The following is a 72,089-nucleotide window of genomic DNA, read 5'->3' as shown; positions in this document are numbered from 1 at the left end:
GTGTGTTTGTGTTGTGTCTGTTGTAACAATGTTTTCAATGAGATCTTTACCTGGTTACAGACTGTTCATGGGGTTAACTATTCTAATGTTCAAAGTTTTTTTCATAAACCAAACTAATGCTCCTCTGCCATGGCAGCACATTCAAATGACTTCAGATCCTCGTAACACTTCTAAGCCTTCTTTTGTAAAAGCTTCTCATTAGTTAAGTCTCATTGGCTCCTGTGACTCTAAGAGCAGCTCAGGGTTATTGTATGATTCTCTGGGTGCTGGAGGGCAGAGTGCAGGCATCAGGTCATGTGAACATGTAGGTTCAAATGTCTGAACAGCTTGCTGACAGTGTGAAGGAGGTAGACACTGAACTCAGTTCACCTGCAGTAAGTGTGACAGGAGCTTACATCTCCATGTTAAAAAAAGATAAGAGCAGTTCTCTTTTTGGCCATGCTGCCATGTTAGAGATGTTTATGTCTGATCGTTTCCACCACACTAATCGGTCCCAACAACGACTGGACAGATGAGTGCAAAATGTATTAACCTTCATGGTCCCAGAACTGGGAATCCTGAAATATGCTGCGAGATTGTCTCCCAAAAGAAAGTAAAGTTTAGTCCAGTGCACAAACATAAGTTTACAAACAGAGTCTCTGAGTTTCAGCAGACGATACTGAGCTAATTCTAGGAGTCTGAACTCGGATGCCGTATTTATTACACATGCACTGAAATATCTTAAGGATTGGTTTTAAAATAGTGTTACTCAAAACAAAGCTGCAGTTTGTCTGTCCTTTTCAATTAATAGCATGCTCTTGCTGTTGATATAATAAAACCAAGCTTTTTATCTATTCATAAATATCCCTCTCCAGAGGCTTATATTGAATATCCTCACAGCATGAAGTGAAACTAGTCTTACACAACCAGCTGTAAGGAGATCAAATATGAGATCAAATATGTTTTTGTTTTTTTTACTGAATTCTCATTTAGATTTGATGTTCAGTTCAGGATAAGTACTTTTGTCAAATGTTGTCCCAGAAATTCTCCAGTCATCTGTGCTTTTCATTGACTACAGGGAAAAGGGGAAATGTATAAGTTTTATTTCCCAAATGTGTTTTAATTGAAATGTGAGGGCAGCTCCATGCAAGACATAAAAACACCCAAATTAAATAAAAAAATGTTTTATTCATTAGTCGACAACATAGTACAAACCCCAAAGAGAGTAAAGACATTTCTCAGGGCATGATGTCACCCAGTGTACATTATACAGAGTAGGAGCAGGGGTTGCAGTGGGGGGGGGGTTCTGTCCATTTACAAATATCACTATAAGTTGTATAAGTGTATAAATTGTATTTCCCACATGAGTTTTCATTAAAAACTTAGTGGGGGGGTGGAGCCTGCTCCCTTCTTTGCGTCCACTGTGTGCTTCAACAAAAGGGAGAGCCTTGGTGCCCTCTTCCCTTTCTCTGCGATGAACTCCAGCTGGTTATGGTAGGAGTCCATCACCTCCATGGACGTGACCACCTCCAGGTCCTGCTGGATGAGCTGGAGGAGCTCACAGAGGCTCTCGAGAGAGACGGTCTGATGCAGCAGTGCATGGCTTTCTCAGGCAGAACCTTTGAGAGGAACAGCTCCCCAATAAACCTGATGGTATTGAGGAAGCGACCGGAAGGTTTGGCGTTGTTTTGTTCTTCCCTCAGCCGATCAATCACCCTCACGTCCCTGACTGGCTCCAGGCAGGACCCACTCTTCTGATAAAGGCCCTCCCTGTCAAAGTTCTTCCTGTACGCTGCCTGGCAGTGTTTGACCAGCAGAGACCTGAAGGAGACGCTGGCTGACCAGTCGGACAATGATTGGACCTCCACCTGAAGAGGAGAAAACCATAAGGAAATATTAACACAAATGTAACTCACATAGTGATCAGTGTCTGCTGATTTGATCCTCAAATCTAAATGAACTCATTATTTGATTAAAACAACATGGGTCAAAAGTGAACCCACTCAGTTTGTATTATTTATATCTTTGCAGTAAATTATTTTCGTCTTTCAGTATTTCAGGTTTTCTTCAATTAACAGTTTTTTTCACTTCCATTCTAATTCAAAAAATGGGTCAAAAATATTGTATTGTAAAATATGGTATGATTTCCGATGTTTTTTTAATGCATATTAGAGTTTTTCTTTGCTATATTTTTGAAATCCACTTATTTCTTCATTTAATATTGTACGTATTCATTAAATATCTTGTTTTTAACACAAATCATAATTTAAATCCTCCCTTCTTACCTTATGAATAAATGTATATTCTTATTAAGTCTTATTTGACACTCTATTACTAGTGAGAAAGATAATTAATAATTTACCCAAGGGGTTTGGATAGCTTGTTTATCAAAGGGTTAAATTAAGGTTCCAACCTGCACATAAAAGACAAGCTGTCCAACTAAGTAAGAAACAGGATAAAGTAGCTTCCAGTCATAGATGCATCACTTACTGTTGAGAGGTGTTGGCACAACTCAGAGAAGACTGCAGCCTGAGTGTGGTTTCTGCACGGCCCTCTTGAAAACGAGCTCAACCATTACCTGCAACTGCTCCTCACCGTCCGACTCCTCGTGACTCAGATCCGCCATGAAAGCTTGAAAGTTTTCAGTGATGCAGCTGACGGACTCCTCCGGCCGGACCTGCTCCTTCCTCACAGCTTCTTCAGAGGCGGCTGGAGCTTCGTCCTCTGTTGTCTTGATCATCTGGATGGAGGCCGCGCCAAAGGTGATGTCCACCTGCGGCTGATACTAATAGGAGGCAGCGCCGAGAAAGACAACGGGGTCGTCCTGCCCTCTGATCAGCTGGGTTCCATGGCTTCTTTGAGAAGTATTAAATATGACTGTTCTGGCAGCGGCTGGAGTGTGGACTGAATTCACTGCTTGTTTCCTCGGAGTTGCTGGAGTCCCAGTGGAGGAGGACACACTGCTCCTCAAGGCGATTGTGTCCCAGCAGCCTGAGCTGGAGAAATTCTGCTCCTCCTCTTTGGCCCGGACAGTGATTTTCTGATCTAAAAACAAACAGAGGGCATCATATTGACACACGAGGTGAGTGCATCATATTTAAGACCTAACCTGATTAAAAAACGTTTCATTTAAACGTTTTTAAATTTAAAAAGACATTTGAGACTTTTAAAATAACTCGTTGACTCCTTGAATATAAACAACACAACTTCTGTGACTAACATCGACATGTAAATCATTTTAAACAAACTTTTTCACTGTTATCAAATGAAGTTTGATGGATGAAGAGAATCATATCTTTTCTCGTATGGTGTGAGTTTGTAGTTCAGGAAACTAAGCACGAACCTTCCTTGCAGTTTGCCTTATCCACGTGGCCATCTTGATCCCTGTTTTCCTGCATTTCAACAGAAACTTTGTGTTTTGAAACCATCATCATTCCATTTTAAACACTTTTGATGTAATCATTTTCAAGACATGTGACTGATTGTGTACGTACATTGTGATACACTGAAATACTGAAAGGTGAAATGCATGATGGGAGAAGTAGTTTGTTTGTAAGTGTTCCTCAAACCTACTAGAATTGATTCATCCAGTGGTTAAATTCCTCCTCAGGCAGGACACTGAAGCCCAAATTGCCATGAGAGTGGGATGTATGAGTGATGGTGGTCGAGGGGACTAGAAAATCTCTAAATAACACAGTGTGTTTTGTATTTTTACATGACTTTGCAGGTCCTTGGAGCAGCCTTGCTGTTGGGTGGAGCCATCTTGGGCTTGGTGGTGCTCTCGGCCCTCGGCGCTGGCTGGGGAGTCTTGGACTCTTTGCCTGCAGGTCCAGACACCAGAGTCACTGATGGTGTTTCAGAGCCTTAATCCAATTATGTGAAGGTAAACAAGCTTTTACAGATTAGACTGAGAGTGTTGGATATACACAGTCAAAACCAATTACACTTTATAAAAATGAAACAAATATTTCATTTCAAATCAGTCATATAACGCTATGAGTGGAGATGGAAGGTCCAGTGTGGTGTGGTTTAAATTGGTCTGTTAGCAGAATAAGAATTAAAAGAGGATTTCTGATGACGGAGTCTGAGGAAGCACCTTGAACCGCTTGTCCGGATGGAGCCTGAGGCTCTGGAGGAGCTTCTGTCATCATTCTGGCGCTCATCTTCTCGTCCAAGCTGAGGTCGAGCTCCCCCCGACAGCGCCAGTAACCAGGCACCTCCTTTGCTTGGTCCTCCAATGAATTCACTTTGGCCATGAAGAAAGTGAAATCCTTGCTCTTCACACCACTTAGATTCTGAGAAGAAGAAGCAGAAGGGTGAAGGTCTAGAGAAAGCATCTCTTCATAGCTTATATGTCTTTTCATAGATCATTTCCACGCAGCCCTGTGTCTGTATGCAAGTCAACCGGAAGTGAGGAAAAGAGGCTACTCCTTCTCATTAAATATCTATTTTGTTCTCCTATATTGTGACTTTATCCTCTTACTCATAGGGTGTAGTCCGTATATGAAACAGAAGCGTGGACACGAAAAGAAAACTGTGTGGAGAGAGGAGGCGTTAATAGTGAGAACATACGGGCTTGACCCCCAGGTCCTCCAGGCTCTTAAAGGCGGACTGCTCCAGCTCTCGTCGGACCTCCTTCTTGTCGCTGGGGTTCAACTTCAGATCATGTACCATCATGCTCTGACTCTGTTCCAGCTCAGAGGCGCTGCTCGAGTCTGTAAAAGAAACCTCACTCGGTCAGTCTTGTGTTGACAATCACACATGTTGGGCAGATAAAACAGGCGTTAACAGAGAGGGGTCAGGGACGTGGCAGCAGTGCAGCTGTTAAACTGCATTAAATCCATCATGCAGGGAAGCACATGCTCAGCCTGTCTGGGAGTGACCATGTTTTAATGTTCTCATTTTAGTTTTAGGATTTACTCACCAAGAACAACCCTTGATGGTTTGGGCTCTGGTGCCAGTGCGCTGACCACCACTGGAAAACACAATGAGATGAATGCATTAGGATCATATGAGCAGTTTCTGTCCTGAAGAAGACATGTGAGATGGATCCATACCTGGTTCTTCCACTTCTTTGGTGTTGGAGGGAATATTTACCATCTGCAAGTGGAACAAATCATCACAAGTTATACCTCATGATCATGCATGAAAAAGATAAACAGTCTTTGAGAATTTCATGAAATTAAACGAGAGCGTTTGGTGAAATTCTCTAAAAAGTTGCACTGACAGCAAGAGACTTGGCCGTTTACATCTCAGCAGAATTCATTCTTTATGTCTTTATGTATTGTTATTAGAGCTGAATTTAATAATTGGGCGGATCAAAAAAATCAGGTCTGATTGTTTATGACAGCCTCTACAAAACAAGAGCTTTTCTTTACGCGCTCAGAACACTTTGCACAACAGGAAATACATGTCAGACATGATCAGTTTGCTTGTTTAATATTTCACATGCGCCAACTCTGACAGAAACTCACCTTATTCATTTCAGAGTCATGGTGTTCCTTGCTCTGGTGCAGGATGGATTTCCACGATTCATCCTGGAGAGAAATATTTTAAGCATTTTGTGTTATCACATCACTTCACTCATTTCTAGGCTTTAAAATATCAGCTCCCTGTGCCACTGACCTGCTCCTTCAGCTGCTGCTCCAGCTTCAGGAGGAGTTGTTCCTGGGAGCGAGCAGAGTCGGTTTGGACTCGCTCAAAGCGAGCCATCTCCTCAGCTTTGAAATGGCCTAGCTCACTCTCAAGTCGCTTCTCCTGGAATTACACAAAAAAACAGTGAAATAACAAGTGCCTGTTATAAGAGTGGAAGCTTCAACAAGATTACGGAGAGAACTATTTTAAGCATCACTTCACTCATTTCTAGGCTGTAAAATATCAGCTCCCTGTGCCACTGACCTGCTCCTTCAGCTGCTGCTCCAGCTTCAGGAGGAGTTGTTCCTGGGAGCGAGCAGAGTCGGTTTGGACTCGCTCAAAGCGAGCCATCTCCTCAGCTTTGAAATGGTCTAGCTCACTCTCAAGTCGCTTCTCCTGGAATTACACAAAAAAACAGTGAAATCACAAGTGCCTGTTATAAGAGTGGAAGCTTCAACAAGATTACAGAGAGAACTATTTCCCCAAATCTGATCAACCTGACTTCAAATCAGTTGTTAACTATCTCTGTATATTTTCTGCCAGGAGTCGACAAGCAGCTTCAACTAACATGCAAAATAATTAATTTAATTTGAATAACAGCAGACAGCGTTCACATGAATTGTGCTTGAAAATTTAAAATCAGAGAAAGTTAATGAGTGCATCAAGTTTTCCTTAATCGCTCGTTACTACCACGTGACAACAAATCTGTTCGTACAAGGTTCTCCGATGTTCTGCTTTTCTTACCTGAGCTGTTTTGAGATCCAGGTTCTGCTGCAGCTGAACATTCCGCTCCCTCAAGCCGCTGATCTCCATCTTCAGATTATTGATCTGAGATTTCATTTCCCGATCCGACTGCAGCTCTGGAGGAAAGAATAAGAGTCATATCACTTGCATTAATTAAAAGCTCATCTACAGGTGAAAGACAAGACTCTGTTCTGAACCCTTTTTCAAACTGGCGTCCCGCGGGTCGCCCCTCAGTGGCCACGAGAGATCGTTGTTTGCTTGATCCGGTTTAAATCCATTTTAAATAAGAACTTTAACAGCTAAAACTTCCATTACTGTTTCACCAGAAAGCAGGACGTCTTTTACCTCATTACAGTAATGATCACATCATTACACTACATGCAGTGGAAAACGTAGCATCAACAGGTGGTGGCACCAAGGGATTGTTGTTTACATGATGGTGCTCAAATCAATCCAAAACAAAAACCATAACAGCTACAACATTCAGTCTTTTAGAAGCAGAAAGCCAAGGGCTCAGTTTTCTACCTCCTCATGTTGAGGTAGAAGACGCAACGTTACGTGTATCTGACTTTACTTATGTTCCTCTCTCTCTCTCTCTCTTTATGTCAGGTGGACTTACGGCTCTCGTGGTCCTCCGGATGACGGCGTTCCATGTGGCTCTGGAGGAATTGTGGAGTGAAGAACCCCTTCTTACAAATTGGACACTAAAAGAAAGAAAGAAGGAGAAAACGTTATTGATTACATTGTATAAGGCAACTCCCATTACTGAGGAAACAGGTCAGTGTAGATCCGTTATTGAGCCACCTCTGTTAGCTGAGCTAGAAGCGCTCCTAGCAGCTTACCTTATGGCTACAGAGGAGCAGCTTGGACTGGAGGTCGCTCACGAGCTTCCCCTTCAGCACAAGCTCTTCTTCCAGAGCCTTCACCCTCTCCTCCTGCTGGCTCTGCTGCTCCAGCAGCTGCTCCTGCTCTTTGCGCTCCGCCTCCAGCCTCTCCTCCACCGCATGAAGGTTGAGGCTGAGGACTTCCTGGCAGTGGAGCAGCCACTCCATCGAGAGCTGCGCCAGCTGCAGGACCTTGAGAAGATCCGGGTCCACCGGGCTCCGGCACTCCTGGCACCGCTCCCCATCCAGGCTGCACAACATCACTTCCATGATGTGCTCCTGGAGAGTTTCTATATCCAAGTGGCTTTTTACATGGTTTATGTCCACCTTGTACATCTGCCGCCAGTCCACCGTCTCCCCGCGATGGCGGAATTTGAAGGGGGGGACAGTGGAGGTACCACTGCGAGAAGTCATCCCCGCTGCGGGTACAGACTAGTGGCTGAGCTGGTAGTTCAGGATGGACTAGATCCCTGCTGATGAGTGGCTCCCTTGGGTGTCACTCGTGTAGGGGTACTAGATGCCGTTGTGAAATGGCTGCAACAAACAGAGAGACGATAACATACCATCTATTTCATCAAAGGAGGCACTGATTACATAGAAGATGAGTCTTCTATGTCATCAAAGGAGCCTCTGAGAACCACCCCTGGGGGGGGGGGCGATTAACGTTGTGGAATGGTTGTTGTTTAGTGCAATGGGGGGGGGGGACCATTGTGAGATTTTGTAGTGCATATTGAAAATTCCTCCAGAATACGTACATTTTCACCGCTTTCTAACTTTCTGCCAATTTTGGTAAGAATTTGAGCATGTTAAAGCCAATTCATTTGCCTGAATAATAATAATTACAATTTCAATAGGTCCTCCCAGTGTCAGTGCTCGGGCCCTAATAACTTGTAAGTGCAAATGGATCCATTCTTTTAGGCAGGTACTTTGTTAAAAATCATTAAACCCAATCATACCTTTTTTAGTTTTTCTGAATTAAAATTTTTTTTTTTTTTTCTTTAAATCTTCCAGAAGACCATCAGATCAGAAAGCACTTATAGACACACAGTTCTTAAGAGTTCAGTTTAGTTTGGGGTTTCGATCACTGTCTGGTTTTGTTGCAGGAAATGAGGTCATGCGCAAACAAAGTATATACCTTAAAAACATATATTACTTTAAAATCTTGAAAAATGGCGGGAAAAAGAAAAACGCCTTTGCTAGGAATGTATTGTTAGGATGTTTATATATACACTGTTGTTTTAATACTTGGGAGAATAACACACCACCTGCATACTTATACCGGTAAGTTTTACGCTTTGTTCTGATATTCAAAATGACAGCATCATCTTTGTTTTTATGAATAATGTTGTATACCCTCCTATAATTTTACAGCTTGTGTATATTGTCATGGGTGTAATTGAAAATGCAACCTTTTTAAATTATCTGTAAATTGGATCCAGTGACTATATATAAAGACGGACGACTTGTCTCCACTTCCTCCCACGCTGTAAAAATGAAGCATAATAGTATTGCAACCATAAGCAGTGATCATGAAGCATCAAATGACCATTCAAAACAAAACTCATAGGAAACACCAGTGTGACAGATACGTCTTTGAGAAAACTTTATTGGACGTGTTCTTTCTTTTCAGTTTAATCCATTTTACATTTGCCAATGTTGAGGTTTATGACACATAATGTAGCCAGCCACCAGAGGGCGCCCCAGATGCATAGGGCTTCACTTTTTGAGGAGCTGTCATGTCGGCCATCTTTGTATACAGTCACTGGTTGGAACTAGGATCATGTTCCTCAGGACCCAGAACTTGTTTAAGAAAGTTGAACTAGGACATTTTTGGCATGATCGTTTTGTTGTGTATAGTTGTGTCGAGTAGCTTTGACTCCAGATTGTAAAATGTTTTAATTATGAGGTCTCAAGAAAAAAAAATGCACTAATGCGCGAAGGCATTGTTTTTCTTTTTTTATCAGTGCTTCCAAAGTGTATTTGATTTGGGCTTTGCTACCTCAGGTTCCCTCAGTGTCCAGCTCTCCCTCATCTGTCCTTTGGGGGGCAGTGTGTGTAATTAAGAGTGTGACATATCTGCTGAACAGAGGAAAAATATCTAGACATATCTAATATCTCATTCACTGATGTCAATATATATTGACATCAGTGAATGAGAAGTGAAGCTCAATCTAAACGCCCATCTGTATAAATGTTGCAGCATAAAATAAAGATTTACAGTATTTCCTCTGTTGCTTTAGTTCCTTTGTAGGTTAACAAAGTCACCTCTGGTTCCAATCAAGTTGCTTTAGAAAATAAGAGATTGGAAGATCTGTTCCATCAGAAGCTTCCTCTGGAAAAACAGCCTGAGCCCATTTTACGGTCTTCTCGGATATAGCAGGTCAGTTAGATGTGAGGCCACAGCTCAGTGTTTTACAGAAGCCTCTACAATTACCAACCTTGGCTAAATAATGGCAAATGTAACTGTTGCTACTATATTACTTTAATATGTTGTAAAGGTTTTCCAATGTATATTTTGTATTTGTATATAGCATTACTGTGTAATCAGAGATAAGACTTATTTTGAAGCCTCTGCTGAGCTGCTTGTTTGAGAAGTAACACGAAGAAGTAACACGAAGAAGCAGGCAGATGTAGTAACACACATGTGCAAGAGTTTGTTAATTAAGAGAAGCTAAGATTCCTTTTAGAGCATACAGCCAACAAGGTATTTTGTTTGTTATTTATTTTAACCTTGATTGTTGTTACGCCCCCTGGTGGCTCGGAGTGGGGCATAGCATAACTGCAACAGGTCTGGGGAAGTGAGGGTGCATTCACACAAAATCCATGACACGATATAAGGCAAAATAAAGAATTTATTTAAACAAAGCACCACAGGGATCAACAAGGACTCAGTGGCACCAAAGAAAAGAACACAACCCCCCCCCCCCCCCCTTACAGGTGCTTAGCACCCAAAAGTACAGCGGATGGTGCTCACTCTAACCTGGGGTTTTAACAAGAAGTAAGCCTAAGTGTGTGTTATATGTAGACCCCGGAGTATCTTACTTGTCCTCGTTGTCCCAGTGCACAGAACAAACAAACATTAACAAAGACAAAACAAAAGTAGGCGGCTAACGACGCAAATAATAAAGGTAAAACTTAATCAATGAACCAGCAAACACCTAAGCTAAGCCAAACAAAACAAACAGCGCTCTGCCACAGCTCCACCCAAAATGCCTCCTCTCTCGCTAACAAAAACACAAAGAACGATTTAAAGGGTAAGGGTTGATTGTAGATCTGGACCAGGTGTGGTGATTTGTTATTGGACCCAGGTGAGTTGAGCGGCCATGACGCTTCTTCCTCTGTTTCCACTTCAATGACGCTTCCTGCTGAGAGCTCCCCCTTCAGGTCCCTGCAGGCATCACCACTCACTAAGGAGGATGAGACAAAACAACCACACAAAACAGAACACAATACATGTATACATACAGGACGTAAAGAACATGGTTCGTAACAATTGTAATTATTGATTATGTGTTTGCTAACATTATATGTTATGTCTTTGTTACCGTGTATAACTTAGTGTTCACGGTTTGATGTGGAGAACAAGACTTCATTAAAAACCTGTGGAGGAAACCATTTGCTGTCTGAATGTGCTTGGGAGGGAGTCACAGCAAAGCTTAGTTTGGGTAGCAACTATAAACTCCACCTTCACCTGAAGCAGACGAACGTGGCCTCCCCCCAACCACCTTCCTAAGTTCACCACTCCCTCAGACACACAAGAATGCAGAAAATCACATAGCATACGGATGTGTGCCACTACAGACAATGATGCAGCTCCTCAGGGCTTCTTGTAGACTGAATAAAATGGATGTGAGCATTAAGTGTCCCACTTGTGAAGTGGCAAATATGGCCTCAAAACAAATGTGGGTCTTTTGGGGAAAATGGGAGGAAGTGAAACTGGAGTTCATGAACAGAGAGAGTGAAAAATAAAAATAAAACAGGAAGTGAGAGCTCAGTCAGGACGGGTCGTCACAATATTATATATAAACACAAACTGGACGAGGAGATCAATGTGTGGTCACATTTCAGCATCTCAATCTTAATGCTGGTGCTTCACATTACACTTTCTCTGAGATCCAAGTTTTCATACCAACCTTTAGATATGAGGTCCTGCTGCCACAAGGTGGAGCTCTTTTCCACGATATAACTCCCACTGCCTGTCTGCTGCAGAGAAATCTACTAGTGTTCACACCCACATACTAGCTGATGTGTTTGGGTCATCATAAAATAGATAAATTAGTAAATTAAATGAGTTTATATATTGACCGCATGTTTCTGTTTCATGAGAAGTTAGCATTTTAACTTTATATTCAATTAATTAGCTGCAATGCAAATTCAATGCAACAGACGTGTCATTGTTCTTTAAATTGCTGCTAAATCTGCGTTCCCCTGTCAAAGCTAAACCAGAACCGACTATTCAAACCTACACTGAAAATAGCTTGATTAAATGTTGGTTGACAATAACGATACACTTGTGTCTTTGGTCATAATTTCACTTTATATAACGATTTGCTTATTTTTAAGAACAATGTACACATAAATGCAAGTTCACTTACTTTTTCTTGCCAGCGTGGATCAGAATGAAAAAATACTCAAAGTAAAACTATTTTTCTATGTTGTTTGCTGAACCGACATGTTGGTCTGTTCCACCTGGTTTTGATCTGAGGACTCTTTGGTTCAATGTGATCAATCCAACCACAGCAGATTAAGAGCAAGGTTATTTTTAGGGCCCGAGCACTGAGAGTGGGAGGCCCTATTGAAATTGTAAGGATTATTATTATTATTATTATTATTATTATTATTATTAAGGCAAATTAATTGGCTTTTTGAGGGCTTTAACATGCTCAAATTCTTACCAAAATTTGCAGAAAGTTAGAAAGTGGTAAAAATATACGTATTCTGGCGGAATTTTCAATGGATGTCGCAAAATGTCTCAATGGTGCCCCCCCGAGACCTCTGGAACGTGTTCACATTGACCAATCTTCACAAAAATCGATACACAGGTGATTCATGACCAGAAAAACAAAAAAGTCTTAGGTGCAATTGGAAAAAGGCAACAGGAAGCCTGCTATTTTGCATTTAGTGGCCATTTTGGCCGTATTACACATTTTTACTTTGAGGTACTTGTACCAGGGCTTTCATTAGATCAACTTCAAATTCACAACAAGATGGAAATAAAAAGTTATTAAAATATCCATTTTTCGTCACACAGTGTGACCGTGGCGTGGCGTCAAAGTTTGATTACACGCCATTAAAACATGATGTACTGTATCGCGGAAATACATGGACCATCAATCCTTTGATGCTGAGCCGTTAACAAACAACTCCGCTCCTGCAGTGTGACAAGATCTCCTCGTCACGGAGACGATGTTGTCATAACTCCACTGTGCATTGTCCTATCACCACCAAACTCCTGTCTCATGATCACAGTCCGAGCCTGAACAGCTTAATGTTTCAATATTTCCTCTGTCATTATTTTTTTTTTCAGGCAACACTTCAAAATGCATGTGCTCGGGCGCGCCCAGTGCTGCCTTGCAGTCCCAGAAATTTTTGAAATTGTATTTTATTTTTTTATCAAAATTTCATAATGAATCTTTATCTATTTGATCATGATAATTTTCTAAATAAATCAGTCAATGATTTTATTATAACTGTATCACGACATTTATTCTTCATCTAAATCTCTCTTCAAGTTGTTTCCTCTTTAACTGTGCACATACATATATGTAAAAGGAGGGGGGGGGGTGTACCTCCACTCGAGGCCTGTTGATATGATAACTGGAAAGTTTTCACATTACAACGTGATCATATTTCACGTTATGATGATCCGTAACACGTTAATTATGCTCATACATGTTTTGTATGACAGCTGTATTTGTGTGTTTGTGTTGTGTCTGTTGTAACAATGTTTTCAATGAGATCTTTACCTGGTTACAGACTGTTCATGGGGTTAACTATTCTAATGTTCAAAGTTTTTTTCATAAACCAAACTAATGCTCCTCTGCCATGGCAGCACATTCAAATGACTTCAGATCCTCGTAACACTTCTAAGCCTTCTTTTGTAAAAGCTTCTCATTAGTTAAGTCTCATTGGCTGCTGTGACTCTAACAGCAGCTCAGGGTTATTGTATGATTCTCTGGGTGCTGGAGGGCAGAGTGCAGGCATCAGGTCATGTGAACATGTAGGTTCAAATGTCTGAACAGCTTGCTGACAGTGTGAAGGAGGTAGACACTGAACTCAGTTCACCTGCAGTAAGTGTGACAGGAGCTTACATCTCCATGTTAAAAAAAAGATAAGAGCAGTTCTCTTTTTGACCATGCTGCCATGTTAGAGATGTTTATGTCTGATCGTTTCCACCACACTAATCTGTCCCAACAACGACTGGACAGATGAGTGCAAAATGTATTAACCTTCATGGTCCCAGAACTGGGAATCCTGAAATATGCTGCGAGATTGTCTCCCAAAAGAAACTAAAGTTTAGTCCAGTGCACAAACATAAGCTCACAGACAGAGTCTCTGAGTTTCAGCAGACGATACACAGCTAATTCTAGGAGTCTGAACTCGGATGCCGTATTTATTACACATGCACTGAAATATCTTAAGGATTGGTTTAAAATAGTGTTACTCAAAACTTAGCTGCAGTTTGTCTGTCCTTGTCAAATAATATCATGCTCTTGCTGTTGATATAATAAAACCAAGCTTTTTGTCCATTCATAAATATCTCTCCAGAGGCTTATATTGAATATCCTCACAGCAAGAAGTGAAACTAGTCTTACACAACCAGCTGTAAGGAGAGAATATGAGATCATGTTTTTTGTTTTTTTAACTGAATTCTCATTTAGATTTGATGTTCAGTTCAGGATAAGTACTTTTGTCAAATGTTATCCCAGAAATTCTCCAGTACAGAGTAGGAGCAGGGGTTGCAGTGGGGGGGTTCTGTCCATTTACAAATATCACTTTAAGTTGTATAAGTGTATAAATTGTATTTCCCACATGAGTTGCTCTCTTCCTTTCGTCCACTGTGTGCTTCAACAAAAGGGAGAGCCTTGGTGCCCTCTTCCCTTTCTCTGCGATGAACTCCAGCTGGTTATAGTAGGAGTCCATCACCTCCATGGACGTAACCACCTCCAGGTCCTGCTGGATGAGCTGGAGGAGCTCACAGAGGCTCTCGAGAGAGAGAGAGAGACGGCCTGATGCAGCAGTGCATGGCTTTCTCAGCCAGAACCTTTGAGAGGAACAACTCCCCAATAAACCTGATGGTATTGAGGAAGCGACCGGAAGGTTTGGCTTTGTTTTGTTCTTCCCTCAGCCGATCAATCACCCACACTTCCCTGACTGGCTCCAGGCAGGACCCACTCTTCTGATAAAGGCCCTCCCTGTCAAAGTTCTTCCTGTACGCTGCCTGGCAGTGTTTGACCAGCAGAGACCTGAAGGAGACGCTGGCTGACCAGTCGGACAATGATTGGACCTCCACCTGAAGAGGAGAAAACCATAAGGAAATATTAACACAAATGTAACTCACATAGTGATCAGTGTCAGCTGATTTGATCCTCAAATCTAAATGAACTCATTATTTGATTAACACAACATGGGTCAAAAGTGAACTCACTCAGTTTGTATTATTTATATCTTTGCAGTAAATTATTTTCGTCTTTCAGTATTTCAGGTTTTCTTCAATTAACAGTTTTTTTCACTTCCATTCTAATTCAAAAAATGGGTCAAAAATATTGTATTGTAAAATATGGTATGATTTCCGATGTTATTTCATGCATATTAGAGTTTTTCTTTGCTATATTTTTTAAATCCACTTATTTCTTCATTTAATATTGTACGTATTCATTAAATATCTTGTTTTTAACACAAATCATAATTTAAATCCTCCCTTCTTACCTTATGAATAAATGTATATTCTTATTAAGTCTTATTTGACACTCTTTTACTAGTGAGAAAGATAATTAATAATTTACCCAAGGGGTTTGCATAGCTTGTTTATCAAAGGGTTAAATTAAGGTTCCAACCTGCACATAAAAGACAAGCTGTCCAACTAAGTAAGAAACAGGATAAAGTAGCTTCCAGTCATAGATGCATCACTTACTGTTGAGAGGTGTTGGCACAACTCAGAGAAGACTGCAGCAGAGTGGTTTCTGCACGGCCCTCTTGAAAACGAGCTCAACCATTACCTGCAACTGCTCCTCACCGTCCGACTCCTCGTGACTCAGATCCGCCATGAAAGCTTGAAAGTTTTCAGTGATGCAGCTGACGGACTCCTCCGGCCGGACCTGCTCCTTCCTCACAGCTTCTTCAGAGGCGGCTGGAGCTTCGTCCTCTGTCGTCTCGGTCATCTGGATGGAGGCAGCGCCAAAGGTGATGTCCACCTGCGGCTGATACTCGTAGGAGGCAGCGCCGAGAAAGACAACGGGGTCGTCCGGCCCTCTGATCAGCTGGGTTCCATGGCTTCTTTGAGAAGTATTAAATATGACTGTTCTGGCAGCGGCTGTAGACGTCAGAGGAGGCGACTGAGGTCTTTGCGTCGCTGTTGGGCGGAGTGTCACCGGATCAGCTGGAATTTACTGCTTGTTTCCTCGGAGTCGCTGGAGTCCCAGAGGGAGGAAACACTGATCCTCAAGGCGATTGTGTCTCAGCAGCCTGAGCTGGAGCAATTCTGCTCCTCCTCTTTGGCCCGGACAGTGATTTTCTGATCTAAAAACAAACAGAGGGCATCATATTGACACACGAGGTGAGTGCATGATATTTAAGACATAACCTGATTAAAAAACGTTTCATTTAAACGTTTTTCAATTTAAAAAGACATGTGAGACTTTTAAAATAACTCGTTGACTCCTTGAATAAAAACAACACAACTTCTGTGACTAACATCGACATGTAAATCATTTTAAACAAACTTTTTCACTGTTATCAAATGAAGTTTGATGGATGAAGAGAATCATATCTTTTCTCGTATGGTGTGAGTTTGTAGTTCAGGAAACTAAGCACGAACCTTCCTTGCAGTTTGCCTTATCCACTTGGCCATCCTGATCCCTGTTTTCCTGCATTTCAACAGAAACTTTGTGTTTGAAAACCATCATCATTCCATTTTAAACACTTTTGATATAATCATTTTCAAGACATGTGACTGATTGTGTACGTAGGTTGTGATACACTGAAATACTGAAAGGTGAAATGCATGATGGGAGAAGTAGTTTGTTTGTAAGTGTTCCTCAAACCTACTAGAATTGATTCATCCAGTGGTTAAATTCCTCCTCAGGCAGGACACTGAAGCCCAAATTGCCATGAGAGTGGGATGTATGAGTGATGGTGGTCGAGGGGACTAGAAAATCTCTAAATAACACAGTGTGTTTTGTATTTTTACATGACTTTGCAGGTCCTTGGAGCAGCCTTGCTGTTGGGTGGAGCCATCTTGGGCTTGGTGGTGCTCTCGGCCCTCGGCGCTGGCTGGGGAGTCTTGGACTCTTTGCCTGCAGGTACAGACACCAGAGTCACTGATGGTGTTTCAAAGCCTTAATTATGTGAAGGTAAACAAACTTTTACAGATTAGACTGAGAGTGTTGGATATACACAGTCAAAACGAATTACACTTTATAAAAATGAAACTAATATTTCATTTCAAATCAGTCATATAAGGCTATGAGTGGAGATGGAAGGTCCAGTGTGGTGTGGTTTAAATTGGTCTGACAGCTCCTCTATTGGTTCCACGTTTACAGCAAAGGCGGGCTCCTCTAATTGGCCGGGCACGTGAGGTAAGTTGGGGGGAGGGAGTCAGATAAAACAGGCGTTAACAGAGAGGGGTCAGGGACATGGCAGCAGTGCAGCTGTTAAACTGCATTAAATCCATCATGCAGGGAAGCACATGCTCAGCCTGTCTGGGAGTGACCATGTTTTAATGTTCTCATTTTAGTTTTAAGATTTACTCACCAAGAACAACCCTCGATGGTTCTGGCTCTGGTGCCAGTGCGCTGACCACCACTGGAAAACACAATGAGATGAATGCATTAGGATCATATGAGCAGTTTCTGTCCTGAAGAAGACATGTGAGATGGATCCATACCTGGTTCTTCCACTTCTTTGGTGTTGGAGGGAATATTTATTATCTGTAAGTGGAACAAATCATCACAAGTTATACCTCATGATCATGCATGAAAAAGATAAACAGTCTTTGAGATTTTCATGAAATTAAACGAGAGCGTTTGGTGAAATTCTCTAAAAAGTTGCACTGACAGCAAGAGACTTGGCCGTTTACATCTCAGCGGAATTCATTCTTTATGTCTTTATGTATTGTTATTAGAGCTGAATTTAATAATTAGGCGGATCAAAAAAATCTATATCAGGTCTGATTGTTTATGACAGCCTCTACAAAACAAGAGCTTTTCTTTACGCGCTCAGAACACTTTGCACAACAGGAAATACATGTCAGACATGATCAGTTTGCTTGTTTAATATTTCACATGCGCCAACTCTGACAGAAACTCAGATTATTCATTTCAGAGTCATGGTGTTCCTTGGTCTGGTGGAGGATGGATTTCCACGATTCATCCTGGAGAGAAATATTTTAAGCATTTTGTGTTATCACATCACTTCACTCATTTCTAGGCTTTAAAATATCAGCTCCCTGTGCCACTGACCTGCTCCTTCAGCTGCTGCTCCAGCTTCAGGAGGAGTTGTTCCTGGGAGCGAGCAGAGTCGGTTTGGACTCGCTCAAAGCGAGCCATCTCCTCAGCTTTGAAATGGTCTAGCTCACTCTCAAGTCGCTTCTCCTTGAATTACACAAAAAAACAGTGAAATCACAAGTGCCTGTTATAAGAGTGGAAGCTTCAACAAGATTACGGAGAGAACTATTTCCCCAAATCAGTTTTCAAAATCTGATCAACCTGACTTCAATCAGTTGTTAACTATCTCTGTACATTTTCTGCCAGGAGTCGACAAGCAGCTTCAACTAACATGCAAATAATTAATTTAATTTGAACAACAGCAGACAGCGTTCACATGAATTGTGCCTGAAATTTTTTTAAATAAGAGAAAGTTAATGAGTGCATCAAGTTTTCCTTAATCGCTCGTCACTACCACGTGACAACAAATCCGTTCGTACAAGGTTCTCCGATGTTCTGCTTTTCTTACCTGAGCTGTTTTGAGCTCCAGGTTCTGCTGCAGCTGAACATTCCGCTCCCTCAAGCTGCTGATCTCCATCTTCAGATTATTGATCTGAGATTTCATTTCCCGATCCGACTGCAGCTCTGGAGGAAAGAATAAGAGTCATATCACTTGCATTACTTAAAAGCTCATCTACAGGTGAAAGACAAGACTCTGTTCTGAACCCTTTTTCAAACTGGCGTCCCGCGGGTCGCCCCTTAGTGGCCACGAGAGATCGTTGTTTGCTTGATCCGGTTTAAATCCATTTTAAATAAGAACTTTAACAGCTAAAACTCTCATTACTGTTTCACCAGAAAGCAGGACGTCTTTTACCTCATTACACTAATGATCACATCATTACGCTACATGCAGTGGAAAACGTAGCATCAACAGGTGGTGGCACCAAGGGATTGTTGTTTACATGATGGTGCTCAAATCAATCCAAAACAAAAACCATAACAGCTACAACATTCAGTCTTTTAGAAGCAGAAAGCCAAGGGCTCAGTTTTCTACCTCCTCATGTTGGGGTAGAAGACGCAACGTTACGTGTATCTGACTTTACTTATGTTCCTCTCTCTCACTCTCTTTGTGTCAGGTGGACTTACGGCTCTCATGGTCCTCCGGATGACGGCGTTCCATGTGGCTGTTGAGGAATTGTGGAGTGAAAAACCCCTTTTTACAAATTGGACACTAAAAGAAAGAAAGAAGGAGAAAACGTTATTGATTACATTGTATAAGGGAACTCCCATTACTGAGGAAACAGGTCAGTGTAGATCCGTTATTGAGCCACCTCTGTTAGCTGAGCTAGAAGCGCTCCTAGCAGCTTACCTTATGGCTACAGAGGAGCAGCTTGGACTGGAGGTCGCTCACGAGCTTCCCCTTCAGCACAAGCTCTTCTTCCAGAGCCTTCACCCTCTCCTCCTGCTGGCTCTGCTGCTCCAGCAGCTGCTCCTGCTCTTTGCGCTCCGCCTCCAGCCTCTCCTCCACCGCATGAAGGTTGAGGCTGAGGACTTCCTGGCAGTGGAGCAGCCACTCCATCGAGAGCTGCGCCAGCTGCAGGACCTTGAGAAGATCCGGGTCCACAGGGCTCCGGCACTCCTGGCACCGCTCCCCATCCAGGCTGCACAACATCACTTCCTTGATGTGCTCCTGGAGAGTTTCTATATCCAAGTGGCTTTTTACATGGTTTATGTCCACCTTGTTCATCTGCCGCCAGTCCACCGTCTCCCCGCGATGGCGGAATTTGAAGGGGGGGACAGTGGAGGTACCACTGCGAGAAGTCATCCCCGCTGCGGGTACAGACTAGTGGCTGAGCTGGTAGTTCAGGATGGACTAGATCCCTGCTGATGAGTGGCTCCCTTGGGTGTCACTCGTGTAGGGGTACTAGATGCCGTTGTGAAATGGCTGCAACAAACAGAGAGACGATAACATACCATCTATTTCATCAAAGGAGGCACTGATTACATAGAAGATGAGTCTTCTATGTCATCAAAGGAGCCTCTGAGAAACACCCCTGGGGGGGGCGGACACTCTCCGGGGGGGGGGGGGGGGGGGGGTTAACGTTTGTGGAATGGTTGTTGTTTAGTGCAATTTAGTAAACGTTTGTGTCTTGACATTTAACAGATGCGTTTGAGACTTCCTGTTTTTCCAACTTCAAAGAGTACGATGGAAATTTGTCAAAAACTATCGCAAAGAGGCAAACAAGAAACTAACCCATAACTCTTCTTGGACCCTCGACACCCGACATTTAACGGAGCTAACAGCGGAGAAGTTCTTCAACATGGATGACATTAAATTAATAATTGAAGTGGAGAAGTAACTTGAGTTGTATGATTCTCAGCATATGTTGTATAAAGACAACACCAAGAAAGACACATGTTGGGACGCTGTCACAGTTAATGTTGGAGCAACAAGTCAGTATATGCTTGAGTATATCATTGAAAAAAAAGATTAAATGCCGTTTTTACTGCAGGCTGATAACAGCAGAAGTATGTGATATTATTAGTAATGCGCGGCTGTGCATGGCTGCCCACTGCTCTGTGTGTCCTCCTGTGTTCACCAGATGGGACAAAAGCAGAGAACAAATCCCCCCCATTTGCATGTCTTATGTGTGTGGGACCAATACATGTATCTTATGAAACATGCTGATCTCAGAATGTCTATTGTTGTGGTTGGAGCAATGATATATTAAGAGACAGAGATACAGAGATACTTTTTAAACAGTTTATTGTCAGGATCATTCGTGTCATGATTTAACAGATGGATGCTCTTAAAAATGGCCAGTGTCTTCTGACACTTACATGTACGCTACGAAACACAGAGGTGATGAGAAACATTTCAATGCACATTTCATCTAGTCCTAACAGACACGTTGATGAGCCGTCGCTCAGCAGATGTGTCATCTTCAAACCACACACGCTGGTAATTCTGGGGCATTCACTCAAAACTGGAATCTGCGGAACTGTCGTTGTGCTTCAAAGTGTGTGAGATCGGAGTTTCTAAAAAATCGGTGACAGAGCTGTGGCCTCCGACTCCTCAACCAGCAGCTGATCCAGCTGTGGAGGGAGATGCAACACTGTTCTCCTCTCCAAGGCACATTTAGGAGTTCCTCAGTCACGACCACGACAACATGCTACTGTAGGTCGTGACGTCCATTTTACACAAAGCACAGCTCTGCACGTCTGTCGTGTTCACACATGGATGACTGGATGATCTCTGCAGCACTGACTGTCCCATCCACACGGACAAACAGACGGTCTGGGGGTATTGTACAAGGTGGACAGAGGTATTTACTGACCCTTCACTGAGGTGGTTCACACGCAATGAAATCACAATTTTACTTCTATCGCTTCATCTGAGACGTGCAAGTTAAAGCAATCCTCGCTACATTACAAAAGAAACACAATTCTTCTGATAACAAAGATAAAACAGCAAAGGTTGCTATTAAACTCTACTAAAATCTACAGTAAAAATAGGAAAATAAAGGCACATGTACAGCGGTAAATCCGTCTTCTGTTTTATTTTTTTGTTCTGTTGATTTTCAGTTCTGGCTGAGAAGCTTAGCAGCAGAGTGGCATTGTGCAGTGGGTCGCCGCACACTTCTTCCCTTTGTGTGAAAGATGGCTTCTCATTGGTCGGCTGCCGTGACCAGTTCAAACCACTGCCTGAGAGCGTCGCTCAGTGTCTCCGGCAGGGCGTTGACGTCTCGCAGGATGACGTAGAAGGGGAAGGGGAACTCCTCCATGTAGGTGCGGATCTCTGGGAGTTCCCCCGGCCCTTTGAATATGGGGACCTTGATGTCGAGGATGGAGTCCTGCATTGAGCAGAGACCAAAACGCTGCTTAGTAACAGTTTGTGTACGGAAAAGTAAAATACAAGTGAAGTCGAATTCTGCTTTTCTCACCCGTGAGTTGGGGTTGTCGAGAACCACGAAGATGACAAACACATTTGCGCTGCGAGCTGCTCGCACTGCTGCCGTCACCCGCTCCTTCCCCTCCAGGAAGAGACCCCTGCCGTCAGAGACGATGACCAGCAGCTGGGCCGTGTCTGTGGAGGGAGGTCAGAGGTCAGAGGGGAACGGTCAAGGGTATTAAAGGTAAATGAAACAACTCGTGCTGTTAATTAAGTTTTGTTTAAATGAGGCAAGGACTGTGAGGTGATAAAGTACATGTACAGTTCAAATCTGATGTAGAACAGCTTATATTCTTATTTATATCAGTGAAATTTACATGAAATGGGCTTTTGAATAGCAATTGAATCAGCTTGAGTCCAACGCAACATGCAACTCTGTTAATTCCTTTGGGAAAGGACAAACGATTTCCATTTCCCAGTCTAATTGTGATATTTTAAATCAAGAGAGAATGATTAAAAAGACATGTTTATGTTGAAAAGGACTAAAATACATGTGAGCACTGGCTTCAGTGGCATACTGGGAAATCTTGCATTGTGGGACTGAGCAAAGTGACATACATGAATGAATAATTTATTCAGTACAAGTCTTGTTATTGTTGCTCAGTGTTAACAGGCTTAGCTGCTTGTTGAGCTTCTACATAATTCATAATTCTGCCTGTATCACAGTGACATGAAGGGAAACGCTCCCTCTGAGGTTTTCAGGTCTGAAGCAGTCACTTGTTCTTCCTCTGTGTCACATGACAGGTTTTTAAAAACTTTTACAACAAATAAAACTGTTTATGAACCAACAAGAGATGTTTAATGGTTTTTAAATGTGCTGTTATTGATCAAAATGTTTTGGGTTAGTTGTGATTATTCTCACCAAAGTAAGATTTGAAAACAGATGTGATATTGCTGCTTAACTTTGACTATTCAATGACAAACACATACACACACATCTCAAAAGTCCCACTATACACAGCATCAGTTGACTGAGCTGGTACAGTCAGCACGTAGCGTGAGTCATTACCTGAGTTTACAGATCCTGGAATCTGCTGCCGAGCTGCGAGAAACATTTTGGTGGAAGTCTCCATAAACTATAGAGGAGAGAGAGGGATGAGAGAGTGAGTCAGACGAGAAGAAGCTTGTGGCTCACAGAATGTATGCAATCATATGAAAAGGCACAAGGCGGAAATGTTAACTTGTTTAAAAGCTTTTCAAACATGTATTCCTTATACGAGGTGGGTGTCTCGGCATGGGGACACGCAGGAGGAGTCTTATTAAGGAGAGAATCACGAAGCTTTTAAAAAACAGGTGTAGTATTTCTTACAGGCGTCAGGATTAAAGCATGATTTGCTGTTCAAGGTCAGTCATGTTTAAAAGGCAAACATGAGCAGCGACATTAGTTCAAATTTGAGAACAGAGGATGGTCGACCCCCCCACCTGAGCTATTCTGGTCTTCTTCTGCTGGAACTGACACAGTCGGAGGATCCGAGCCCCGGACTCGTCGTTGAACTGCTGCTGGAAGGGGTGGAGCAGCTGCACCTGCTCGCCAAAGCTGAACACACCAACAGACATGACATGAACATGTTGTTCACCACAAGCTGTGCATTCCAGTTTCCCTCTTGTTTCTTTTGGGATCACGTTTGTTACTTTAATTTACGTTTGACTTCTCTAGCATTATTTGATCACTTTCTATCTTCACTGTGCAAATAAACTAAAAACAAGAATTAAAGAAAAAAAGTCCTTACCTGCACACAGACACCTGTCCAACCTCCAGTAGAGTGAGAGCGTTGATGATCACTGACAGGGATTCAAACGCCAGCTGCACCAAACACACACAGGTCATTTGTCAGATATTTACTGCAATTTCTTATATTCACTATGATTCTATAAAACAGATATTTCTGTACAGATAGTGAAAGGACCTGTCCTGTTTTATACCAACACAAACCACATTTGAACACAGCTTTAATCATCAATAATAGATTTTTAATCTATGTAACAGCCTTCTGGAAGAGCTAATACACGAGTATACAAGGTTGCATGACGGGGCTCTGTCACCTGTTTGGAGTGGTTGTCCACCATACTGGAGGAGTCATCCACAGCCAGACAGACGTGGTACTCCCTCTTACTGGGCTTGGTCCTCCTCAGCCAGATCTTGTCTTTGCGGAACTGACTGGCGATGTAGGGGATGACCTTCCTCATGTTCAGACGCTTCCCTGTGCGGTAATCTCCTCTGTGAAGCGACAGTGCAGCGCCACGGTCAACACCACTGATTAAACGTAGAGGCTTACCAGGCTACTATGGTTTTTTTAGCTAAGAACTTTTTGGACACTTTTTCCTCACTCCAGTTAAGTGTTAAGGGCAGAGGATGTGGGAATATGGGCTATAATCATTAATTGATTTAAAATAATCTGAGAGAATGAGGAAAAATATTCTCTGTTCGGTGAGACAACAATTTTACTCCTTATCCCATAAAGACAAACTGTTATGTTTTCATTTAGCCATTATGGATACTGAGCGTAGATTGATCCAAATTAGCATACAACATAATAAAGTGAGCAAAAGTGAAGTGGTCTTAAAACGTTCTAAATCAATTTGCCATCTTTACCCTGCAGCACTCATGGTGTATGTTGTGTTGTGTTTGTACTGACTTGAGCTTGGCGGCCTGTGTGGGCTCCAGGATGAGGCGGAGCTGCTCACACAGCTGCTGGGACAGAGCGGAGGTCAGGGTCTGGTACTGATGCCACATGGAGGCAGCTGCACTCTCCTGAAACAGACAAGAACACGTCGGCCACGAGTTACAACCTGATATTAGTAAATGTAAACCACTGAGATCAGAGAGAATAGATCTCAGACACAGCCGGAGATTAAACAACACTACGAGTGATAAATGTAGCCTGTGGAGTTTTGGACCATTGGTGGGACTATTGAGCAATTTGTGCAGTCAAAAGTCAAACTGTTTTGGTGTGCAATAGTGCATGTCAGCAGATGTTTCGTGGACATTCAGTCAGACCCACAGACAGAAGATATATTGCAGAAAAAAGCCAAAACCTCCTTAAGAATATAAAGTACTGATAGATAAACCATGATCTAGTCACACATGGCGTCTGTAGTTCAGGAGATAGAGCGGGTCACTGACCAGAAGGTTAGTGGTCCGTTCAAGTCTCCCTATCCCAAACGCCAAACTGATCCTGGGCGAGATACTGAGCCCCAAATTGCGCCCGCGGGCAGTTCCAGCAGTGTGTGAGTGATGTATGATACAACTGTATGGATGTGTGTGGATGGCAAAACTAAACTGTGAAGAGTTCTGAGTAGTCATCAAGACTAGAAGAGTGCTACATAAATACAGTCAATTAACTATTAACACAATTTACAAAGAGTGGAGGAGGAGACTTTAGATTAAACCTCCTGTTGCAGCCTCACCTCCTCCTGAGCTCCTGGAGCCAGTTTGTGCCAGGCCTCCAGCTGCAGCTCCATCTCCCTCCTAATCTCCTCTGGGTCTCTCTCTGCTTTCTGCAAACACAAACACAAACAAAGAGACACGACTTTGATAATAAATTCTTAGTTTTTTGGCCTACGGCGAAACAGAAGCCCTTAGAATGCTTGTGCAGGAAGAGGAAGAAGAGCAAATCTGAGTGTCTGTGTTACAGCGGTTGTTTACCTCCATGGTGTCCATCAGCAGCTCAGGAATAGTGTGAATTGTGGATTCTGTGCTTCTCTCTGCTCGCCTATCTTCTGCGAGACGCTGGCGGTCCTTCCATCTCTCCTGGTCCTCCTCCTCCTCGCCCTGCCTCTGCACGTCCATCTCCCCACTGTCTACACCTGCACATGGACAAAAGGAGGAAGAAGTGAGATGATGCTCAGCTTTCTTTAAAAACAACTAGAAATTCATAACCAACATAAAGGAGAAGAAGATATGCTGAAGCTGGAGAAGAACATATGCTGAAGCAGTAGAAGAAGATATGCTGGCACCTTTCTGGGAGGCCTTGGTTGAATCCAGCTGCTCAGGCTTCAGCTCCTGAACATCAGCGGCACGGAGGTCCTCTTCCTGGTCCTCTGTTTCCATGGCAACATCCTCATCTTTCTGATCCTGGTCCTGCTGAGGCCCCGCTGCTTTCTGCTGGTCTGCACTTGCCACATCTGGAAACACAACAGTCATTTATCCGCCTATAAAAACACTGATCTGAGGTTCTCATGGGCTACTTGTGTGTTTGTGTGATCACTGACCGTATGTCTGAGTGTCGTAGGCCCTCTCTCCCTGTTTGATGTGCTCGTACAGCTCAGAATCCTGCTGGGTGTCGCTCGGCCTGTTGTCTGCACTTCTGTCCTTGCTGCTCTCCACTGTACGCAGACGCTTGTTTATTTGTTCGTTGTAGTCGCCTGTCGATCGCTCGTTGTCCGCGTGACCAGGCTTCCTCTTGAAGCTCTGGAGCAGTAGAATAAAAAGAAAGCTGCGATGAGATGGATTGAAAAACAAAAGGCAAGCAGAAACGGAGCATGATCCCTGTGAGTCGTACCTGAGTCTTGCTCTGAGTCTGTGTCTGTGCAGCCATTCTAGCCGTCAGCTTTGACTGGTGACCATCTGCTTGGCTGGCATCAGCTGCCCCGCTCCCATGTTCCTATAGAAGAGAGAAAAAGGTTTAATATTTTAAATTCAATCGTCTGTAAAGGGACAACTTGACTGTGGATGAAGAATTGATCCAGATCTGGCTCCACTGAACTGAGCCAGGTCTGTGCTGAGTCAATCAATGGCAGTAGCCGCTAAACTTATGACAGTGTACAATTATTTCTGACACGATCCCAACTTTCTCTGATATCATGCATACATAAGCAACACACATTTTAGATAAGGATGTCAGCAGTTTTATTGCCACTGACTGCAAAGCTTCAGGACATGAGGAGAAACGTTTCCTCTGATCGGATCTTTTCCTGTTTAACTGCACAGACAGATTTTATTAGTCAGATGTTTTATTAGTAAAGCCCTATGAGACGATTTCTGAACATGGGCTATACAAATACAATTTGATTGATTAGTTGATAATGTGTGAAGATAGGTCGCCATTGACTTCAATTGGTTCGGATTCTGCTGCTACAAAATTGACCTCTGAGATTCCAGAAGTGTTTTGTGGATTCTGACACTTCACCCACCTGTCCATCGGCATAGTGGTGAGTAGATGATGATAATTTATTTAATAACAAAGATTTCATTTTTCAGTGAACTTACCCTTTAAGACTTTTCAATGAATTTCCAGGCCCAATTTATTCAAAGTCAAGGATAATATTGCTACAATAATGACACCTCTGTACCCGCTGCTGAAACCATGTCTGAACAATCTGAAGACTAAACCTCTTCAGGTCTTATACCGTGTCCCACAGTTTGCCTGGTTTCACTGGTTTGGGTTTTCTAGAGTAACATGCCTCAGACAGGTGACGCTCTTGATTCAATTCAGAAAGAAGTGTACCTCTTTAGCTTGGTCTTTCTCCGACGCCTCTCCTCCCAGCTCCACAGCTGTGTCACTCTGGACATTCTCCTCTCCAGTCTGACCGTCTCGGTCATGCTCCTTCCTCTCTGCTGACTCTGGCTGCTCCTCATCCCCACCCTCCTCCTCTTCATCCTGCACGCATGACAAATCATTATAGTGAAACGGAGAACAAAAGTATGCGTTTGGAGAGAAGTTGCAGAAGCTCCTTTAAATACACACTTTTGGTTTGTCTCCTTTGTCGTCGCGAACAGTGTGATCTTCATCTCTTCCTGCCTCTTGTCCACTCTTCTCCTTCTCCTCCTCCTCCTCCTCTTCATCTTGCGCAGCAGACTCCTCGTCAACTCCTTTTTTCTCCCCTTCTCCCTCCTCCTCTTCAGTCTTGGGCTCTTGCTCCTTCTCCTTCTCCTCTCCTGGTAGGTCTGTCTGTTCCTCCTGCATCTCCTCTGCTCCTTCATCCTCTCCTCCATCTTTCTCTCCATCCTCCTTCTCGTCCAGGTCCATGGCTTTTTCATCGATGTCTAAGGGATTCTCTTCTGAAGAGGGAAAACATGTTTCAGAGGCTAAAAGTTATGGTAATGTATTTCAGAGATACTGTTGCACGTTCTGTGTATGTATAATTACCAAAAGATGCCTCTTTATATATCAGAAATATTTGTACTCAGTTTTTAGCACAATAACTTCTCAAAGTTATGTGTTGCTGAAACAGCTTTGGTGCTGTTCTAGGACTTCTTTAGATGACATTATACTGAATGTATTTAAACTGTATTTTAACCAAAAAGGATAGTATAATTTCTTAGGTTTTATTGTTTAACATTTGTATCTTTCATTACAGGGAGTTTTTTCCCACTCGAATAAATCTACCACACAGTTAAGTGTGCAGAAGGTCTGAACACTCTGAGACCATTTTGTCAATATATAAATTCTTCATCAGCTTCATTCTCCTTAAGCAACTGCCTCTAAAATCACTGTCCTTCAACTACATGTTCATATGATTCAAAAAGCAGCATCTCTAAGTTCAGCAGCAGGTCTCACCGTCACCCTCGCCCTCTCCATCCTCTCCAGGTTCTTCATCCTGGTCCAGATTGAGATCCTCGGGCAGATCCATGGCCTCAGCCTCAGGCCTCTTGTCCTGCTGACCGTGGTATGGATCCACTTCATTCTCATCAAACTCCCTCTGAGAAACAGCAACAGCACAGATCAGACACAGCTCAACCACAGAAGTAAGAGGAGATCAGCGTATGCAGGGAGGAGTACCTCTGAACTTCTTCAGTTCTTAATGAATATTACCTCATCTCCTTGCTCGTGGATCTTTTCTTTCTCCTCCTCAACCATCTGTTCATCTTTATCCTGGTTTTTCTTGTCTTTGTTTTGCTCTTCAGCGTCCAAGTTGTCGTCTTTGGCAACCAGCTCGGATTCACCCTGACACAGAATCCAGTGTTGACAGGAAATTAGGCCAGACCAACAACACCTCACTGGTCTTTAATATTGATTAATGTGAAAAACAGCCAATAAAATACTTAGTGGAGACATTAACGATGTATGTTAAATATTGTTTTAGCCTGATGGTAATCTAGTGTCCTTTACCTGGTCCATGCCCTGGCCAGACTCTTCCTCCTGGTCACTTTCCTCTTCCTCCTCCTCATCATCATCTTCATCATCTCCCCACATCCTCTCATCCAGAGTGTCAGTCTCGCCTTCACCCAGGTTCCCCATCTTTTTGTCCAGATCCTCCTGGTCCTCTTTATCAGAGTCTTCATCTTCACCTGAGAATGATGAATGGATGATGGATCTTATGAGCAGTTATTTTGGAAGAGGCGTTTTTACTTTCTGAAATTCTTTAGTCGTTGGTCACCAGCACGAGATGATAAAAAATGAGTTAATTTTTAACTTCTTATAAAAAGAAGCCTTCCTAGCCTGATCTTACACTGCAACAAGAAAGTTGTGCCTGCATCCGAGTACATTTCTGACCAGGTTTAAAACAGCATGAAGGGCGTGAGAAATCTAAGAAGCCCTTCCTTCTATTCTATGTGCTGCTTAAACACAAACTTAATTAGCTGAGAGCTTATTAACACAGACTGTCACTTTTTGCAATAGATGGTGCATTTAATCTGCAGTGGTTGTGGTAGTGTCAGGTCACATGACCTGGGTTTAAGGAACCCACTGAAGTCTGTGTCAACAAATCAGGACTGAGATTTTTTTTACTCCAGTTTCCCACTAGCCAGCAGTAGGGACTAGAAAGCAAGAGATAAAACCAAGAAATGGAACAAAAGCAAAATTGGTGGGCCACATCACCTGGTTCTTTCTCATCCCCATCATGCATCTGGCCATCGAAGTCCTCTGACATTTCAATAGCGTTGTCTTCAGCCTTGATTTTCTCTTTATCCTGTTGTTCTTCCTTCTCCTGGCCCTCCTGAAACGTGTCCTCCACCTGGAGGAGGATTGGAGAAATGTTGACCAAACCAAAAATCCTCTTGAGAGATTCATCAGTAACGTGACTTATTAAACGACTTATTAAAGGCTTTGGTTTATTTTTTAATTTTTTTTCACTTTATTTATTGGTTTTCACAATTGAACATGAAATCTCATACATGCAGACGTATATGAACAAATCCCCCCCCCCCACCCCAGGGGACAAACTGAAAAGAAAAATTAAATAATGACTTCAGATCCTTGTAACACTTCTAAGCCTTCTTTTGTAAAAGCTTCTCATTAGTTAAGTCTCATTGGCTCCTGTGACTCTAACAGCAGCTCAGGGTTATTGTATGATTCTCTGGGTGCTGGAGGGCAGAGTGCAGGCATCAGGTCATGTGAACATGTAGGTTCAAATGTCTGAACAGCTTGCTGACACTGTGAAGGAGGTAGACACTGAACTCAGTTCACCTGCAGTAAGTGTGACAGGAGCTTACATCTCCATGTTAAAAAAAGATAAGAGCAGTTCTCTTTTTGGCCATGCTGCCATGTTAGAGATGTTTATGTCTGATCGTTTCCACCACACTAATCTGTCCCAACAACGACTGGACAGATGAGTTCAAAATGTATTCACATTCATGGTCCCAGAACTGGGAATCCTGAAATATGCTGCGAGATTGTCTCCCAAAAGAAACTAAAGTTTAGTCCAGTGCACAAACATAAGCTCACAGACAGAGTCTCTGAGTTTCAGCAGACGATACTGAGCTAATTCTAGGAGTCTGAACTCGGATGCCGTATTTATTACACATGCACTGAAATATCTTAAGGATTGGTTTAAAATAGTGTTACTCAAAACAAAGCTAGAGTTTGTCTGTCCTTGTCAAATAATATCATGCTCTTGCTGTTGATATAATAAAACCAAGCTTTTTATCCATTCATAAATATCCCTCTCCAGAGGCTTATATTGAATATCCTCACAGCATGAAGTGAAACTAGTCTTACACAACCAGCTGTAAGGACAGAATATGATATCAAATATGTTTTTTGTTTTTTTAACTGAATTCTCATTTAGATTTGATGTTCAGTTCAGGATAAGTACTTTTGTCAAATGTTGTCCCAGAAATTCTCCAGTCATCTGTGCTTTTCATTGACTATAGGAAAAAGGGGAAATGTATAAGTTGTATTTCCCACATGTGTTTTAATTGAAATGTGAGGGCAGCTGCATGCAAGACATAAAAACACCCAAATTACATTTAAAACATTTTATTCATTAGTCGACAACATAGTACAAACCCCAAAGAGAGTAAAGACATTTCTCAGGGCATGATGTCACCCAGTGTACATTATACAGAGTAGGAGCAGGGGTTGCAGTGGGGGGGGGGGGGGGGGGGGGGTTCAGTCCTGTAATAGGAGATTCAATACATGAACCAACAAACAATTATCTTCTGGTCTTTAATTCTACCCATCTGCGGATGGGGGCACAAAGCTTATTATCACGGTGACAGATTCAAGGAAAAGGCCCTGACCAATAAAAAGTCACTTCATTTATACAAGTAGAAGCTCCTCCTCACAGGAGAAGAACGTTTATCCAATCGGCTCTCTGAGTGTGTGACCAGGCTGGTCGAACATTCTGTCTCCATCAATCTGCATGAGGACTTCTTTGAAGTCTTGCAACACAATGACATCTTGTTTCAGCTCAGACTCAAGAAAAGCTCTTGAGTTTGAAAACCTGTTTTCCCAGTGACCCCCGTCTTCTGATCAGTAACATCTATAGTCTCTCTGCTCCATCTGCTTGACTGGCCCCTGCTGTGAAAACCTTTTGTTTTAGCAAGAGGCACAGGAGTCTCTAAGCAAATACACATCTGAGCATTGTGTGCAAATACACATTGTGTTACAAGTTTAACTACAGAAACACATCTTATAACAATATTCTCTATATAAACTTGTCATTCTTTCATTAAACTTATCTAAATACAGAATGTCCCATTACAGTCCATTTACAAATATCACTGTATAAGTTGTATAAGTGTATAAATTGTATTTCCCACATGAGTTGCTCTCTTCCTTTCGTCCACTGTGTCCTTCAACAAAAGGGAGAGCCTTGGTGCCCTCTTCCCTTTCTCTGCAATGAACTCCAGCTGGTTATGGTAGGAGTCCATCACCTCCATGGACGTGACCACCTCCAGGTCCTGCTGGATGAGCTGGAGAAGCTCACAGAGGCTCTCGAGAGACGGCCTGATGCAGCAGTGCATGGCTTTCTCAGCCAGAACCTTTGAGAGGAACAGCTCCCCAATAAACCTGATGGTATTGAGGAAGCGACCGGAAGGTTTGGCGTTGTTTTGTTCTTCCCTCAGCCGATCAATCACCCTCACGTCCCTGACTGGCTCCAGGCAGGACCCACTCTTCTGATAAAGGCCCTCCCTGTCAAAGTTCTTCCTGTACGCTGCCTGGCAGTGTTTGACCAGCAGAGACCTGAAGGAGACGCTGGCTGACCAGTCGGACAATGATTGGACCTCCACCTGAAGAGGAGAAAACCATAAGGAAATATTAACACAAATGTAACTCACATAGTGATCAGTGTCAGCTGATTTGATCCTCAAATCTAAATGAACTCATTATTTGATTAACACAGCATGGGTCAAAAGTGAACCCACTCAGTTTGTATTATTTATATCTTTGCAGTAAATTATTTTCGTCATTCAGTATTTCAGGTTATCTTCAATTAACAGTTTTTTCCACTTCCATTCTAATTCAAAAAATGGGTAAAAAATATTGTATTGTAAAATATGGTATGATTTCCGATGTTATTTCATGCATATTAGAGTTTTTCTTTGCTATATCTTTGAAATCCACTTATTTCTTCATTTAATATTGTACGTATTCATTAAATATCTTGTTTTTAACACAAATCATAATTTAAATCCTCCCTTCTTACCTTATGAATAAATGTATATTCTTATTAAGTCTTATTTGACACTCTATTACTAGTGAGAAAGATAATTAATAATTTACCCAAGGGGTTTGGATAGCTTGTTTATCAAAGGGTTAAATTAAGGTTCCAACCTGCACATGAAAGACAAGCTGTCCAACTAAGTAAGAAACAGGATAAAGTAGCTTCCAGTCATAGATGCATCACTTACTGTTGAGAGGTGTTGGCACAACTCAGAGAAGACTGCAGCAGAGTGTGGTTTCTGCACGGCCCTCTTGAAAACGAGCTCAACCATTACCTGCAACTGCTCCTCACCGTCCGACTCCTCGTGACTCAGATCCGTCATGAAAGCTTGAAAGTTTTCAGTGATGCAGCTGACGGACTCCTCCGGCCGGACCTGCTCCTTCCTCACAGCTTCTTCAGAGGCGGCTGGAGCTTCGTCCTCTGTCGTCTCGATCATCTGGATGGAGGCCGCGCCAAAGGTGATGTCCACCTGCGGCTGATACTCGTAGGAGGCAGCGCCGAGAAAGACCACGGGGTCGTCCGGCCCTCTGATCAGCTGGGTTCCATGGCTTCTTTGAGAAGTATTAAATATGACTGTTCTGGCAGCGGCTGGAGTGTGGACTGAATTCACTGCTTGTTTCCTCGGAGTCGCTGGAGTCCCAGTGGAGGAGGACACACTGCTCCTCAAGGCGATTGTGTCTCAGCAGCCTGAGCTGGAGAAATTCTGCTCCTCCTCTTTGGCCCGGACAGTGATTTTCTGATCTAAAAACAAACAGAGGGCATCATATTGACACACGAGGTGAGTGCCTCATATTTAAGACCTAACCTGATTAAAAAACGTTTCATTTAAACGTTTTTAAATTTAAAAAGACATTTGAGACTTTCAAAATAACTCGTTGACTCCTTGAATATAAACAACACAACTTCTGTGACTAACATCGATATGTAAATCATTTTAAACAAACTTTTTCACTGTTATCAAATGAAGTTTGATGGATGAAGAGAATCATATCTTTTCTCGTATGGTGTGAGTTTGTAGTTCAGGAAACTAAGCACGAACCTTCCTTGCAGTTTGCCTTATCCACTTGGCCATCCTGATCCCTGTTTTCCTGCATTTCAACAGAAACTTTGTGTTTTAAAACCATCATCATTCCATTTTAAACACTTTTGATGTAATCATTTTCAAGACATGTGACTGATTGTGTACGTACATTGTGATACACTGAAATACTGAAAGGTGAAATGCATGATGGGAGAAGTAGTTTGTTTGTAAGTGTTCCTCAAACCTACTAGAATTGATTCATCCAGTGGTTAAATTCCTCCTCAGGCAGGACACTGAAGCCCAAATTTCCATGAGAGTGGGATGTATGAGTGATGGTGGTCGAGGGGACGAGAAAATCTCTAAATAACACAGTGTGTTTTGTATTTTTACATGACTTTGCAGGTCCTTGGAGCAGCCTTGCTGTTGGGTGGAGCCATCTTGGGCTTGGTGGTGCTCTCGGCCCTCGGCGCTGGCTGGGGAGTCTTGGACTCTTTGCCTGCAGGTCCAGACACCAGAGTCACTGATGGTGTTTCAGAGCCTTAATCCAATTATGTGAAGGAAAACAAGCTTTTACAGATTAGACTGAGAGTGTTGGATATACACAGTCAAAACGAATTACACTTTATAAAAATGAAAATAATATTTCATTTCAAATCAGTCATATAAGGCTATGAGTGGAGATGGAAGGTCCAGTGTGGTGTGGTTTAAATTGGTCTGTTAGCAGAATAAGAATTAAAAGAGGATTTCTGATGACGGAGTCTGAGGAAGCACCTTGAACCGCTTGTCCGGATGGAGCCTGAGGCTCTGGAGGAGCTTCTGTCATCTTTCTGGCGCTCATCTTCTCGTCCAAGCTGCGGTCGAGCTCCCCACGACAGCGCCAGTAACCAGGCACCTCCTTTGCTTGGTCCTCCAATGAATTCACTTTGGCCATGAAGAAAGTGAAATCCTTGCTCTTTACACCACTTTGATTCTGAGAAGAAGAAGCAGAAGGGTGAAGGTCTAGAGAAAGCGTCTCTTCATAGCTTATATGTCTTTTCATAGATCATTTCCACGCAGCCCTGTGTCTGTATGCAAGTCAACCGGAAGTGAGGAAAAGAGGCTACTCCTTCTCATTAAATAACTATTTTGTTCTCCTATATTGTGACTTTATCCTCTTACTCATAGGGTGTAGTCCGTATATGAAACAGAAGCGTGGACACGAAAAGAAAACTGTGTGGAGAGAGGAGGTGTTAATAGTGAGAACATACGGGCTTGACCCCCAGGTCCTCCAGGCTCTTAAAGGCGGACTGCTCCAGCTCTCGTCGGACCTCCTTCTTGTCGCTGGGGTTCAACTTCAGATCATGTACCATCATGCTCTGACTCTGTTCCAGCTCAGAGGCGCTGCTCGAGTCTGTAAAAGAAACCTCACTCGGTCAGTCTTGTGTTGACAATCACACATGTTGGGCAGATAAAACAGGCGTTAACAGAGAGGGGTCAGGGACGTGGCAGCAGTGCAGCTGTTAAACTGCATTAAATCCATCATGCAGGGAAGCACATGCTCAGCCTGTCTGGGAGTGACCATGTTTTAATGTTCTCATTTTAGTTTTAGGATTTACTCACCAAGAACAACCCTCGATGGTTTGGGCTCTGGTGCCAGTGCGCTGACCACCACTGGAAAACACAATGAGATGAATGCATTAGGATCATATGAGCAGTTTCTGTCCTGAAGAAGACATGTGAGATGGATCCATACCTGGTTCTTCCACTTCTTTGGTGTTGGAGGGAATATTTACCATCTGCAAGTGGAACAAATCATCACAAGTTATACCTCATGATCATGCATGAAAAAGATAAACAGTCTTTGAGATTTTCATGAAATTAAACGAGAGCGTTTGGTGAAATTCTCTAAAAAGTTGCACTGACAGCAAGAGACTTGGCCATTTACATCTCTGCAGAATTCATTCTTTATGTCTTTATGTATTGTTATTAGAGCTGAATTTAATAATTGGGCGGATCAAAAAAATCTATATCAGGTCTGATTGTTTATGACAGCCTCTACAAAACAAGAGCTTTTCTTTACGCGCTCAGAACACTTTGCACAACAGGAAATACATGTCAGACATGATCAGTTTGCTTGTTTAATATTTCACATGCGCCAACTCTGACAGAAACTCACCTTATTCATTTCAGAGTCATGGTGTTCCTTGCTCTGGTGCAGGATGGATTTCCACGATTCATCCTGGAGAGAAATATTTTAAGCATTTTGTGTTATCACATCACTTCACTCATTTCTAGGCTTTAAAATATCAGCTCCCTCTGCCACTGACCTGCTCCTTCAGCTGCTGCTCCAGCTTCAGGAGGAGTTGTTCCTGGGAGCGAGCAGAGTCGGTTTGGACTCGCTCAAAGCGAGCCATCTCCTCAGCTTTGAAATGGCCTAGCTCACTCTCAAGTCGCTTCTCCTGGAATTACACAAAAAAAAAGTGAAATAACAAGTGCCTGTTATAAGAGTGGAAGCTTCAACAAGATTACGGAGAGAACTATTTTAAGCATCACTTCACTCATTTCTAGGCTGTAAAATATCAGCTCCATGTGCCACTGACCTGCTCCTTCAGCTGCTGCTCCAGCTTCAGGAGGAGTTGTTCCTGGGAGCGAGCAGAGTCGGTTTGGACTCGCTCAAAGCGAGCCATCTCCTCAGCTTTGAAATGGTCTAGCTCACTCTCAAGTCGCTTCTCCTGGAATTACACAAAAAAACAGTGAAATCACAAGTGCCTGTTATAAGAGTGGAAGCTTCAACAAGATTACAGAGAGAACTATTTCCCCAAATCAGTTTTCAAAATCTGATCAACCTGACTTCAAATCAGTTAACTATCTCTGTATATTTTCTGCCAGGAGTCGACAAGCAGCTTCAACTAACATGCAAAATAATTAATTTAATTTGAATAACAGCAGACAGCGTTCACATGAATTGTGCCTTAAAATTTAAAATAAGAGAAAGTTAATGAGTGCATCAAGTTTTCCTTAATCGCTCGTTACTACCACGTGACAACAAATCTGTTCGTACAAGGTTCTCCGATGTTCTGCTTTTCTTACCTGAGCTGTTTTGAGATCCAGGTTCTGCTGCAGCTGAACGTTCCGCTCCCTCAAGCCGCTGATCTCCATCTTCAGATTATTGATCCGAGATTTCATTTCCCGATCCGACTGCAGCTCTGGAGGAAAGAATACGAGTCATATCACTTGCATTAATTAAAAGCTCATCTACAGGTGAAAGACAAGACTCTGTTCTGAACCCTTTTTCAAACTGGCGTCCCGCGGGTCGCCCCTCAGTGGCCAGGTTAGAGATCGTTGTTTGCTTGATCCGGTTTAAATCCATTTTAAATAAGAACTTTAACAGCTAAAACTTCCATTACTGTTTCACCAGAAAGCAGGACGTCTTTTACCTCATTACACTAATGATCACATCATTACACTACATGCAGTGGAAAACGTAGCATCAACAGGTGGTGGCACCAAGGGATTGTTGTTTACATGATGGTGCTCAAATCAATCCAAAACAAAAACCATAACAGCTACAACATTCAGTCTTTAGAAGCAGAAAGCCAAGGGCTCAGTTTTCTATCTCCTCATGTTGAGGTAGAAGACGCAACGTTACCTGTATCTGACTTTACTTATGTTCCTCTCTCTCACTCTCTCTCTCTCTCTCTCTCTCTTTGTGTCAGGTGGACTTACGGCTCTCATGGTCCTCCGGATGACGGCGTTCCATGTGGCTCCGTAGGAATTGTGGAGTGAAGAACCCCTTCTTACAAATTGGACACTAAAAGAAAGAAAGAAGGAGAAAACGTTATTGATTACATTGTATAAGGCAACTCCCATTACTGAGGAAACAGGTCAGTGTAGATCCGTTATTGAGCCACCTCTGTTAGCTGAGCTAGAAGCGCTCCTAGCAGCTTACCTTATGGCTACAGAGGAGCAGCTTGGACTGGAGGTCGCTCACGAGCTTCCCCTTCAGCACAAGCTCTTCTTCCAGAGCCTTCACCCTCTCCTCCTGCTGGCTCTGCTGCTCCAGCAGCTGCTCCTGCTCTTTGCGCTCCGCCTCCAGCCTCTCCTCCACCGCATGAAGGTTGAGGCTGAGGACTTCCTGGCAGTGGAGCAGCCACTCCATCGAGAGCTGCGCCAGCTGCAGGACCTTGAGAAGGCCCGGGTCCACCGGGCTCCGGCACTCCTGGCACCGCTCCCCATCCAGGCTGCACAACATCACTTCCATGATGTGCTCCTGGAGAGTTTCTATATCCAAATGGCTTTTTACATGGTTTATGTCCACCTTGTACATCTGCCGCCAGTCCACCGTCTCCCCGCGATGGCGGAATTTGAAGGGGGGGACAGTGGAGGTACCACTGCGAGAAGTCATCCCCGCTGCGGGTACAGACTAGTGGCTGAGCTGGTAGTTCAGGATGGACTAGATCCCTGCTGATGAGTGGCTCCCTTGGGTGTCACTCGTGTAGGGGTACTAGATGCCGTTGTGAAATGGCTGCAACAAACAGAGAGACGATAACATACCATCTATTTCATCAAAGGAGGCACTGATTACATAGAAGATGAGTCTTCTATGTCATCAAAGGAGCCTCTGAGAACCACCCCTGGGGGGGGGGGGGGGGGGGGGGGGCGATTAACGTTGTGGAATGGTTGTTGTTTAGTGCAATGGGGGGGGGGGGGGGGGGGGGGACACCATTGTGAGATTTTGTAGTGCATATTGAAAATTCCTCCAGAATACGTACATTTTCACCGCTTTCTAACTTTCTGCCAATTTTGGTAAGAATTTGAGCATGTTAAAGCCAATTCATTTGCCTGAATAATAATAATTACAATTTCAATAGGTCCTCCCAGTGTCAGTGCTCGGGCCCTAATAACTTGTAAGTGCAAATGGATCCATTCTTTTAGGCAGGTACTTTGTTAAAAATCATTAAACCCAATCATACCTTTTTTAGTTTTCTGTATTAAAAATTTTTTTTTTTTTTTTTTTTTTTTTTAAATCTTCCAGAAGACCATCAGATCAGAAAGCACTTATAGACACACAGTTCTTAAGAGTTCAGTTTAGTTTGGGGTTTCGATCACTGTCTGGTTTTGTTACAGGAAATGAGGTCATGCGCAAACAAAGTATATACCTTAAAAACATATATTACTTTAAAATCTTGAAAAATGGCGGGAAAAAGAAAAACGCCTTTGCTAGGAATGTATTGTTAGGATGTTTATATATACACTGTTGTTTTAATACTTGGGAGAATAACACACCACCTGCATACTTATACCGGTAAGTTTTACGCTTTGTTCTGATATTCAAAATGACAGCATCATCTTTGTTTTTATGAATAATGTTGTATACCCTCCTATAATTTTACAGCTTGTGTATATTGACATGGGTGTAATTGAAAATGCAACCTTTTTTAATTATCTGTAAATTGGATCCAGTGACTATATATAAAGACGGACGACTTGTCTCCACTTCCTCCCACGCTGTAAAAATGAAGCATAATAGTATTGCAACCATAAGCAGTGATCATGAAGCATCAAATGACCATTCAAAACAAAACTCATAGGAAACACCAGTGTGACAGATACGTCTTTGAGAAAACTTTATTGGACGTGTTCTTTCTTTTCAGTTTAATCCATTTTACATTTGCCAATGTTGAGGTTTATGACACATAATGTAGCCAGCCACCAGAGGGCGCCCCAGATGCATAGGGCTTCACTTTTTGAGGAGCTGTCATGTCGGCCATCTTTGTATACAGTCACTGGTTGGAACTAGGATCATGTTCCTCAGGACCCAGAACTTGTTTAAGAAAGTTGAACTAGGACATTTTTGGCATGATCGTTTTGTTGTGTATAGTTGTGTCGAGTAGCTTTGACTCCAGAGTGTAAAATGTTTAATTATGAGGTCTCAAGAAAAAAAAAATGCACTAATGCGCGAAGGCATTGTTTTTCTTTTTTTATCAGTGCTTCCAAAGTGTATTTGATTTGGGCTTTGCTACCTCAGGTTCCCTCAGTGTCCAGCTCTCCCTCATCTGTCCTTTGGGAGGCAGTGTGTGTAATTAAGAGTGTGACATATCTGCTGAACAGAGGAAAAATATCTAGACATATCTAATATCTCATTCACTGATGTCAATATATATTGACATCAGTGAATGAGAAGTGAAGCTCAATCTAAACGCCCATCTGTATAAATGTTGCAGCATAAAATAAAGATTTACAGTATTTCCTCTGTTGCTTTAGTTCCTTTGTAGGTTAACAAAGTCACCTCTGGTTCCAATCAAGTTGCTTTAGAAAATAAGAGATTGGAAGATCTGTTCCATCAGAAGCTTCCTCTGGAAAAACAGCCTGAGCCCATTTTATGGTCTTCTCGGATATAGCAGGTCAGTTAGATGTGAGGCCACAGCTGAGTGTTTTACAGAAGCCTCTACAATTACCAACCTTAGCTAAATAATGGCAAATGTAACTGTTGCTACTATATTACTTTAATATGTTGTAAAGGTTTTCCAATGTATATTTTGTATTTGTATATAGCATTACTGTGTAATCAGAGATAAGACTTATTTTGAAGCCTCTGCTGAGCTGCTTGTTTGAGAAGTAACACGAAGAAGCAGGCAGATGTAGTTACACACGTGTAAGAGTTTGTTAATTAAGAGAAGCTAAGATTCCTTTTCATAGCATACAGCCAACGAGGTATTTTGTCTGTTATTTATTTTAACCTTGATTGTTGTTACGCCCCCTGGTGGCTCGGAGTGGGGCATAGCATAACTGCAACAGGTCTGGGGAAGTGAGGGTGCAGTCACACAAAATCCATGACACGATATAAGGCAAAATAAAGAATTTATTTAAACAAAGCACCACAGGGATCAACAAGGACTCAGTGGCACCAAAGAAAAGAACACAACCCCCCCCCCCCCTTACAGGTGCTTAGCACCCAAAAGTACAGCGGATGGTGCTCACTCTAACCTGGGGTTTTAACAAGAAGTAAGCCTAAGTGTGTGTTATATGTAGACCCCGGAGTATCTTACTTGTCCTCGTTGTCCCAGTGCACACAACAAACAAACATTAACAAAGACAAAACAAAAGTAGGCGGCTAACAACGCAAATAATAAAGTTAAAACTTAATCAATGAACCAGCAAACACCTAAGCTAAGCCAAACAAAACAAACAGCGCTCTGCCACAGCTCCACCCAAAATGCCTCCTCTCTCACTAACAAAACACAAAGAACGATTTAAAGGGTAAGGGTTGATTGTAGATCTGGACCAGGTGTGGTGATTTGTTATTGGACCCAGGTGAGTTGAGCGGCCATGACGCTTCTTCCTCTGTTTCCACTTCAATGACGCTTCCTGCTGAGAGCTCCCCCTTCAGGTTCCTGCAGGCATCACCACTCACTAAGGAGGATGAGACAAAACAACCACACAAAACAGAACACAATACATGTATACATACAGGACGTAAAGAACATGGTTCGTAACAATTGTAATTATTGATTATGTGTTTGCTAACATTATATGTTATGTCTTTGTTACCGTGTATAACTTAGAGTTCACGGTTTGATGTGGAGAACAAGACTTCATTAAAAACCCGTGGAGGAAACCATTTGCTGTCTGAATGTGCTTGGGAGGGAGTCACAGCAAAGCTTAGTTTGGGTAGCAACTATAAACTCCACCTTCATCTGAAGCAGACGAACCTGGCCTCCCCCCAACCACCTTCCTAAGTTCACCACTCCCTCAGACACACAAGAATGCAAAAAATCACATAGCATACGGATGTGTGCCACTACAGACAATGATGCAGCTCCTCAGGGCTTCTTGTAGACTGAATAAAATGGATGTGAGCATTAAGTGTCCCACTTTTGAAGTGGCAAATATGGCCTCAAAACAAATGTGGGTCTTTTGGGGAAAATGGGAGGAAGTGAAACTGGAGTTCATGAACAGAGAGAGTGAAAAATAAAAATAAAACAGGAAGTGAGAGCTCAGTCAGGACGGGTCGTCACAATATTATATATAAACACAAACTGGACGAGGAGATCAATGTGTGGTCACATTTCAGCATCTCAATCTTAATGCTGGTGCTTCACATTACACTTTCTCTGAGATCCAAGTTTTCATACCAACCTTTAGATATGAGGTCCTGCTGCCACAAGGTGGAGCTCTTTTCCACGATATAACTCCCACTGCCTGTCTGCTGCAGAGAAATCTACTAGTGTTCACACCCACATACTAGCTGATGTGTTTGGGTCATCATAAAATAGATAAATTAGTAAATTAAATGAGTTTATATATTGACCGCATGTTTCTGTTTCATGAGAAGTTAGCATTTTAACTTTATATTCAATTAATTAGCTGCAATGCAAATTCAATGCAACAGACGTGTCATTGTTCTTTAAATTGCTGCTAAATCTGCGTTCCCCTGTCAAAGCTAAACCAGAACCGACTATTCAAACCTACACTGAAAATAGCTTGATTAAATGTTGGTTGACAATAACGATACACTTGTGTCTTTGGTCATAATTTCACTTTATATAACGATTTGCTTATTTTTAAGAACAATGTACACATAAATGCAAGTTCACTTACTTTTTCTTGCCAGCGTGGATCAGAATGAAAAAATACTCAAAGTAAAGCTATTTTTCTATGTTGTTTGCTGAACCGACATGTTGGTCTGTTCCACCTGGTTTTGATCTGAGGACTCTTTGGTTCAATGTGATCAATCCAACCACAGCAGATTAAGAGCAAGGTTATTTTTAGGGCCCGAGCACTGAGAGTGGGAGGCCCTATTGAAATTGTAAGGATTATTATTATTATTATTATTATTATTATTATTATTATTATTATTATTATTAAGGCAAATTAATTGGCTTTTTGAGGGCTTTAACATGCTCAAATTCTTACCAAAATTTGCAGAAAGTTAGAAAGTGGTAAAAATATACGTATTCTGGCGGAATTTTCAATGGATGTCGCAAAATGTCTCAATGGTGCCCTCCCGAGACCTCCGGAACGTGTTCACATTGACCGATCTTCACAAAAATCGATACACAGGTGATTCATGACCAGAAAAACAAAAAAGTCTTAGGTGCAATTGGAAAAAGGCAACAGGAAGCCTGCTATTTTGCATTTAGTGGCCATTTTGGCCGTATTACACATTTTTACTTTGAGGTACTTGTACCAGGGCTTTCATTAGATCAACTTCAAATTCACAACAAGATGGAAATAAAAAGTTATTAAAATATCCATTTTTCGTCACACAGTGTGACCGTGGCGTGGCGTCAAAATTTGATTACACGCCATTAAAACATGATGTACTATATCGCGGAAATACATGGACCATCAATCCTTTGATGCTGAGCCGTTAACAAACAACTCCGCTCCTGCAGTGTGACAAGATCTCCTCGTCACGAAGACGATGTTGTCATAACTCCACTGTGCATTGTCCTATCACCACCAAACTTCTGTCTCATGATCAGAGTCCGAGCCTGAACAGCTTAATGTTTCAATATTTCCTCTGTCATTATTTTTTTTTTCAGGCAACACTTCAAAATGCATGTGCTCGGGCGCGCTCAGTGCTGCCTTGCAGTCCCAGAAATTTTTGAAATTGTATTTTATTTTTTTATCAAAATTTCATAATGAATCTTTATCTATTTGATCATGATAATTTTCTAAATAAATCAGTCAATGATTTTATTTTAACTGTATCACGACATTTATTCTTCATCTAAATCTCTCTTCAAGTTGTTTCCTCTTTAACTGTGCACATACATGTATATGTAAAAGGGGGGGGGGGTATACCTCCACTCGAGGCCTGTTGATATGATAACTGGAAAGTTTTCACATTACAACGTGATCATATTTCACGTTATGATGATCCGTAACACGTTAATTATGCTCATACATGTTTTGTATGACAGCTGTATTTGTGTGTTTGTGTTGTGTCTGTTGTCACAATGTTTTCAATGAGATCTTTACCTGGTTACAGAATGTTCATGGGGTTAACTATTCTAATGTTCAAAGTTTTTTTCATAAACCAAACTAATGATCCTCTGCCATGGCAGCACATTCAAATGACTTCAGATCCTCGTAACACTTCTAAGCCTTCTTTTGTAAAAGCTTCTCATTAGTTAAGTCTCATTGGCTCCTGTGACTCTAGTAGCAGGTCAGGGTTATTGTATGATTCTCTGGGTGCTGGAGGGCAGAGTGCAGGCATCAGGTCATGTGAACATGTAGGTTCAAATGTCTGAACAGCTTGCTGACAGTGTGAAGGAGGTAGACACTGAACTCAGTTCACCTGCAGTAAGTGTGACAGGAGCTTACATCTCCATGTTAAAAAAAGATAAGAGCAGTTCTCTTTTTGACCATGCTGCCATGTTAGAGATGTTTATGTCTGATCGTTTCCACCACACTAATCTGTCCCAACAACGACTGGACAGATGAGTGCAAAATGTATTAACCTTCATGGTCCCAGAACTGGGAATCCTGAAATATGCTGTGAGATTGTCTCCCAAAAGAAACTAAAGTTTAGTCCAGTGCACAAACATAAGCTCACAGACAGAGTCTCTGAGTTTCAGCAGACGATACAGAGATAATACTAGGAGTCTGAACTCGGATGCCGTATTTATTACACATGCACTGAAATATCTTAAGGATTGGTTTAAAATAGTGTTACTCAAAACTTAGCTGCAGTTTGTCTGTCCTTATCAAATAATATCATGCTCTTGCTGTTGATATAATAAAACCAAGCTTTTTGTCCATTCATAAATATCTCTCCAGAGGCTTATATTGAATATCCTCACAGCATGAAGTGAAACTAGTCTTACACAACCAGCTGTAAGGAGAGAATATGAGATCAAATATGTTTTTTGTTTTTTTAACTGAATTCTCATTTAGATTTGATGTTCAGTTCAGGATAAGTACTTTTGTCAAATGTTATCCCAGAAATTCTCCAGTCATCTGTGCTTTTCATTGACTACAGGGAAAAGGGGAAATGTATAAGTTGTATTTCCCACATGTGTTTTAATTGAAATGTGAGGTCAGCTGCATGCAAGACATAAAAACACCCAAATTAAATAAAAAAATGTTTTATTCATTAGTCGACAACATAGTACAAACCCCAAAGAGAGTAAAGACATTTCTCAGGGCATGATGTCACCCAGTGTACATTATACAGAGTAGGAGCAGGGGTTGCAGTGGGGGGGTTCTGTCCATTTACAAATATCACTTTAAGTTGTATAAGTGTATAAATTGTATTTCCCACATGAGTTGCTCTCTTCCTTTCGTCCACTGTGTCCTTCAACAAAAGGGAGAGCCTTGGTGCCCTCTTCCCTTTCTCTGCGATGAACTCCAGCTGGTTATAGTAGGAGTCCATCACCTCCATGGACGTAACCACCTCCAGGTCCTGCTGGATGAGCTGGAGGAGCTCACAGAGGCTCGAGAGAGACGGCCTGATGCAGCAGTGCATGGCTTTCTCAGCCAGAACCTTTGAGAGGAACAACTCCCCAATAAACCTGATGGTATTGAGGAAGCGACCGGAAGGTTTGGCGTTGTTTTGTTCTTCCCTCAGCCGATCAATCACCCACACGTCCCTGACTGGCTCCAGGCAGGACCCACTCTTCTGATAAAGGCCCTCCCTGTCAAAGTTCTTCCTGTACGCTGCCTGGCAGTGTTTGACCAGCAGAGACCTGAAGGAGACGCTGGCTGACCAGTCGGACAATGATTGGACCTCCACCTGAAGAGGAGAAAACCATAAGGAAATATTAACACAAATGTAACTCACATAGTGATCAGTGTCAGCTGATTTGATCCTCAAATCTAAATGAACTCATTATTTGATTAACACAACATGGGTCAAAAGTGAACTCACTCAGTTTGTATTATTTATATCTTTGCAGTAAATTATTTTCGTCTTTCAGTATTTCAGGTTTTCTTCAATTAACAGTTTTTTTCACTTCCATTCTAATTCAAAAAATGGGTCAAAAATATTGTATTGTAAAATATGTTATGATTTCCGATGTCATTTCATGCATATTAGAGTTTTTCTTTGCTATATTTTTTAAATCCACTTATTTCTTCATTTAATATTGTACGTATTCATTAAATATCTTGTTTTTAACACAAATCATAATTTAAATCCTCCCTTCTTACCTTATGAATAAATTTATATTCTTATTAAGTCTTATTTGACACTCTTTTACTAGTGAGAAAGATAATTAATAATTTACCCAAGGGGTTTGCATAGCTTGTTTATCAAAGGGTTAAATTAAGGTTCCAACCTGCACATAAAAGACAAGCTGTTCAACTAAGTAAGAAACAGGATAAAGTAGCTTCCAGTCATAGATGCATCACTTACTGTTGAGAGGTGTTGGCACAACTCAGAGAAGACTGCAGCAGAGTGTGGTTTCTGCACGGCCCTCTTGAAAACGAGCTCAACCATTACCTGCAACTGCTCCTCACCGTCCGACTCCTCGTGACTCAGATCCGCCATGAAAGCTTGAAAGTTTTCAGTGATGCAGCTGACGGACTCCTCCGGCCGGACCTGCTCCTTCCTCACAGCTTCTTCAGAGGCGGCTGGAGCTTCGTCCTCTGTTGTCTTGATCATCTGGATGGAGGCCGCGCCAAAGGTGATGTCCACCTGCGGCTGATACTCGTAGGAGGCAGCGCCGAGAAAGACAACGGGGTCATCCGGCCCTCTGATCAGCTGGGTTCCATGGCTTCTTTGAGAAGTATTAAATATGACTGTTCTGGCATCGGCTGTAGACGTCAGAGGAGGCGACTGAGGTCTTTGCGTCGCTGTTGGGCGAAGTGTCACCTGATCAGCTGGAATTTACTGCTTGTTTCCTCGGAGTCGCTGGAGTCCCAGAGGGAGGACACACTGATCCTCAAGGCGATTTTGTATCCGCAGCTTGAGCTGGAGCAATTCTGCTCCTCCTCTTTGGCCCGGACAGTGATTTTCTGATCTAAAAACAAACAGAGGGCATCATATTGACACACGAGGTGAGTGCATCATATTTAAGACCTAACCTGATTAAAAACGTTTCATTTAAACGTTTTTAAATTTAAAATGACATTGGAGACTTTTAAAATAACTCGTTGACTCCTTGAATATAAACAACACAACTTCTGTGACTAACATCGACATGTAAATCATTTTAAACAAACTTTTTCACTGTTATCAAATGAAGTTTGATGGATGAAGAGAATCATATCTTTTCTCGTATGGTGTGAGTTTGTAGTTCAGGAAACTAAGCACGAACCTTCCTTGCAGTTTGCCTTATCCACGTGGCCATCCTGATCCCTGTTTTCCTGCATTTCAACAGAAACTTTGTGTTTTAAAACCATCATCATTCCATTTTAAACACTTTTGATGTAATCATTTTCAAGACATGTGACTGATTGTGTACGTAGGTTGTGATACACTGAAATACTGAAAGGTGAAATGCATGATGGGAGAAGTAGTTTGTTTGTAAGTGTTCCTCAAACCTACTAGAATTGATTCATCCAGTGGTTAAATTCCTCCTCAGGCAGGACACTGAAGCCCAAATTGCCATGAGAGTGGGATATATGAGTGATGGTGGTCGAGGGGACTAGAAAATCTCTAAATAACACAGTGTGTTTTGGATTTTTACATGACTTTGCAGGTCCTTGGAGCAGCCTTGCTGTTGGGTGGAGCCATCTTGGGCTTGGTGGTGCTCTCGGCCCTCGGCGCTGGCTGGGGAGTCTTGGACTCTTTGCCTGCAGGTCCAGACACCAGAGTCACTGATGGTGTTTCAGAGCCTTAATCCAATTATGTGAAGGTAAACACACTTTTACAGATTAGACTGAGAGTGTTGGATATACACAGTCAAAACCAATTACACTTTATAAAAATGAAACTAATATTTCATTTCAAATCAGTCATATAAGGCTGAGTGGAGATGGAAAGTCCAGTGTGGTGTGGTTTAAATTGGTCTGTTAGCAGAATAAGAATTAAAAGAGGATTTCTGATGACGGAGTCTGAGGAAGCACCTTGAACCGCTTGTCCGGATGGAGCCTGAGGCTCTGGAGGAGCTTCTGTCATCATTCTGGCGCTCATCTTCTCGTCCAAGCTGCGGTCGAGCTCCCCCCGACAGCGCCAGTAACCAGGCACCTCCTTTGCTTGGTCCTTCAATGAATTCACTTTGGCCATGAAGAAAGTGAAATCCTTGCTCTTTACACCACTTTGATTCTGAGAAGAAGAAGCAGAAGGGTGAAGGTCTAGAGAAAGCGTCTCTTCATAGCTTATATGTCTTTTCATAGATCATTTCCACGCAGCCCTGTGTCTGTATGCAAGTCAACCGGAAGTGAGGAAAAGAGGCTACTCCTTCTCATTAAATAACTATTTTGTTCTCCTATATTGTGACTTTATCCTCTTGCTCATAGGGTGTAGTCCGTATATGAAACAGAAGCGTGGACACGAAAACAAAACTGTGTGGAGAGAGGAGGCGTTAATAGTGAGAACATACGGGCTTGACCCCCAGGTCCTCCAGGCTCTTAAAGGCGGACTGCTCCAGCTCTCGTCGGATCTCCTTCTTGTCGCTGGGGTTCAACTTCAGATCATGTACCATCATGCTCTGACTCTGTTCCAGCTCAGACGCGCTGCTCGAGTCTGTAAAAGAAACCTCACTCGGTCAGTCTTGTGTTGACAATCACACATGTTGGGCAGATAAAACAGGCATTAACAGAGAGGGGTCAGGGACGTGGCAGCAGTGCAGCTGTTACACTGCATTAAATCCATCATGCAGGGAAGCACATGCTCAGCCTGTCTGGGAGTGACCATGTTTTAATGTTCTCATTTTAGTTTTAGGATTTACTCACCAAGAACAACCCTCGATGGTTTGGGCTCTGGTGCCAGTGCGCTGACCACCACTGGAAAACACAATGAGATGAATGCATTAGGATCATATGAGCAGTTTCTGTCCTGAAGAAGACATGTGAGATGGATCCATACCTGGTTCTTCCACTTCTTTGGTGTTGGAGGGAATATTTACTATCTGCAAGTGGAACAAATCATCACAAGTTATACCTCATGATCATGCATGAAAAAGATAAACAGTCTTTGAGATTTTCATGAAATTAAACGAGAGCGTTTGGTGAAATTCTCTAAAAAGTTGCACTGACAGCAAGAGACTTGGCCGTTTACATCTCAGCAGAATTCATTCTTTATGTCTTTATGTATTGTTATTAGAGCTGAATTTAATAATTGGGCCGATCAAAAAAATCTATATCAGGTCTGATTGTTTATGACAGCCTCTACAAAACAAGAGCTTTTCTTTACGCGCTCAGAACACTTTGCACAACAGGAAATACATGTCAGACATGATCAGTTTGCTTGTTTAATATTTCACATGCGCCAACTCTGACAGAAACTCAGATTATTCATTTCAGAGTCATGGTGTTCCTTGGTCTGGTGGAGGATGGATTTCCACGATTCATCCTGGAGAAAAATATTTTAAGCATTTTGTGTTATCACATCACTTCACTCATATCTAGGCTTTAAAATATCAGCTCCCTGTGCCACTGACCTGCTCCTTCAGCTGCTGCTCCAGCTTCAGGAGGAGTTGTTCCTGGGAGCGAGCAGAGTCGGTTTGGACTCGCTCAAAGCGAGCCATCTCCTCAGCTTTGAAATGGTCTAGCTCACTCTCAAGTCGCTTCTCCTGGAATTACACAAAAAAACAGTGAAATCACAAGTGCCTGTTATAAGAATGGAAGCTTCAACAACCTGACTTCAAATCAGTTGGTAACTCTCTCTGTACATTTTCTGCCAGGAGTCGACAAGCAGCTTCAACTAACATGCAAAATAATTAATTTAATTTGAATAACAGCAGACAGCGTTCACATGAATTGTTCCTGAAATTTTTTTAAATAAGAGAAAGTTAATGAGTGCATCAAGTTTTCCTTAATCGCTCGTTACTACCACGTGACAACAAATCTGTTCGTACAAGGTTCTCCGATGTTCTGCTTTTCTTACCTGAGCTGTTTTGAGATCCAGGTTCTGCTGCAGCTGAACGTTCCGCTCCCTCAAGCTGCTGATCTCCATCTTCAGATTATTGATCTGAGATTTCATTTCCCGATCCGACTGCAGCTCTGGAGGAAAGAATAAGAGTCATATCACTTGCATTAATTAAAAGCTCATCTACAGGTGAAAGACAAGACTCTGTTCTGAACCCTTTTTCAAACTGGCATCCCGCGGGTCGCCCCTCAGTGGCCACGAGAGATCGTTGTTTGCTTGATCCGGTTTAAATACATTTTAAATAAGAACTTTAACAGCTAAAACTTTCATTACTGTCTTTTACAGTCATTACAGTCTTTTAGAAGCAGAAAGCCAAGGGCTCAGTTTTCTACCTCCTCATGTTGAGGTAGAAGACGCAACGTTACGTGTATCTGACTTTACTTATGTTCCTCTCTCTATCTCTCTCTCTTTGTGTCAGGTGGACTTACGGCTCTCATGGTCCTCCGGATGACGGCGTTCCATGTGGCTCTGGAGGAATTGTGGAGTGAAGAACCCCTTCTTACAAATTGGACACTAACAGAAAGAAAGAAGGAGAAAACGTTATCGATTACATTGTATAAGGCAACTCCCATTACTGAGGAAACAGGTCAGTGTAGATCCGTTATTGAGCCACCTCTGTTAGCTGAGCTAGAAGCGCTCCTAGCAGCTTACCTTATGGCTACAGAGGAGCAGCTTGGACTGGAGGTCGCTCACGAGCTTCCCCTTCAGCACAAGCTCTTCTTCCAGAGCCTTCACCCTCTCCTCCTGCTGGCTCTGCTGCTCCAGCAGCTGCTCCTGCTCCTTGCGCTCCGCCTCCAGCCTCCAGGGGGGGACAGTGGAGGTACCACTGCGAGAAGTCATCCCCGCTGCGGGTACAGACTAGTGGCTGAGTGGGTCGTTCAGGATGGACTAGATCCCTGCTGATGAGTGGCTCCCTTGGGTGTCACTCGTGTAGGGGTACTAGATGCCGTTGTGAAATGGCTGCAACACAGAGAGGGACGATAACATATCATCTATTTCATCAAAGGAGGCACTGATTACATAGAAGATGAGTCTTCTATGTCATCAAAGGAGCCTCTGAGAACCACCCCTGGGGGGGGGGGGGCGATTAACGTTGTGGAATGGTTGTTGTTTAGTGCAATTTAGTAAACGTTTGTGTCTTGACATTTAACATAGATGCGTTTGAGACTTCCTGTTTTTCCAACTTCAAAGGGTACGATGGAAATTTGGCAAAAACTATCGCAAAGAGGCAAACAAGAAACTAACCCATAACACTTCTTGAACCCTCGACACCCGACATTTAACGGAGCTAACAGCGGAGAAGTTCTTCAACATGGATGACATTAAATTAATAATTGAAGTGGAGAAGTAACTTGAGTTGTATGATTCTCAGCATATGTTGTATAAAGACAACACCAAGAAAGACACATGTTGGGACGCTGTCGCAGTTAATGTTGGAGCAACAAGTCAGTATATGCTTGAGTATATCATTGAAAAAAATGATTAAATGCCGTTTTTACTGCAGGCTGATAACAGCAGAAGTATGTGATATTATTAGTAATGCGCGGCTGTGCATGGCTGCCCACTGCTCTGTGTGTCCTCCTGTGTTCACCAGATGGGACAAAAGCAGAGAACAAATTCCCCCCATTTGCATGTCTTATGTGTGTGGGACCAATACTTGTATCTTATGAAACATGCTGATCTCAGAATGTCTATTGTTGTGGTTGGAGCAATGATATATTAAGAGACAGAGATACAGAGATACTTTTTAAACAGTTTATTGTCAGGATCATTCGTGTCATGATTTAACAGATGGATGCTCTTAAAAATGGCCAGTGTCTTCTGACACTTACATGTACGCTACGAAACACAGAGGTGATGAGAAACATTTCAATGCACATTTCATCTAGTCCTAACAGACACGTTGATGAGCCGTCGCTCAGCAGATGTGTCATCTTCAAACCACACACGCTGGTTAATTCTGGGGCATTCACTCAAAACTGGAATCTGCGGAACTGTCGTTGTGCTTCAAAGTGTGTGAGATCAGAGTTTCTAAAAAATCGGTGACAGAGCTGTGGCCTCCGACTCCTCAACCAGCAGCTGATCCAGCTGTGGAGGGAGATGCAACACTGTTCTCCTCTCCAAGGCACATTTAGGAGTTCCTCAGTCACGACCACGACAACATGCTACTGTAGGTCGTGACGTCCATTTTACACAAAGCACAGCTCTGCACGTCTGTCATGTTCACACATGGATGACTGGACGATCTCTGCAGCACTGACTGTCCCATCCACACGGACAAACAGACGGTCTGGGGGTATTGTACAAGGTGGACAGAGGTATTTACTGACCCTTCACTGAGGTGGTTCACACGCAATGAAATCACAATTTTACTTCTATCGCTTCATCTGAGACGTGCAAGTTAAAGCAATCCTCGCTACATTAGAAAAGAAACACAATTCTTCTGATAACAAAGATAAATCAGCAAAGGTTGCTATTAAACTCTACTAAAATCTACAGTAAAAATAGGAAAATAAAGGCACATGTACAGCGGTAAATCCGTCTTCTGTTTTATTTTTTTGTTCTGTTGATTTTCAGTTCTGGCTGAGAAGCTTAGCAGCAGAGTGGCATTGTGCAGTGGGTCGCCGCACACTTCTTCCCTTTGTGTGAAAGATGGCTTCTCATTGGTCGGCTGCCGTGACCAGTTCAAACCACTGCCTGAGAGCGTCGCTCAGCGTCTCCGGCAGGGCGTTGACGTCTCGCAGGATGACGTAGAAGGGGAAGGGGAACTCCTCCATGTAGGTGCGGATCTCTGGGAGTTCCCCCGGCCCTTTGAATATGGGGACCTTGATGTCGAGGATGGAGTCCTGCATTGAGCAGAGACAAAAACGCTGCTTAGTAACAGTTTGTGTACGGAAAAGAAAAATACAAGTGAAGTCAAATTCTGCTTTTCTCACCCGTGAGTTGGGGTTGTCGAGAACCACGAAGATGACAAACACATTTGCGCTGCGAGCTGCTCGCACTGCTGCCGTCACCCGCTCCTTCCCCTCCAGGAAGAGACCCCTTCCGTCAGAGACGATGACCAGCAGCTGGGCCGTGTCTGTGGAGGGAGGTCAGAGGTCAGAGGGGAACGGTCAAGGGTATTAAAGGTAAATGAAACAACTCGTGCTGTTAATTAAGTTTTGTTTAAATGAGGCAAGGACTGTGAGGTGATAAAGTACATGTACAGTTCAAATCTGATGTAGAACAGCTTATATTCTTATTTATATCAATTCAATTTACATGAAATGGGCTTTTGAATAGCAATTGAATCAGCTTGAGTCCAACGCAACATGCAACTCTGTTAATTCCTTTGGGAAAGGACCAACGATTTCCATTTCCCAGTCTAATTGTGATATTTTAAATCAAGAGAGAATCATTAAAAAGACACGTTTATGTTGAAAAGGACTAAAATACATGTGAGCACTGGCTTCAGTGGCATACTGGGAAATCTTGCATTGTGGGACTGAGCAAAGTGACATACATGAATGAATAATTTATTCGGTACAAGTCTTGTTATTGTTGCTCAGTGTTAACAGGCTTAGCTGCTTGTTGAGCTTCTACATAATTCATAATTCTGCCTGTATCACAGTGACATGAAGGGAAACGCTCTCTCTGAGGTTTTCAGGTCTGTGGCAGTCACTTGTTCTTCCTCTGTGTCACATGACAGGTTTTTAAAAACTTTTACAACCAATAAAACCGTTTATGAACCAACAAGAGATGTTTAATGGTTTTTAAATGTGCTGTTATTTATCAAAATGTTTTGGGTTAGTAAGATTTGAAAACAGATGTGATATTGCTGCTTAAACTTTGACATTTCAATGACACAGACATACACACACATCTCAAAAGTCCCACTATACACAGCATCAGTTGACTGAGCTGGTACAGTCAGCACGTAGCGTGAGTCATTACCTGAGTTTACAGATCCTGGAATCTGCTGCCGAGCTGCGAGAAACATTTTGGTGGAAGTCTCCATAAACTACAGAGGAGAGAGAGGGATGAGAGAGTGAGTCAGACGAGAAGAAGCTTGTTTGCTCACAGTATGTATGCAATCATATGAAAAGGCACAAGGCGGAAAAGTTAACTTGTTTAAAAGCTTTTCAAACATGTATTCCTTATACGAGGTGGGTGTCTCGGCATGGGAACACACAGGAGGAGTCTTATTAAGGCAAGAATCACGAAGCTTTTAAAAAACAGGTGTAGTATTTCTTACAGGTGTCAGGATTAAAGCATGTTTTGCTGTTCAAGGTCAGTCATGTTTAAAGGCAAACATGAGCAGCGACATTAGTTCAAATTTGAGAACAGAGGATGGTCGACCCCCCCACCTGAGCTATTCTGGTCTTCTTCTGCTGGAACTGACACAGTCGGAGGATCCGAGCCCCGGACTCGTCGTTGAACTGCTGCTGGAAGGGGTGGAGCAGCTACACCTGCTCGCCAAAGCTGAACACACCAACAGACATGACATGAACATGTTGTTCACCACAAGCTGTGCATTCCAGTTTCCCTCTTGTTTCTTTTGGGATCACGTTTATTACTTTAATTTACGTTTTACTTCTCTAGCATCATTTGATCACTTTCTATCTTCACTGTGCAAATAAACTAAAAACAAGAATTAAAGAAAAAAAGTCCTTACCTGCACACAGACACCTGTCCAACCTCCAGTAGAGTGAGAGCGTTGATGATCACCGACAGGGATTCAAACGCCAGCTGCACCACACACACACAGGTCATTTGTCAGATATTTACTGCAATTTCTTATATTCACTATGATTCTATAAAACAGATATTTCTGTACAGATAGTGAAAGGACCTGTCCTGTCCTATACCAACACAAACCACATTTGAACACAGAGTTAATCATCAATAATAGATTTTTAATCTATGTAACAGCCTTCTGGAAGAGCTAATACACGAGTATACAAGGTTACATGACGGGGCTCTGTCACCTGTTTGGAGTGGTTGTCCACCATACTGGAGGAGTCATCCACAGCCAGACAGACATGGTACTCCCTCTTACTTGGCTTGGTCCTCCTCAGCCAGATCTTGTCTTTGCGGAACTGACTGGCGATGTAGGGGATGACCTTCCTCATGTTCAGACGCTTCCCTGTGCGGTAATCTCCTCTGTGAAGCGACAGTGCAGCGCCACGGTCAACACCACTGATTAAACGTAGAGGCTTACCAGGCTACTATGGTTTTTTTAGCTAAGAACTTTTTGGATACTTTTTCCTCACTCCAGTTAAGTGTTAAGGGCAGAGGATGTGGGAATATGGGCTATAATCATTAATTGATTTAAAATAATCTGAGAGAATGAGGAAAAATATTCTCTGTTCGGTGAGACAACAATTTTACTCCTTATCCGATAAAGACAAACTGTTATGTTTTCATTCAGCCATTATGGATACTGAGCGTAGATTGATCCAAATTAGCATACAACATAATAAAGTGAGCAAAAGTGAAGTGGTCTTAAAACGTTCTAAATCAATTTGCCATCTTTACCCTGCAGCACTCATGGTGTATGTTGTGTTGTGTTTGTACTGACTTGAGCTTGGCGGCCTGTGTGGGCTCCAGGATGAGGCGGAGCTGCTCACACAGCTGCTGGGACAGAGCGGAGGTCAGGGTCTGGTACTGATGCCACATGGAGGCAGCTGCACTCTCCTGAAACAGACAAGAACACGTCGGCCACGAGTTACAACCTGATATTAGTAAATGTAAACCACTGAGATCAGAGAGAATAGATCTCAGACACAGCCGGAGATTAAACAACACTACGAGTGATAAATGTAGCCTGTGGAGTTTTGGACCACTGGTGGCACTATTGAGCAATTTGTGCAGTCAAAAGTCAAACTGTTTTGGTGTGCAATAGTGCATGTCAGCAGATGTTTCGTGGACATTCAGTCAGACCCACAGACAGAAGATACATTGCAGAAAAAAGCCAAAACCTCCTTAAGAATATAAAGTACTGATAGATAAACCATGATCTAGTCACACATGGCGTCTGTAGTTCAGGAGGTAGAGCGGGTCACTGCCCAGAAGGTTAGCGGTCCAAGTCTCCCTATCCCAAACGCCAAACTGATCCTGGGCGAGATACTGAGCCCCAAATTGCGCCCGCGGGCAGTGCCAGCAGTGTGTGAGTGATGTATGATACAACTGTATGGATGTGTGTGGATGGCAAAACTAAACTGTGAAGAGTTGTGAGTAGTCATCAAGACTAGAAGAGTGCTACATGAATACAGTCAATTAACTATTTACACAATTTACAAAGAGTGGAGGAGGAGACTTTAGATTAAACCTCCTGTTGCAGCCTCACCTCCTCCTGAGTTCCTGGAGCCAGTTTGTGCCAGGCCTCCAGCTGCAGCTCCATCTCCCTCCTGATCTCCTCTGGGTCTCTCTCTGCTTTCTGCAAACACAAACACAAACAAAGAGACACGACTTTGATAATAAATTCTTTGTTTTTTGGCCTACGGCGAAACAGAAGCCCTGAGAATGTTTGTGTAGGACGAGGAAGAAGAGCAAAGCTGAGTGTCTGTGTTACAGCGGTTGTTTACCTCCATGGTGTCCATCAGCAGCTCAGGAATAGTGTGAATTGTGGATTCTGTGCTTCTCTCTGCTCGCCTATCTTCTGCGAGACGCTGGCGGTCCTTCCATCTCTCCTGGTCCTCCTCCTCCTCGCCCTGCCTCTGCACGTCCATCTCCCCACTGTCTACACCTGCACATGGACAAAAGGAGGAAGAAGTGAGATGATGCTCAGCTTTCTTTAAAAACAACTAGAAATTCATAACCAACTTAAAGGAGAAGAAGATATGCTGAAGCAGTAGAAGAAGATATGCTGAAGCAGTAGAAGAAGATATGCTGGCACCTTTCTGGGAGGCCTTGGTTGAATCCAGCTGCTCAGGCTTCAGCTCCTGAACATCAGCGACACGGAGGTCCTCTTCCTGGTCCTCTGTTTCCATGGCAACATCCTCATCTTTCTGATCCTGGTCCTGCTGAGGCCCCGCTGCTTTCTGCTGGTCTGCACTTGCCACATCTGGAAACACAACAGTCATTCATCCGCCTATAAAAACACTGATCTGAGGTTCTCATGGGCTACTTGTGTGTTTGTGTGATCACTGACCGTATGTCTGAGTGTCGTAGGCCGTCTCTCCCTGTTTGATGTGCTCGTACAGCTCAGAATCCTGCTGGGCGTCGCTCGGCCTGTTGTCTGCACTTCTGTCCTTGCTGCTCTCCACTGTACGCAGACGCTTGTTTATTTGTTCGTTGTAGTCGCCTGTCGATCGCTCGTTGTCCGCGTGGCCAGGCTTCCTCTTGAAGCTCTGGAGCAGTGGAATAAAAAGAAAGCTGCGATGAGATGGATTGAAAAACAAAAGGCAAGCAGAAACAGAGCCTGATCCCTGTGAGTCGTACCTGAGTCTTGCTCTGAGTCTGTGTCTGTGCAGCCATTCTAGCCGTCAGCTTTGACTGGTGACCATCTGCTTGGCTGGCATCAGCTGCCCCGCTCCCATGTTCCTATAGAAGAGAGAAAAAGGTTTAATATTTTAAATTCAATCGTCTGTAAAGGGACAACTTGACTGTGGATGAAGAATTGATCCAGATCTGGCTCCACTGAACTGAGCCAGGTCTGTGCTGAGTCGATCAATGGCAGTAGCCGCTAAACTTATGACAGTGTACAATTATTTCTGACACGATCCCACTTTCTCTGATATCATGCATACATAAGCAACACACACTTTAGATAAGGATGTCAGCAGTTTTATTGCCACTGACTGCAAAGCTTCAGGACATGAGGAGAAACGTTTCCTCTGATCTGATCTTTTCCTGTTTAACTGCACAGACAGATTTTATTAGTCAGATGTTTTATTATTAAAGCCCTATGAGACAAATTGTGATTTTTGAATATGGGCTATACAAATACAATTTGATTGATTGGTTGATAATGTGTGAAGATAGGTCGCCATTGACTTCAATTAATTCGGATTCTGCTGCTACAAAATTGACCTGAGATTCCAGAAGTGTTTTGTGGATTCTGACACTTCACCCACCTGTCCATCGGCATAGTGGTGAGTAGATGCTGATCATTTTTTTAATAACAAAGATTTCATTTTTCAGTGAACTTACCCTTTAAGACTTTTCAATGAATTTCCAGGCCCAATTTATTCAAAGTCAAGGATAATATTGCTACAATAATGACCACTCTGTACCCGCTGCTGAAACCATGTCTGAACAATCTGAAGACTAAACCTCTTCAGGTCTTATACCGTGTCCCACAGTTTGCCTGGTTTCACTGGTTTGGGTTTTCTAGAGTAACACGCCTCAGACAGGTGACGCTCTTGATTCAGTTCAGAATGAAGTGTACCTCTTTAGCTTGGTCTTTCTCTGACACCTCTCCTCCCAGCTCCACAGCTGTGTCACTCTGGACATTCTCCTCTCCAGTCTGACCGTCTCGGTCATGCTCCTTCCTCTCTGCTGACTCTGGCTGCTCCTCATCCCCACCCTCCTCCTCTTCATCCTGCACGCATGACAAATCATTATAGTGAAACGGAGAACAAAAGTAAGCATTTGGAGAGAAGTTGCAGAAGCTCCTTTAAAAACACACTTTTGGTTTGTCTCCTTTGTCGTCGCGATTCGCAAACAGTCTGATCTTCATCTCTTCCTGCCTCTTGTCCACTCTTCTCCTTCTCCTCCTCCTCTTCATCTTGCGCAGCAGACTCCTCGTCAACTCCTTTTTTCTCCCCTTCTCCCTCCTCCTCTTCAGTCTTGGGCTCTTGCTCCTTCTCCTTCTCCTCTCCTGGTAGGTCTGTCTGTTCCTCCTGCATCTCCTCTGCTCCTTCATCCTCTCCTCCATCTTTCTCTCCATCCTCCTTCTCGTCCAGGTCCATGGCTTTTTCATCAATGTCTAAGGGATTCTCTTCTAAAGAGGGAAAACATGTTTCAGAGGCTAAAAGTTATGGTAATGTATTTCAGAGATACTGTTGCACGTTCTGTGTATGTATAATTACCAAAAGATGCCTCTTTATATATCAGAAATATTTGTACTCAGTTTTTAGCACAATAACTTCTGAAAGTTATGTGTTGCTGAAACAGCTTTGGTGCTGTTCTAGGACTTCTTTAGATGACATTATACTGAATGTATTTAAACTGTATTTTAACCAAAAAGGATAGTATAATTTCTTAGGTTTTATTGTTTAACATTTGTATCTTTCATTACAGGGAGTTTTTTCCCACTCGAATAAATCTACCACACAGTTAAGTGTGCAGAAGGTCTGAATACTCTGAGACCATTTTGTCAATATATAAATTCTTCATCAGCTTCATTCTCCTTAAGCAACTGCCTCTAAAATCACTGTCCTTCAACTACATGTTCATATGATTCAAAAAGCAGCATCTCTAAGTTCAGCAGCAGGTCTCACCGTCACCCTCGCCCTCTCCATCCTCTCCAGGTTCTTCATCCTGGTCCAGATTGAGATCCTCGGGCAGATCCATGGCCTCAGCCTCAGGCCTCTTGTCCTGCTGACCGTGGTACGGATCCACTTCATTCTCATCAAACTCCCTCTGAGAAACAGCAACAGCACAGATCAGACACAGCTCAACCACAGAAGTAAGAGGAGATCAGCGTATGCAGGGAGGAGTACCTCTGAACTTCTTCAGTTCTTAATGAATATTACCTCATCTCCTTGCTCGTGGATCTTTTCTTTCTCCTCCTCAACCATCTGTTCATCTTTATCCTGGTTTTTCTTGTCTTTGTTTGGCTCTTCAGCGTCCAAGTTGTCGTCTTTGGCAACCAGCTCGGATTCACCCTGACACAGAATCCAGTGTTGACAGGAAATTAGGCCAGACCAACAACACCTCACTGGTCTTTAATATTGATTAATGTGAAAAACAGCCAATAAAATACTTAGTGGAGACATTAACGATGTATGTTAAATATTGTTTTAGCCTGATGGTAATCTAGTGTCCTTTACCTGGTCCATGCCCTGGCCAGACTCTTCCTCCTGGTCACTTTCCTCTTCCTCCTCCTCATCATCATCTTCATCATCTCCCCACATCCTCTCATCCAGAGTGTCAGTCTCGCCTTCACCCAGGTTCCCCATCTTTTTGTCCAGATCCTCCTGGTCCTCTTTAGCAGAGTCTTCATCTTCACCTGAGAATGATGAATGGATGATGGATCTTATGAGCAGTTATTTTGGAAGAGGCGTTTTTACTTTCTGAAATTTTTTAGTTGTTGGTCACCAGCACCAGATGATAAAAAATGAGTTAATTTTTAACTTCTTATAAAAAGAAGCCTTCCTAGCCTGATCTTACACTGCAACAAGAAAGTTGTGCCTGCATCCGAGTACATTTCTGACCAGGTTTAAAACAGCATGAAGGGCGTGAGAAATCTAAGAGAAGCCCTTCCTTCTATTCTACGTGCTGCTTAAACACAAACTTAATTAGCTGAGAGCTTATTAACACAGACTGTCACTTTTTGCAATAGATGGTGCATTTAATCTGCAGTGGGTGTGGTAGTGTCAGGTCACATGACCTGGGTTTAAGGAACCCACTGAAGTCTGTGTCAACAAATCAGGACTGAGATTTTTTGTACTCCAGTTTCCCAGTAGCCAGCAGTAGGGACTAGAAAGCAATAGACAAAACCAAGAAATTTAACAAAAGCAAAATGGGTGGGCCACATCACCTGGTTCTTTCTCATCCCCATCATGCATCTGGCCATCGAAGTCCTCGGACATTTCAATAGCGTTGTCTTCCGCCTTGATTTTCTCTTTATCCTGTTGTTCTTCCTTCTCCTGGCCCTCCTGAAACGTGTCCTCCACCTGGAGGAGGAAGAGGAGAAATGTTGACCAAACCAAAAATCCTCTTGAGAGATTCATCAGTAACGTGACTTATTAAACGACTTATTAAAGGCTTTGGTTTATTTTTTTATTTTTTTTCACTTTATTTATTGGTTTTCACAATTGAACATGAAATCTCATACATGCAGACGTATATGAACAAATCCCCCCCCCCCCCCCCACCCCAGGGGACAAACTGAAAAGAAAAATTAAATAATGACTTCAGATCCTTGTAACACTTCTAAGCCTTCTTTTGTAAAAGCTTCTCATTAGTTAAGTCTCATTGGCTCCTGTGACTCTAACAGCAGCTCAGGGTTATTGTATGATTCTCTGGGTGCTGGAGGGCAGAGTGCAGGCATCAGGTCATGTGAACATGTAGGTTCAAATGTCTGAACAGCTTGCTGACACTGTGAAGGAGGTAGACACTGAACTCAGTTCACCTGCAGTAAGTGTGACAGGAGCTTACATCTCCATGTTAAAAAAATATAAGAGCAGTTCTCTTTTTGGCCATGCTGCCATGTTAGAGATGTTTATGTCTGATCGTTTCCACCACACTCATCTGTCCCAACAACGACTGGACAGATGAGTTCAAAATGTATTCACATTCATGGTCCCAGAACTGGGAATCCTGAAATATGCTGCGAGATTGTCTCCCAAAAGAAACTAAAGTTTAGTCCAGTGCACAAACATAAGCTTACAAACAGAGTCTCTGAGTTTCAGCAGACGATACTGAGCTAATTCTAGGAGTCTGAACTCGGATGCCGTATTTATTACACATGCACTGAAATATCTTAAGGATTGGTTTAAAATAGTGTTACTCAAAACAAAGCTGCAGTTTGTCTGTCCTTGTCAAATAATATCATGATCTTGCTGTTGATATAATAAAACCAAGCTTTTTATCCATTCATAAATATCCCTCTCCAGAGGCTTATATTGAATATCCTCACAGCATGAAGTGAAACTAGTCTTACACAACCAGCTGTAAGGAGATCAAATATGAGATCAAATATGTTTTTGTTTTTTTTACTGAATTCTCATTTAGATTTGATGTTCAGTTCAGGATAAGTACTTTTGTCAAATGTTGTCCCAGAAATTCTCCAGTCATCTGTGCTTTTCATTGACTATAGGGAAAAGGGGAAATGTATAAGTTGTATTTCCCACATGTGTTTTAATTGAAATGTGAGGTCAGCTGCATGCAAGACATACAAACAACCAAATTAAATTTAAAACATTTTATTCATTAGTCGACAACATAGTACAAACCCCAAAGAGAGTAAAGACATTTCTCAGGGCATGATGTCACCCAGTGTACATTATACAGAGTAGGAGCAGGGGTTGCAGTGGGGGGGGGTTCTGTCCTGTAATAGGAGATTCAATACATGAACCAACAAAAAATTATCTTCTGGTCTTTAATTCTACCCATCTGCGGATGAGGGCACAAAGATTATCATCACGGTAACAGATTCAAGGCAGAGGCCCTGACCAATGAAAAGTCACTTCATTTATACAAGTAGAAGCTCCTCCTCACAGGAGAAGAACGTTTATCCAATCGGCTCTCTGAGTGTGTGACCAGGCTGGTCGAACATTCTGTCTCCATCACTCTGCATGAGGACTTCTTTGAAGTCTTACAACACAATGACATCTTGTTTCTGCTCAGACTCAAGAAGAAGCTCTTGAGTTTGAAAACCTGTTTTCCCAGTGACCCCCGTCTTCTGGTCAGTAACAACTATAGTCTCTCTGCTCCATCTGCTTGACTGGCCCCTGCTGTGAAAACCTTTTGTTTTAGCAAGAGGCACAGGAGTCTCTAAGCAAATACACATCTGAGCATTGTGTGCAAATACACATTGTGTTACAAGTCTAACTACAGAAACACATCTTGTAACAATATTCTCTATATATATATACACACTTGTCACTCTTTCATTAAACTTATCTAAATAAAGAATGTCCCATTACAGTCCATTTTCAAATATCACTATAAGTTGTGTAAGTTGTATTTCCCACATGAGTTTTCATTAAAAACTTAGTGGTGGGTGGAGCCTGCTCTCTTCCTTGCGTCCACTGTGTGCTTCAACAAAAGGGAGAGCCTTGGTGCCCTCTTCTCTTTCTCTGCGATGAACTCTAGCTGGTTATAGTAGGAGTCCATCACCTCCATGGACGTGACCACCTCCAGGTCCTGCTGGATGAGCTGGAGGAGCTCACAGAGGCTCTCGAGAGACGGCCTGATGCAGCAGTGCATGGCTTTCTCAGCCAGAACCTTTGAGAGGAACAACTCCCCAATAAACCTGATGGTATTGAGGAAGCGACCGGAAGGTTTGGCGTTGTTTTGTTCTTCCCTCAGCCGATCAATCACCCTCACGTCCCTGACTGGCTCCAGGCAGGACCCACTCTTCTGATAAAGGCCCTCCCTGTCAAAGTTCTTCCTGTACGCTGCCTGGCAGTGTTTGACCAGCAGAGACCTGAAGGAGACGCTGGCTGACCAGTCGGACAATGATTGGACCTCCACCTGAAGAGGAGAAAACCATAAGGAAATATTAACACAAATGTAACTCACATAGTGATCAGTGTCAGCTGATTTGATCCTCAAATCTAAATGAACTCATTATTTGATTAACACAACATGGGTCAAAAGTGAACTAACTCAGTTTGTATTATGTACGGTGCCTTGAATAAGTATTAACCCCCTTTGGACTTTTCTACATTTTGTCATGGTATAACCACAGATTAAAATGTATTTCATCGTGAGTTTATGTAATGGACCAACACAAAATAGTGCATCATTTGGAAGTGGGGGGAAATATTACATGGATTTCACAATTACAGTGCCTTGCATAAGTATTCACCCCCCTTGGACTTTTTCCCATTATGTACTGTTACTAACTGGAATTCAAATAGACTTAAATAAACTTTTTCCCGTTTGATCAACAAAACATGCATAGTACTTTGGAGGTGCAAAATAAAATTTTATTGTGACACAAACAATAATGAGAACAAAAAAGTTGACATCTGTTGGGTGCATAAGTATTCACCCCCCTGTGTCAATACTTGGTAGAACCCCCTTTCGCTGCAATTACAGCTGCAAGTCTTTTGGGGTATGTCTCTACCAGCTTTGCACATCTAGAGATGGAAAGGTTTGTCCATTCTTCTTGGCAAAAAAGATGAAGCTCAGTCAGATTGGATGGAGACCGTCTGTGAACCGCAATCTTCAAGTCTTGCCATAGATTCTCTATTGGATTGAGGTCTGGGCTTTGACTGGGCCATTTTAAGACATTAACATTCTTTAATCCAAACCATTCCTTTGTAGCTCTGGCTGTATGTTTAGGGTCATTGTCCTGCTGGAAGATGAACCTCCGCCCCAGTCTCAAGTCTTTTGCAGACTGCATCAGATTTTCTTCAAGGATTTCCCTGTATTTGGCTCCATCCATCTTTCCCTCTATTCTGACCAGTTTCCCTGTACCTGCTGAAGAGAAGCATCCCCACAGCATGATGCTACCACCACCATGTTTCACTGTTGGGATGGTGTGCTCAGGGTGATGGGCAGTGTTGGGTTTTCGCCACACATAGCGTTTTGCATTGAGGCCAAAAAGTTCAATTTTGGTCTCATCTGACCAGAGCACCTTCTTCCACATGTTTGCTGTGTCTCCCACATGGCTTCTGGCAAACTCCAAACGGGATTTTTTATGGATCCCTTTCAACAATGGCTTTCTTCTTGCCACTCTTCCATAAAGGCCAGATTTGTGGAGTAGACGACTAATAGTTGTCCTGTGGACAGATTCTCCCACCTCAGCTGTGGATCTCTGCAACTCCTCCAGAGTAACCATGGGCCTCCTGGTTGCTTCTCTGATTAATTTTCTCCTTGTCCGACTCTTCAGTTTGGGTGGACGGCCTCCTCTTGGTAGGTTTGCGGTTGTGCCATATTCCTTCCATTTTCTTATGATGGATTTTATGGTGCTCAGAGAGATGTTCAAAGCTCTGGATATTTTTTTATAACCTAACCCTGCTTCATATTTCTCCACAACTTTATCCCTGACCTGTTTGGTGAGCTCCTTGGTCTTCATGATGCTGTTTGTTCAGTAATGATCTCCAACAAACTCTGAGTCCGTCACAGAACAGGTGTATTTATACTGAGATTAAATTGCAGACAGATGGACCCTATTTACTAATTATGTGACTTGCAAATGTGACTTGTGAATGCAATTGGTCGCACCAGATCTTTGTTAGGGGTTTCACAGTAAAGGGGGTGAATACATATGCACTCAACATTTTTCAGTTTTTTATTTGTAAATAATTGTGAAATCCATGTAATATTTCCCCCCACTTCCAAATGATGCACTATTTTGTGTTGGTCCATTACATAAACTCACGATGAAATAAATTTAAATCTGTGGTTATACCATGACAAAATGTAGAAAAGTCCAAAGGGGGTGAATACTTATGCAAGGCACTGTATTTACAAATAAAAATCTGAAACCTTTCCATCTCTAGATGTGCAAAGCTGGTAGAGACATACCCCAAAAGACTTGCAGCTGTAATTGCAGCGAAAGGGGGTTCTACCAAGTATTGACACAGGGGGGTGAATACTTATGCACCAAACAGATGTCAACTTTTTTGTTCTCATTATTGTTTGTGTCACAATAAAATTTATTTTGCACCTCCAAAGTACTATGCATGTTTTGTTGATCAAACGGGAAAAAGTTTATTTAAGTCTATTTGAATTCCAGTTAGTAACAGTACATAATGGGAAAAAGTCCAAGGGGGGTGAATACTTATGCAAGGCACTGTATATCTTTGCAGTAAATTATTTTCGTCATTCAGTATTTCAGGTTTTCTTCAATTAACAGTTTTTTTCACTTCCATTCTAATTCAAAAAATGGGTCAAAAATATTGTATTGTAAAATATGGTATGATTTCCGATGTTATTTCATGCATATTAGAGTTTTTCTTTGCAATATCTTTGAAATCCACTTATTTCTTCATTTAATATTGTACGTATTCATTAAATATCTTGTTTTTAACACAAATCATAATTTAAATCCTCCCTTCTTACCTTATGAATAAATGTATATTCTTATTAAGTCTTATTTGACAATCTATTACTAGTGAGAAAGATAATTAATAATTTACCTTGTTTATCAAAGGGTTAAATTAAGGTTCCAACCTGCACATAAAAGACAAGCTGTCCAACTAAGTAAGAAACAGGATAAAGTAGCTTCCAGTCATAGATGCATCACTTACTGTTGAGAGGTGTTGGCACAACTCAGAGAAGACTGCAGCAGAGTGTGGTTTCTGCACGGCCCTCTTGAAAACGAGCTCAACCATTACCTGCAACTGCTCCTCACCGTCCGACTCCTCGTGACTCAGATCCGCCATGAAAGCTTGAAAGTTTTCAGTGATGCAGCTGACGGACTCCTCCGGCCGGACCTGCTCCTTCCTCACAGCTTCTTCAGAGGCGGCTGGAGCTTCGTCCTCTGTTGTCTCGATCATCTGGATGGAGGCCGCGCCAAAGGTGATGTCCACCTGCGGCTGATACTCGTAGGAGGCAGCGCCGAGAAAGACAACGGGCTCTTCCCGTCCCTCTGATCAGCTGGGTTCCATGGCTTCTTTGAGAAGTATTAAATATGACTGTTCTGGCAGCGGCTGGAGTGTGGACTGAATTCACTGCTTGTTTCCTCGGAGTCGCTGGAGTCCCAGTGGAGGAGGACACACTGCTCCTCAAGGCGATTGTGTCTCAGCAGCCTGAGCTGGAGAAATTCTGCTCCTCCTCTTTGGCCCGGACAGTGATTTTCTGATCTAAAAACAAACAGAGGGCATCATATTGACACACGAGGTGAGTGCATGATATTGAAGACATAACCTGATTAAAAAACGTTTCATTTCAACGTTTTTAAATTTAAAAATACATTTGAGACTTTTAAAATAACTCTTTGACTCCTTGAATAAAAACAACACAACTTCTGTGACTAACATCGACATGTAAATCATTTTAAACAAACTTTTTCACTGTTATCAAATGAAGTTTGATGGATGAAGAGAATCATATCTTTTCTCGTATGGTGTGAGTTTGTAGTTCAGGAAACTAAGCACGAACCTTCCTTGCAGTTTGCCTTATCCACGTGGCCATCCTGATCCCTGTTTTCCTGCATTTCAACAGAAACTTTGTGTTTTAAAAGCCATCATCATTCCATTTTAAACACTTTTGATGTAATCATTTTCAAGACATGTGACTTATTGTGTACGTACATTGTGATACACTGAAATACTGAAAGGTGAAATGCATGATGGGAGAAGTAGTTTGTTTGTAAGTGTTGTGCAATAGTAGTAGTAGATTTGACGTTGGCTAATTATTAATAATCATGAGAAATGATTATTAAAATAGAAATTATTTATTAAAAATAATTAAAAATTATAAAGCTAGTAATTAAGAATAGTAAAATAATTAATTAGAAATGATACGGTTATCAATTAATAATGGTTAAATAATTAATGAAAACAATAAAATTATCAATCAAGAATGAAACAATCTGTAATTAATGCTTATCGTAGCGGGGCACCACCCTGGTTACAGGGACCAACTAGTCAAACTATAGTTATCAGTCTCAAGTGATAAATGTTATATTAATAATCTCAATATTTAATATTAATGATTATATAATAAACAATGAAGGGTTTTAAGTTCGAGCATAGGCTATAGTAATCCAGCTGTATTCACATACACATGTACAAATAATCACAGAAATACAAATACTTTAATTACAAAAGTATTTATTCAAAAGGGGAAATAAAGTTAATGTTATTTCAATGATTCTTCATTTAACAAACTCCAATATTTCAAAGAAGGCAACAGCAGCAGCAGCACTTATCACAATGGTCACACCTGTAATACTGAGTATCTACTGGTGTGTGTGTGTCTGCCTGTCTGTGTCTCTATGTGTGTGTGTGTGGGTGTGTGTGTGTCTAAAGAGAAAAGGGAGTGGCTATGGCGTAATGACGAGATCACGTAGTGACGTAGTCTGGCCAGGATCAAGATGTTACGTTCACGTACTTTCAAGATGGAGGTTTATGAATGAAGCCACGTTGCGAAAAGCAAAATGGCTGCCGGTCACTGACCTTAACAAAGGGGATCTTTAGACAAAGAGATTTCTTATCTCCTGGTTCTGGCGCCGAATGGCGTCGAGATGTATTAAGGCTCTTTAAATCTAGAATTTTCTATGCCACATGAAATATGTAAGTGTAGGTCGGGACGTGTGTAAAAACAGGTTTAGGAGAAAAGAGAGAGAGAGGGAGAGATAGAGAGAGATCAGGAAAGCTCTCAAAACATCGTCAGAGACAAACTTCCGGCGAAGCGGGCAGTCCAGTACGTGAGATTTATCCTTTTAACAGATGTAAATCTCAATATCACACTTGTCACAATATCTCTGACGGTAACACTTTAAAAACAAAAGAAGTGCCGGCTTATTACGCGCGCTTCTCAGAACATAGTAGACAAAGGAACCGGATGTGACGTCTCCAGTTCACCACGCGTTACACGGCTAAAAACAGATCAGCGATCTACAAACAAACACACTCAAATAAACATGACACGCTAAGTATTTAAACTAGTCTCTGCCCAGTCAATAAAGCCTCTTACTGTGACCTTCGCGGTGTTGCTTGCGCGTGGCGCGGATTTTCCAGAAGTCCAGTGAATCTCGTTGTTAACCTCAGGATGCCTGCACGGACGGCGAATTTTCCTGGAAACAGATGAGTGAAGTCCTGGCCTCCTAAGCGGGCTTCGTTGGGTCTCGTGTTTACAACGGAGGTCAGCGCTGGGCCGAATAGAGCGAACTTCTCTTGCTCTTGGAACGGAATTTTGCCTCGTCTCTTCTGCGACAGAATGATGCTTTGTCCTGCAGGGATTAACAGCTGTGGTTTATACTTACAATGACTTTGATTAAATTACTTAAATGCACACCGATTTGTTATTCTTGTTTCTGTAATGAGCAGTTAAATAAAAATGTGGGAAAGAATATTGTACAGTATCTAATATTCTGTTGGTCATATTTAAATCATTCATTACGTTTTTTTTGGGGGGGAAAGAGAGGATAAAATAAAAGAATCGCATATTAAATCTTAATCGCAATATGATTATTTCCCCAAATCGTTCAGCCCTATTCACAAGTCATAATGACTGGTTTTGTTATTTTTACTTTACATTTACACTTACAGTTTAGTGCAGTGTAATTATTTCCCGTGATAATTAAATGCCAGTGTGACAATAAATGACAATTTAAAACCATACAAACTGTCATGTTTTACGGTATATAATAGAGGAGGTTTTCTCAAAGAAAAATGATCTGCCACACAAAAGCTGTCAGTCATGGCTGCTTTTTAACACGCGAAAGGGAATGAGGTAACTGTTTCCTTTTCTGAGCCTATGGAGGTCACGTAGAAAATGATCCAAAGACTCGTACCCGGCAGATGAACGAATCGTTCACCTCCCGACCGTGTCTTCAGATCAGTGTTTCGTTCTTCGGATCAGTGATTCGTTCATCTGCCGGATACGAGTCTTTGGATCCGTTTTCACGTGACCTGCATCAGCCTATGCAACAGTCCCGATGCGCAGGCCACGAGAAAATGAACGAATCTCTCTTTGAGAGGACTCGTTACTCCCGAGTCCTTGTAAGGATTCGTTCGAAACGAACGAATCGTTCACGACCGACACATCGCTACTACATTGTAAATGCTTAGAGATTATGTCTTATTGATATATCAATGCATGAAATAATGCAACAATCTGTAGATGAACAACAATTTATTGAACGGGAACTTTGAGACACATGAGCATTGGGATTGATATTTTTTCTCTCTTCCACTCCTCTCCTATCTCATCCTGTCCTCTTCTCTCCACACCTCCCCTCTCGTATCCGCTCCTGTCTTCTCTTCCTACTCTTCTCAACTCCTCTCCACTCTTCTCCCTTTTCCTCTGTCATCCTCTACTCTTGTATCCTCCTCTTTCATCTTCTCCCCTCTTCTCTTCCTCATCCTGAATCTACAGCGTGTCATTGTCCCTCACTCCTGTAATGCATCACACATTTGAGATTATGAGTCTTACGTAGAAGAGGTAATATGCCTACTCTTACTCTGTAAAAGCTTTTGTAAATCAAACTAATGAACCTAAAAGGAAAAACATAAGGCTGGTTCCCCTGTGGTTCCTCTACAGCAACCTAAAAAATGTCTCACCCCAAATGTTCCTATTTAGTAGTATCATTTTTTTAAAGAAAAAACGAAAAATCACAAAATAGCTAAAAGTAGATATAAGAATGAATGTTACAAAATTTATCAAGACTAGACTGGTCATGTCAACTAGTATAGAAGTAATGTCACAGCCTAATGTGAAAATGTATTGGTAGTTAGCTAGCAACGCAGGCTAGCCAACACTAGCTAGTTAGTTAGCAAGCTGAATGTTGGCTAGCAAGATTGCACTGCATGTGCTTGCTAACCATCATTATTGAATCCAAATTCAAAACAAACTCCCCTAAATGTGGTGAATAACACGGTTTTAGGAAAAGTCAGTGAGTGAAATACATATGGGGATCGAACATAGTTCTAGTATTTTAAAAGCAAGGTAAAAATTACGTCAACAATTCTAGTGTAAGCTGAAGCTAGCAAGTTGCAGCTTGCTAGCAACATTGCACTTCTTAAGGCCAATGTATGCTTCTCCGTTTTGACGAACACGGACAGATAGGACCGCCCTCTCCAACGTGGAACGCCCTCTCCGTGCCTCTCCGCGGCTCCTCGCAGAGCTTTTCGTGCAGCTCTCATTTTTCTAACTACACGTCGAAATGGCGGACAGCCCACGGATAGCACTTGGCTGTGATTGGTCAGCTAACGCCAGCATTTCGGGACATCATTATTTCCGGACCTCAAACATCCTGTTTCATTCCCTAAATCACAATAAACCTAAATCACAACTAAGACTCTATAATTAATGTGACAAGTGTGTTAAGCCAGCGGCGTTGTCAGGCTGACGGTGGCTGGTTAGAGCACTTACAGCATGTGTGTACGGTCACATACGGTTATAACGAACTTTGATAACGGGGATAGCGGGCTAGCCACCATGCTAACTGCGGTGGGAACAGCGCAAAAACCCGCTGACTTTAATCCCACGGCTCTCATGACACTGTTTCTCAAACACCGTCAGGTTAGAAGCAAACACTTGGTAGTAGCTAGTATCGGCTGTCCGTGCTGACTGTGTGTGGAAGCTAGCTGCCTCCATGTAGCGTCAAGCTGTTGCAGCTGTTGAATTAGCAACGCAGTTTGGAAACAAGACCGGGGAACCGCTGCGCTAAGACACGATAACATAAGCATGTTGACCCGCTGGGTGTCACTTTATTTCAGCAAAACTGTCGCGTCATCAACATCCTTTTTCTGTTGTCATCGTTCACTGTGTGTGAGGAGCCGGGGGGACGTAAATAAACCAGCGTGGACTTCTTCTATATACCTCATGAGGTAGGCTTCTCTAAGCTCGACTTCCGTTACGCCATCTACTGTTCTGGCGGTGAATTGTTTTCAGAACAAAAAGGCTCGTAGAACTATAAATCAAAAAGCGTCCGTCCGCTCCGCCCGTCCGTCCTTCCGCAACGGACTCGGAGAAGCATACTGAGGCCTTTACTAACTAACGTTGATAAACCCAGGTTTACCACACAGTTAAAACACAGCTTCTTTCATTTGAGGATAAACTTGCATAAGAAGTTTCACTGTAGATGTCAAGGCTCCCGTGTTGGCTGGGAAATGCATGTATTTCACCCTTGTATTGAGATCGCGAGTAATGTTTCTCGGTTATTATTCCCGAAGTCCACCAATCCGAAACTATACTTTTAAAGTCCATATCACCAGGTTGCCTCATCAAATTCCAACATCCAATACACCAGATAGGATGCCAAGAGCATGTTCTACAACATGGGATCATCCATTTCTATCTACAGTAAGAGCTGTTCACATGTAAAGGGTTTTTTATAAACTTATCTTAATTCTGTGCTCAATCGTTTCATTTTATTACTATTTTACACATCATCCAATACAATTTTCCAGAATAACTGTTTCAATTTCCATGTAAGTGTTCACTTTTGCTCAGTTTCCATGACTTTTCCAAACCTGGAAAATGAAAAAATAAATTCCATGTTTTCCATGGTTTCCAGGTACCGTGGGAACCCTTTTGGTGGTGCTCTCGGCCCTCGGCGCTGGCTGGGGAGTCTTGGACTCTTTGCCTGCAGGTCCAGACACCAGAGTCACTGATGGTGTTTCAGAGCCTTAATCCAATTATGTGAAGGAAAACAAGCTTTTACAGATTAGACTGAGAGTGTTGGATATACACAGTCAAAACCAATTACACTTTATAAAAATGAAACTAATATTTCATTTCAAATCAGTCATATAAGGCTGAGTGGAGATGGAAAGTCCAGTGTGGTGTGGTTTAAATTGGTCTGTTAGCAGAATAAGAATTAAAAGAGGATTTCTGATGACGGAGTCTGAGGAAGCACCTTGAACCGCTTGTCCAGATGGAG

General features: G+C 42.4%; 1 protein-coding gene and 1 pseudogene across 1 annotated transcript; both read right to left on the bottom strand.

Annotated features, from left to right (window-relative positions):
- Positions 1 to 20,634: 20,634 nt before the first annotated feature.
- Positions 20,635 to 50,170, bottom strand: LOC128460602 (trichohyalin-like; annotated as a pseudogene).
- A 1,279-nt stretch (positions 50,171 to 51,449) lies between these two features.
- LOC128460601 (midasin) lies at positions 51,450 to 57,228 on the bottom strand. The gene is made up of 12 exons (XM_053445844.1): positions 57,131 to 57,228; positions 56,841 to 57,039; positions 56,586 to 56,753; positions 56,275 to 56,435; positions 56,037 to 56,126; positions 55,269 to 55,384; positions 54,658 to 54,850; positions 54,386 to 54,436; positions 54,055 to 54,150; positions 53,642 to 53,708; positions 52,645 to 52,787; positions 51,450 to 52,554 (listed from the first exon to the last, which is right to left on the bottom strand). Exons 1-12 carry the CDS (start codon positions 57,164 to 57,166, stop codon positions 52,369 to 52,371), a joined length of 1,506 nt encoding a protein of 501 aa, XP_053301819.1. The 5' UTR covers positions 57,167 to 57,228; the 3' UTR covers positions 51,450 to 52,368.
- Between the last annotated feature and the right edge of the window lie 14,861 nt (positions 57,229 to 72,089).

This window comes from Pleuronectes platessa, chromosome 17 (genome assembly GCF_947347685.1).
Source record: "Pleuronectes platessa chromosome 17, fPlePla1.1, whole genome shotgun sequence".
Lineage (NCBI taxonomy): Eukaryota > Metazoa > Chordata > Actinopteri > Pleuronectiformes > Pleuronectidae > Pleuronectes > Pleuronectes platessa.
Note: the sequence above shows the minus strand (reverse complement) of the source record. Positions and strands in the feature narration are given on the sequence as shown.

What these genes read in the sequence shown, in the direction of transcription:
- LOC128460601 (XM_053445844.1), bottom strand. Translation starts at nt 57,166, where the DNA reads ATGGCTGCACAGACACAGACTCAGAGCAAGACTCAG. An exon ending in CTACGACACTCAGACATACG is followed by an intron (nt 56,754 to 56,840) that starts GTCAGTGATCAC and finishes TTGTGTTTCCAG; the next exon opens with ATGTGGCAAGTGCAGACCAG. An exon ending in AGAAGACCAGAATAGCTCAG is followed by an intron (nt 53,709 to 54,054) that starts GTGGGGGGGTCG and finishes TCTCCTCTGTAG; the next exon opens with TTTATGGAGACTTCCACCAA.